Consider the following 56,657-nt stretch of genomic DNA (forward strand, 5'->3'; position numbering starts at 1 on the left):
GCTTTCACCGCCCACCGCCCCGCGCCTCGCCCACGCTGAGACCGGGCCCGAACTCATCGCCGCAGTGTCGGCGGCGCCCGCTCCTGCCACTTTAAGCGGCCGTGCCCATTGTTTGCGCCGCAGCCAATGGGCGGCGGCGGCGGCGGCGCGGGCGGCCAATGGGCGCGGCGCGGGGCAGCGCGCGCGCCGCCCCCGGCTCTATAAGAGGGCCGGTGGCGCCGCGTGAGTCCCCACTGGCTCGCGCAAAGCCATCTTGGCATTGTTCTGCCCGCGCCGCCGCCCGCGCCGCCACAGCCCCGCCACAGCCCCGCACGCCCCCGCCATGTCCGACACGGCCGTGGACACCAGCGCCGAGATCTCCGCCAAGGTGAGCCGCCGCCCCGCGCCTCCCGCCCCTCTCGCCGCTTCTTTTTGGGGTTTCTTTTTTCCACGCTGTAATTTTTTTTTTCCATGAGATTTTTTTTTTTTTTTTGCTGGTTTTTCAGTCTTTTTTCCCCTTAAATTTTTTTTTTCCACCCCTCCGCGTTCCCGCCCGTTCATCCCCTACCCCTGTTGAAGTTCGCGGAGGGGTTCGGTGCGGGGCCGCCGCCGCCGTGCTCGCCGTACGGAGCAGCCTGCACCCGTTTCTTTGTCTAGACCGTGCGGGAAACGTGCTCGCCGCCCTCGCCGGTGCTGTGAGCCCCGCCGGACTCCCCGGCCCTTCTCTCTCCCGTCTTCCTGGGGACGGCGGCGGTCCCGAGGCCGTCCCGCCGCGGAGGGGCTCGGGGAGTGCGGGGGGGGTGGGCGCACGGTTGCGGCTCGGCACCCGTCTGCGGCGGGGTCTGGCGGCGGCGGGCAGCGCTCGCCTCATTCAATCTGCTGCGGGAGCTTGACAGCCCCGTCAAACTTGGGTCCCGCTCGGCGCTATCCCCGCGGGGGGGGGTGCGGGGGGTAGCGCTTCGGAGTATATACGGGGCGGGGGGGTGGGGAGGGGGCGGCGCGGGCAGTGAGTTGTGGAGTTGCTCCCGAAAAGCATGGGGTGGCTGGCTGGTATTTCGGAGTTGCACCCTGTTGATGGGGGGGGGGGGGGCGCAATCGGTGTGTTTGTGTTACCCCGGAGAAACGGGGGGGTAGGTGCTATATCGGAGCTGCCCCCGCCGGAGGGCTGGGGGGGGTAACTGCTGTGTCGGACCTGCCCCGGATGGGGGGGTTGCTATTTTGGAGTCGCCCCCGGAGGCGCGGGGGGTGGGTTTGAGGGCTGCGCCGGAGCTGCCCCCGGAGGGGGGGGGGCGGGGGAAGGGCAGTTACTATTTTCGGAGTTGCCCCGGCGGGAGCGGGCCCCACGGCGGTGCTGCCCCTGTGCGCGGGGGGCTCCGGACCGAGCTCCCTGCAGCGGGGTAACTTTGCGAGTCGGTGCCGGGAGGTGATGGAAGGCGGTTGAGGAGCGCCGGTAGCGACGGGGACTGGCTCTCCCGGGAATCCCCGCTGCGGCTCCCGGCGCCCGCCTTTGTCTGCGAGTCGCGGCTGAGCGTCCCCGGGGGCGCCGGGCACCCGGGCGGGCTGCGCGCCCCGCCGGGCCGTGGGTGGCGATGCGTCCCGTCGAGCTGCGGTCGGGTCCCCCCGCCGCTGCCGGGAAAGTTGCGGGAGGACCCGACCCGTGCGGGGGATGGGGCGGCCGTGACCGGGGACCTTCTTTCTCAGTGTGTGCCCCGACCGGCACCCGGTCGCGCCGCTCCGGGGAAAGCGAGGCTGGAATGAAAAAAAAAAACACCAAAACAAAACAAAAAAAAACGACGGGGAGGAGGGTTTACAAAAAACAACCAACAAAATGCCGTTTTTGGCAGATTACGATTTCACTTCTGTTTCCCGCTCCCGCAGCCGGGCCCCCGCCTGCCCTGCCTCCGCTCCAGGGCCACGGCACGGCCCCCGCCGCCTCCCGGATCCGGGAAGCGGCGAGGCGGGTCGATCCCCATCCCTCCCCGGGGAAGTTTGCCGTTAACCTTCCCTTGCCCTTTACCGCGTGGGGGAAGGGGTCCTCTTCCCCGGCTTGGCCTCCCGGGGGCGGGGAGGAACGAGGGTCCGTGCTGCGGGGCGGGCGGAGGCGTGCACGGTGGCAAGGTGATTTTCCCCCCCCCCGCTCAACCACCCGCCCCGGACTCGGTGGCGGGGAAGCGCGGAGGCACCGGGGCCGTTCGCCCTCGTCCGGGGAGGAGGAGGAGGGGGGTGGGGGCTGGATCCCGCCCCGCCCGGGCGGTGGCTCCGCGCCGAGCACCGCCCCCGGCCGCCGCCGTGCCGCGGGGCGCCCACCACGTGCGGCCCTGCCCGCGCCGCCCCCTGGGAACCGGAGTCCGTCGTTCCGCGCCGCGCTCCCGCCCTCCCGGCTGGGGACTCCATCTCCCGGCAGCCCGCGGGGCCGGGCGGGCGCGCTGGCCGGCGGCCAATGACGGGGCGCGGAGAGTGGCGCGCGGTTTGAACGGCGGGCGGGCGCGTGGCGCGCGGGGGGCCCCCTGCCGGCGGGCGGCGAGCGCCCGGGCCCGTTCACCGGGGTCCTGCCCTCTGCTGCGGGCTGTCTGCGCCGGGAGCTGCGGCTGCACGGGCCGCGCACCCCGTGAGTGGGAGAGCCAAGGTAGAGCTTCCCGGGCAGGCGGGGTGTGACTAAACGCCATCGCTATTTTATGGACAAACAGCCTCGCCACACCTATAATTAGAGGCTCCGTCAGAGCTCTGGAGCTGCAGCGGCGCTGGCGCGCGCTCCTCGCTTGGAGGCCGCTGTGCGCCTCTGTTTGTGTTGGAGGGGCTGGGGAAAGGGAGATGGCCTGGTGCTGGTGCAGCTCTGCTCAGGCACAGGCTGCGTGACCTGGTGTCCTCGTGGCCCAAGAGTCACTGAGTGTCTCCAGTGGTGCGGGAAAGGGCAGGAGACTTGTCCAGCCGTAAAATCCCTAACAATAATAAGTGATTCCTTCAGCTGAGAGTGTTGCTTATGTGTTGTGTGTGTGAGCAGCTCTTTCAGGAAGAACCGTCAGGCACAGTGAGATGTGGAAACTCTGACTGCTTGAGTTGCTCCATGTTTAACTTAGGAAATGCTTTCTTGCCCTCATGCCCATGTGCCTGATGGGAGGCAGTGGCTGCAGAACACAGCAGTGTGGTGGTGAGCAGAGACTAAAGGACTGTGATCAGCCTCTAGGGAACAGAGGAGCAGGAGATGGCCTGGGATTCATATGGGAGCAGTGAAAGGAGGAAGGAGTGCATGTTTTGTTTTGTCCCAGATTCCTGGAGTTCTGTGCTTTGATTTGGTGAAGTTTGATCAACAGGTGTAGTTGCCCCAGAGTTCACACTTCCAGAAAGTCTTTCCTTGGTGCACTGGGAAGCCCTGGTGCGTCTGGTAGCAGTGTCTGAGTGGTTTAAATAACCCCGTGGTCCAAGATTCCTGTGCTGTTTCACCAAGCAGCCTGCAGGGTGGCAGAAGCCCTCCCGCAACAGCAGCGGTCCCACTTGCAGGGTCAGGGTTGAGCTCATACCCACCAGTGTTCCCACGAGGAAGTGACAGTGGCTCAGTGGGAGTGAAAGTGCCCGCGGGCTGCCAGGCGGCCGCAGAGGGCAGGCGGGGAGGGAGCAGAGCCGCTCTCTGCTGCAGCGAAGCCGGGAGCTGCCAGCAACTTTGAAACACCTCGTGGTTGCTGCTGAAGCCGGCTGTGCGGCTGCTGGCCCTGGGGAAGGGCCTCTTTGCTTTCCTTGGCTGAGGTAACACTTCTTGTGCTGAAGGATCTCGCTCCAGCTGATGGAGGAACAGAAGGGGAGGAGGATGCGAGCAGAGATGCCAGTGTTAAATCCAAGTGTTCTTTATGAGGGAACATAAAGTTGGATCCTCAGCCTGTTTGTCGAGCGAGTTGGCATGACATTTTGACAGTGATCAATAGCAAAAACACACAAGCTCCTGCTCTCCTCTTCATTCTGCTCATGGTGGAGATTTGAACCAAACTAGCCAGGCACAGCTCTTGGAGCAGTGTAAAAACAGACCTCTTCCCCCACCCCATCCTGTTACACTGAAAGCTGCGAGCTGGATTCTGAAGCCTCCTCTCTGCTGCTGTGAGAAAGGCCAGGCGTGCACTGTTACTGTGTGATTTTCCCCAGGCAGGGCAGAGACCACAGCGTCTGCTGGTGAGCCCCTGGGAGCTGCTCCTGCTGCGAAGGTGCCGAGCAGCCCGTGCGCCCGCGGCCCTGGGGAGGTGGAGCCCCTGTCGGCTGGACGGGGCTGCCTGCTCTGTGGCATTGCAGGAGCCTGCGTGGACTGTGCTAAGATGGGCAATCAGCCAGCTCTGCTGCTGCTGAGCATATGCAGGCGTCCAGCTCTGTGTGTTTGGGAGCTCAGAGGTGAAACAGAGCAGTCTCTTTTTTAGATAGCTGCTCTCTAGCATGGCTGACTTGGATTGAGATTTACCCCCACGCTTTTGCGTTCCCAAGGAACCCAAGGAGGAGCCAGAATGTGGCGACCAAATTGCAGAGCAAATTGGTGTGAGGCAGCTCCTGCTCTCTCTCACGCTGTGGTTTTTTTTCACACCTGATCTGCAGCTTTTCTGACCCTGGCATCTGGAATCGGGGTGACTTCTCTGCTTTTCTGCTCCTTCCAGGATCTAAAAGAGAAGAAGGAAGTTGTTGAAGAAACAGAAAATGGCAGAGATGCACCGGCCAACGGCAACGCTGTGAGTATGGCTACAATCTGCAGGGACAGGCAGCCCTGATGCCAATGTCTCCTCCCTTCTTGCTTTTGCTGTGAGCTTGTCCCTAGCCCTGCCTGAGAGGGGACCTCTCCAAATGGCAGCACTGTGCTGTGCAGAGTCCTCCAGCCTTTGGGGCCTTAGGTACAACAGTTGCTCCCAAGGCAGTGGGCAATTAATGAGTCTGTAGAGAGGAAGGGCTGGAGTTGCATCTCCTCCCCAAAAGGTGTATAAGTTTGTGTCCAGTGCCACCTCCTTCCTAGGCACTGGAAAACGAAAAGAAAAAACCCCGAAGCCTACATCTACAGTCTAACAATCGAGTGGGGGAAATGCATTGTGTTCAAGTAAACTGGTAGGCTTCCTATTTTTAAGGCACTGAAGGAAATTCACTGTGGTGCTTCTCAATGTGTCACAAGAGCCTTTGCAGTCTTTGTCTTGGCCTCTTAAGCTGCAGCCCCAAGTTACTGTAGATGTGATCCTTGGTGCCTGGGTTGCTGGCTTGTGTGGAGGCAGGCAGGAAGTGGGACATGTGCCTGGGACTCTGGTGGGCTGGTGCTTTGCTTTAGGCAGGAAAGGTGTGTGGGGGGGTGTGCACTTCTGAACATCTCTTCCCCCTTCTCCCTTCCCCAGTGCATTTTTTAAGTGATGTTTTGTCTTGCCAAGGAGAACGAGGAAAACGGAGAGCAGGAGGCTGACAACGAAGTAGACGAAGAGGAAGAGGAAGGTGGTGAGGAAGAGGACGAGGAGGAAGAGGGTGATGGTAACTTTCTTTGTTCCCCCTGCTCCCATCCCATGGTTGTGTCCTCCCTGGACGGCAGACTCCAGGGAAGCAGAGGAGAGCCAAGAGCAGCATCTCCCCCTCGTGGCTGCAGCTGGGTGGCTCTTGCCAGCCAGGCTCAGTCCTTCCTTCCTCGCTTGGGCCACCAGCACTGGGAGTGAAGTCAGCCTTGAATCCCTTCCAGCAGGTTGGAGGCAGATTCCTTCCTCCCTCCTTGGCCAGACAGCCCCGCGCTGCAGCGCTGAATAAGCGCATTAGCCCTTCTGCGAGTCGTAGAACCTGCCCTTGACTTTGGTGACTGCAACAGCAGCCATGAGTGCTGCCTGGTGGGATGGGGACAGCCCAGGATGGCCAAGCCTTGGCACAAGGGTTTGGTTACCACCCTTTTTTGTGGAGCAGCATGCTCAGAGGCTTATGTGGTCCCCCCTGACAACCCTTTCCTGGGCTGGATGCCATGTGGAAGTGGGCAGAGGAACCTGCAGCTCTTCCCCACTTAGCAGGAGCAGACAGGCTTGCTTGGAACCTTCCCTGTCTGCAGTATCCTATGTCTCCCTGCCCTCCCCTGCTCCTGACCTGACGCAGCCTGGGAGTGGGTTTTGGCAGCAGCGACCAGAAATCCAGCAGTGACTTGTCAGATCACTTCTCACCCTCCCTATTATTTTTTTTTCCCCTAATATCTGCTTGGATGCATAACATTGTTTATTTTTATCACTCGTTAAGGCTGGGAGAAAACCATTTTTGTTATGCTGAAATGAACTTGGGGCCCTCTAGCTGTTACTAGGTTAATCCCCTGTGAATTTTCAGTTTACGTACTGACCTACTAACCTGTTGGTTAGTTTTGGGAGATGGGGACAGGGCTGGAAATTTAATGGCTGTTAGGCCAGTGCCTATTGAAGAGTATAAGCAGGGAAAACTGTCTCCTGGGGTAGTGCTCAGCAACCTTCTGTGCCCCTTGATGTAGGAACTGGCTCTCTAGGAAAAGCTAGGTATCATGGCCCTTTTCTTACTTGGAATTTTGATCTTGGGGGCCAGAGCACAGTGCTGCCATGTGCTGTCCTGAGTCCAACTACCTCCAGCCCTGCTTTGGGCTGGAAGAGAGGGAAATACTTGCATCTCCCTGCTCCTCCCCTGGGGCAGGCAGGGATGCATGTGCTGCAGATGTGTGTGGAGTGGAAGTGTTGCCTGGATACTGCTGTGACAAGCCCAGGGAGCACTGGTCCTGCAGTGCCAGCCCCGCTCACCCAGCTCAGGCATGATTTGGCAGAGAGCTTGGAGGTGTCAGCACCTCACTGGGATCCCACACAGCTCAGTCTGTCTGTGCCTGCTGCCCTTGCCTGCTGCCCTGGGGTGATCCCTGCCAGAACTGCACCTGAGCAGCTGAACTCTGCAGGAGGGAAATTTAAAGGCAGCAAGTGTAGCTTACATCAGCTGTTTTTGCCCAACACTTGCAGTGAAACTCCTTCCTAGAGTTTGACAGCAGAGGGGAGCTTGAGAGTGTATTTTTCTCACCCTTCTTCCCATCCCATCTTATTATTTGCTTTGCTTAAAGCAGCTCAAAGAACTAAAAATGCTCCAAATCAGCTTGGCAATGTCACCTGACCTGCCGGCCGGCCTGGTGCATGTGATGGCTGCCGGGGTGTTGATCCATCACCAGGAGCTAATCTTGGCCCTTCCCACTGTGGGCCGTGCCATGGCTGGGCACATGCTGGGCAGAGGAGAGGGAAAGGGAGGATGGGCTGACCTTAATCCCCCCCAGCTGTCTATATGTATGGCTCGTGGCAGTGATTTAAAGCCAGCTTACTGGCCTTAAGGCCCTAAGTTTTAGCAGGGTCTCCAGTTACACAAGAGACTCATCTTGGCAGCTGAGCAATTGTTCTTCTGGGACCTCTGGTCTTGCCCTGACCCCCGCAAAACCAGCTGAAGGCATTGGACTTGGTCGTTCTGATCCACTGGCCTATTTGAGCTCAAAGTGGGTCAAAGCGCAGAGCTCTCTGTTCATCCTCTGGCTGTAAGATAAGTTGGTAGCATTTGTTTGCCGTTCTGATAATTAGAAAGTGTTCTGACTCAGAACTAATGCGTTCTGGCTCTCTTAACTCATTAAAGATGCACTAATAGCTGCGAAGGGAAGCAGAAATAATCTGGAGTGGTTAGGCAGAGCAGCCACTAGAAAGAGTTATTTCCTTTTCTGTTTTTCCCCCCCTTTTTGATGTGATTTCGGCACTTGCAGTAGGCACTGGTTTCACTGTCCTGTTTCTGTGCTACAGACACTGAGCCAGGCTCTATGCTGCCAATTCTTATTTCCCCTTTGGGTGGGTCAGGTCAGTTGGGGGATACCCCAAAAGCCCCTGTGTCTTCAGGCAGTACTGTCCTGAGCTGGGGCTGTGCCACCTGTGGACATAGCAGTGTGGGGCTGAGCCAGAAATAAACTCTGAGGGGAGGTACATGGTGTTGTAGAGCTTCAAGAGGATCTCAATTCATGTTCCTCTCATTCTTCATGCAGGTGAGGAAGAGGATGGTGATGAAGATGACGAAGCTGAGGGAGCCACAGGCAAACGAGCAGCTGAGGACGATGAGGTAGGAGGAGCAACCAGACCCTAAGAGCCACCTGTGTCTCCCCAGAGGGTTTAGGGGGGGAGTGTCAGTGGGGCCAGAGGGGCCGTACTGGGCTTTGGGGCTGGAATGCACACCCCAGGCCTCTCCAGGGACCTGGCACAGTTCTGTTTATACACTGGCCTGGTTAGTGGGGTATCTGCTCCAGCTGCATGAAGCTGCTGGTCCTGGGTTGGGGAGCCTGGAGTGCTGAGGCAAGGGTGCTTGGGGCTCCTCAAGCTGGCTGTGAGAGAGGAATTTGCAGTGGGGAGAAACACTTTTGAGTTTCTCTGTCCTCATCCCTGAGGCAGGAGAGAAACCTGAAAAGCTCTCCTGCCTCCTACTTGCCTTGGTGTGTCTCCACCAGCCCCCCCTGGCAGCCTCACTCCTCATCCCCTCTCCTGACTGCTTTGCTTTCCCCCCCCCCCAGGATGACGACGTCGATCCCAAGAAGCAGAAAACCGATGAAGATGACTAGGCAGCAAATTATTATTATTATTTTTTTTTTAAATAAGGAGGAAAACAAACCAACAAAAAAAGGCCAGCGCGTCCTCTTCACCCTTGGGACCCCCCACCCCCCCTCTTCCTTCCTTCCTTCCTGTTGCAGCCCCTTCCCCACACACACACGTCTCCTTCCTCCCCCCTCTGCCGTGGTCATCCTCACCAAGTAGAGTGAACCCGTCCCCGCCCCCCGGCGCGGCGCTGCCACTCAACCAACACACAAAACGATTCGCCTGTAAGCGGGGAGAGAAAACCCCCCCCTTCCCACCCCACAGACCCCCTCCCCCCCCAAGCACCAAAACTTCAAGGCCCTGCTTTCTTTCTTAAAAGTACTTTAAAGGAGAATTTGTTTGTATTTTTTATTTACATTTTATATTTTTGTACATATTGTTAGGAGGTCCGCCATTTTTAAGTGATCTCGGATTGACCAAAAGGGGGGCTTTGAAGTGTATATCTCTCTTGTTACCTATCTCTGACTTTACTTGTGGTGTGACCAGGCCCAAACCATTATCTCAAAGGAGAATAAAACAAAACCTTGTAAAAAAAAAAAATTAAAAAAAGACAAAAATGCAAAAAAAAAAAAATTTACAATCTTATTCTGAGCATTCCAGTAACTTTTTTTGTGTATGTACTTTAGCTGTACCATAGATCGTGGTTTGTATGAGGTGGCAAGGCCAAAGATAAAAAAAGGTTTTCTTTTTTTTTTCTGTCTATGAAGTTGCTGTTTATTTTTATTTTTTTCTTTTTTTTTGGCCTGTTTGATGTATGTGTGAAACAATGTTGTCCAACAATAAACCGGAATTTTATTTTGCTGAGTTGTCCTAACAAGGCTGCCTCCCAGCTGCTGCTTTTTGTTTTAGTTTTCATTTGTTTTAGTTTTTTATTTCTTTCTCCCTTCCTTTCTTTCTTTGCTTTGGACGTGGGGTTAGGAAAAGAGTTGGAGAGAGGGTAGAGGGGTGTGCAGGATGTTGAGGAGGGGGGTCCTGGGCATTTTGGTCCCAGCTGATGTCTGTAGTGCAGGGCTCTGCCATCCCCCTGCTGTTGTCAGCCACTCGGGGCTGGGTTTGGGGGTAAGTGCTGCAGCTGTGCCCCAAGCATGGCCTGTGCATAGTCCTGCATGCTCTGGCTGCTACTGGGGATGGATTGGGACAGGAAAACTGGGAAACCCTCAGATAAAAAGGCTAAATGGAAGTGAGCTGGGGTGTGGAGGTATGGGGTGCTTGGGAATCCTGCTGTCCCGCCAGCATCAGACTTTGAGACTATTTGGCTGGTGCAATAGAGGTGATTTAACCTATGCTAAAAATCTTGTGGTCCCTTCTGTGGGTGGGTGACCCTGTGGCTGCAGGTGCTGAGGCCATGCAAAGGTGGTGGTCAGCAGGGATTGAATTTAGCCAGAATTGGTCCCCAAGGGAAGCACCAGGGAACCCAGCAATTTCTGGGGTGTCAAATTATCAGAGGTTTGGTGGTGGGACCCCATGAGGCAGGCTGTGCTTTATCTGCTTCAACCAAACCAAAAGTGCTGTAACTTTGCCTAGGTTTCTGCTGCTTTGCTCTTAACCATCAAACTAATTTTTCCTTCCTCCTCTAGGGTGTTGGAGCTCAGAAAAACTCAGCTGGCTCTGCCAGGTGTATGGGGACCTTTTGCAGGAACCCACCTAGTGTCTGCACCTCCTCCCTGACCCTCACCTAAGCTCCAGCAAGTCCTGTTTTCCCCACAGATCCAGACTGCTGGAGCCTTGCCAGTGGTCTCATTTCCTCTCTTTGCACTGCAATCCCAGCAGTTAGTGTTGAGATGCTGGGGGGGGGGTGATTTTTACTCTGTTTTTTTGAAAAAAGAGGAGCCATTGTGTTCTCAGTGTTCTGGCTGTGAGGGTCACAGCTCCTTGTCACGAGGAACAGCCAGGTCACTTACACTCTTATTTACACCTGTGGCAAGTATGTTCAAAAGCTGGCTTCTTGTCCTTAATTATCCAACTAATCATGGTGCTAGCTGATCAGATTTGCTGCCTGGGCTGGTGGGCCATATCCAGCCCTGCCTCTCACCTGCTGGGGTGCTCATGGCCAGGCTGGAGGCGAGGGATGGATTTGATTAGTGTGTGCTCCAGTGTCCCCAGTAGGATGTGACAAAACAGGCATGGGAAAACATCACAGCTGAGTGTCACCCAGTGTCACTACTGTTGCGTGGTGCTTGGTGGGGCTGTGCCCATGTCCCTGCCCTGGCTGCCCTGCCAGTGGCTTGTGCACCTCAGTCGTCTCTGGTGATGTGAGATTCAAGCTGCTGCCCATGGATTTGCAAGGCAAATTATTCAAATAGGTTTCTGCAGCTGAGGAGAGAGCAGGTGCCATGTGTCACTGGGACATGGGGACCCTGCACACAGCTGGACAAGGGCCTCAGAGCCTGGCTTTATACCCACAGGGGGGATCTTGGGGGAGTCGCCACCTTGCTGCCCCCATTGCAGAGCAGGGCCTGTCCTACAGCCTCCAGTCACGCAAAAGTGGGGGGTCATGGGTTGTGGGGTCCTTCTTGGGCTGGGATGGGGTTGTGGAGAAAACCCAGAGGCAGGTCCCAGCCGGGCTGGGTGGTGATGGGTCGGGCATGGAGCAAACAGGTGAGGAGGGGGCAGGCCAGGGGAGCCCACTGCTCCTGGTCCTTGCCCGGCTGCCATGAGCCCTGTGGCTGCTGGTGGTGGAGAGGCCAAGCCCTGCTCCCTTCCCTCCAGCTGTGCAGGGCAGCCCTGGTGTTCCTGCACCCTGCTTCTACCCCCTGTGGGTACCACCCTGCAGTCACAGCTGGGTCCCAGGGGGTCTGGCAGGTCCCCACCACTCCCATGTCCTCGGTGCAGAGGGCAGATGCTGCCCAGGTGTGAGGTGGAGCAGGGACAGGCTGGTCCTGTCTCTGGGGCTGAGACTGGTCACAGCTCAGTGCATGGGCCATAGTGGGGAACCCCTACCCAAGCCCCTAGCCCCAGCCAATCCCCACACACCAGCCTGGCCCACCAGCCAATCCCACACTGCCACCTATCCCCCCTGTCTGTCCCCACCTCCCTCCCGCCCTCCTGCTGTCTCCACCAACCACAATCAAGCAACACCCAGGCCTGACCAATCGTGATCCGCCACCTTCTTCCCCCCCAGCCAACCACGTGCTGCCACCTGTCCCTGCTGCTGTCCCGCCCTTTGCAGCAGCAGCTCCCCAATCACGGGGCGAGGGACACAGCTCCCAGCCAATCTGGAGCTGCCACCTGTTAGTTGTCCCAGCCAATCAGGGGCAGCCACACCCCAACAAGGGGTATAAAGCCACCTCAGTGGAGGGCTCTGCTTGTTTGGGGTTGTGCTGGGATGGTGGAGTGAAGGATATTTCAAAGGGCTGCCTGTCTGTGAGGGACTGGAAGGCTTGAAGGTGGCTCTTTATCTCCTTTGGTGCCTGATGCTGCCCAGGGCTTTCTGGGTGATTAGAAAACGCTTACCTGGATAATGTCTTGGGTTGGGGACTGGGAGCAGCAGGTTCCCCTCAGCAGGAGACTGCGCAGGAGTCATGCCAGCTGAAGGCAGTGGTCTCCCTGGTGAGCCAGCCTTGTGCCGGTGGCTGTCTGCTGGGACCTCTGGAGTCCCAGCCAGTCACTGGTGCACTGAAGACTATCTCCACCACCACCTGGTGACCAGGCTCCGGGGGGGGCTGATGCCACAGGCCTGAAGGTGAAGAGCATGTGGCCATCAGGTGTTGGGGTGTTAGGCCCCCCACCCAGAGCTTCAAAAGCTGCTCATTCAGCTACAACTTGCTAGCACTGCTTGTGCTGCCCCTTGCCTGCAGACGTGGCCTGTGTGTCATGGGCAACTGATCCCTGGTTGGACTGCTGATCATTCTGGTCTTTGAGACCATGGAGGCTGAACATCTGAAGCTGTTCTGGGATGCACTAGCTGGCTGCTGGGCACCAAAGACAGCCCAGGTAGCTCCCAAATGTATCTGTTGGGAGAGCTGTGGGGTGGCTTGGACAAGCCTAGAAGGACTTAGGCTATGCCAGTGTGCACAGGTGGCCACTTGGACCAAGGGCAGCCCTTCCTGAGGACTCTGCTGTGGCTGGGCCTCAGCTGGCACGATGGTGTCCTGGATTACGGCTGAACAACTGGGTGAATTGAGAGCAAATTCCATGTGCCTGGCCTGAAATGCACCGCAGTGGAAGAGCTTCCAAAGGGCACAGCCAGTGAGTGCAGCTGAGCCTGTGCCCAGTGGGCAACTGACTGGGTATGGACCAGCAGACGTATCTCCAGTCCTGACCTGCCTGTGGTAGGTTAGGACCTGCTTCATCAGCTCAAGCCCCTCTTGTACCAGCTGTACCTTTCAGTCAGCCTCATCTAAAACTTCTTGAGTCTTGACCTTCATGGAATTTGGAGCACCTTGAGGGCTTGGTGGTGAACCTACTTGTGGTCAACGCAGGACTTGGAGTCCAAACTAGACATAGGCTGGGGCTACTGGTGCAGTTTGTGTCTGAGCAATTAATTGGCATCTACTTATGGGTCTGATGAGTGAAACTGCCTTCCAGGCACAACTCCTAAAGATCACAGACACAGAAAGCTGTTGCTGTAGAAAATAAGACATGCAGAGCTGCTCCTCTGGCAGAGCTATTCCCATCTGGCTTGAGGTGCAAGGTGTCCCAGGGGAGCAGACCCCTCAGGAGTGAGCTGGGGAAGCCTGAGGCCTGTGGCTGGTCTTGGCCCATCCCACATAGCAAAGATGTGCCTCCTAGGTGGTGAAGGGATGTTTGTGTGCTTGTCCCAAGAGCTGTCTGATGCAGGTAGGAAAGCCCAATGTTGCAGAGCAGATGTGGGAGATCTGTCTCATACCTGGCTGCCACGTGCCCCATGGCCTGTCCCCCTTGGTGAACCCCAGAGGGAGGGGTGGGGGATGGCTGGGGGTGGTGGGGCTTGGAGGGCCCCACTGTAGTGCCACACTATGTGTGATCCAGGAAAAGCCCTGGGAGGAAGCAGCAAGCACCATACTGCAGAGCAGATGGGGACCTGGAGAGGCTCTTGTGTCCCTTTCCAAAGAATGCAGTAGGGCAGCTGGGCAAGGGGCTCTGTCTCTCCCTGTGTGCCAGCTGGATGCCAGGCAGGGATGTGTGTCTTCCTCCTGGCTTGGGGCACCCCTCTGCCCCCCTCTCCTTTGCTGCAGGCAGAGCCAGCTTCCCAGTCCTGGTCTTTTGGGGAGCTGGAAACCAGCACCCCTCTTTCATGACTTGGGGCAGGGGGTGCAAGGGGTGGTGCATCTTGTGCCTAAAGCTGGAGACCAGGATGCTTGGCTGGTGCATGACCCATGGGCAATGATGAGCAGGACAACCCTAGCCAGTGTGAGTCACCCCCCCCTTGCCAGGCAGTGTGAGCACTGCCAGCCCCCAGATCCACTGGCAGGGAGGGGACATGGCTCCAAATTGCCTGGCTGGAGTGGCAAGAAGCCTGTGGAGCCTGCTTGGGGTTGTCTCCATCACCACGCAAGGCCCCAAAGGCAGCACAAGGGCTCAGAGCAGCTCCCATCTGCTGTGGGGTGCACCCATCTGCAGAGTCCTGGCAAGCCAAACCCTGCACAGTGTGGGGGGCTGGCTCCCTATCCCCAGGGCAAATCCCTCTTAGCCCTGCTCATCCCCTACAAGGCCAGGATGTGCTGCCTCCCTGGGGACACTTTCCAGCAAAAAGGCCTGTCCCTGAGATGAACTGTGGGAGCGAGGCTGCAGCTCCAGGCCACATCTCCTGGGGGGTGAGCAGCAGGCAGGAGCAGGGCTGTGGGGCCATGGGAAGGGGCAAGCACAGGGGGCACCTGCTCCCAAGCAGGCACTGGAGTTGCTGCTTTCTGTCCCTGTGCTGCACCATGGGGTGGTGATGGGGCACCCTGCAGGGTGGGCTGGTCCCCGGTGAGGGCTGGGGCTGCGTTTGGCTGTTGAGAGTCCCACCAGGCTGTTAGCCACGGCCTTAGGCTCTCGAGGCTGCTTCTGCATCCCCCAGCTCGGCTGGGGCAGGGCTTAAAGAGGGATGAAGGCAAGTGTGAGGCACGGAGGTGTGGGTGGCTGTGGGAGCTGCTGGGACATCGCACCCGGTGGCAGAAGCAGCCCCAGTCCTAACTGAGGGCTCCGGGCTGGCAGAGGGCTCCGCACGTCCAGCCCGGCGCAAGCGCTGCTCCTCTCTTGGGGCAGAGAGGATGCCACAACAGCCTGTCATGGGGCTGCCCGGCTCGCGGTGGCTCTCCTGGTGTCCCCGGCCAACGCGGTGACCCAAGCCAAGCGTCCTCCCGCCCGGGTGCGGGCGCAGCGCGGCCCGAGCAGTTCTGCTGTATTGCAGCACCATCTAGTGCTGCGCGGGGGGAAGCCCAGCGCTGCCCCCGGGAGCTGGGGCAGCCCCCTGCGGACAGGCCGTGGCTGTCCCAGGGCCGTAGGTCACGCTGCCAAAAGCCACCCTGATAGAAAACCCAGGCAGGCTGGATGCTAGAACTATCTCCCCACAACTGCTCGGTGCTAGGGAATTTCCAGCAAGAATCCCATGCCGACATTCCCAGTTCCTGAGACAAGCGTATCTGGCCTCAGCTGCCGGTTCTGCCACCTCTTCCCATGGAAATCCAGCCTCTGCAACTCTCCTCTGACCACTTTGGCTTCTCTGCCAGGTGACCCTGGCTCCTTAAGGCCTTTGCCTTCAGGGTCTTCACTTCTGTGGCTTCCTCCTGCATCCCAGGCAGTTTCTTGGTGTTCATCTTCCATAGCCAGCATGTGTGATCCCTTCCCACAACTTGTTGCTCTTCTCCTCTAGCATACCCAGGGCAATGCTAGCCCTTTCCAGCCCAGCTTTTTGGACAGTGGGAGAGCTTTCCACAACACCATCCTGCCATCTACTTCTCCCCTTGCTCTGCATCCCCAGCTGGTCAGCTCTCAGCTCATTGTCCCTCCTGGGTGCCTGTCATGCTCCCCACTCTGCCCAGCCCTGGGGTGCTGGGAGAGCAGGCAGGATTTTGGCATAGAGCTGGATCCTGTAGGAATAGGATGGTCTGCAAGCAGTGCTGTGGCAATTACTGGCCTCACTCCTCTCCTGTAGCAGGGGATGCTGGTGTGGAAAGCCACCATGGATGAAGATGTCATATGTGCAGTGGGGTGAGGTGGGTGCTGAGCACCAACAGAGATTGCACCCCGGTCCCAGGGCACTGAAGGCTGGCTGCCAGGGGCTCCCTGGGGCAGGAGGAGTTGGGCACCTTGGATTGAAAAGCGACCCTTTGGGTCCTACCTCTGCCCCCAGCCGTCCTCCTGCCTTTGGGGACAGATGGAGCTGCACCCAAGTCACCTGGCAGCCCTGAAGTCCTTGTGTGGCTTGGGCTCTGCAGGCACTGTCCTGGTGACCCAGGAGTGGGATCTCTGGCCCCATAAAGGCGACAGTGGGACGCGAATCTTACCAGCCCTTCTTTCCCCCTGCCAGAGCCGCCAGGCGAGGATGGAGCAGCGTAAGGAGGGACGAGCCGCTGCTGCCGCCGCTGCTGCCACACGCTGCCTGCACCAGCAAGAAGGTAAGAGTAGCAAAGCAATCACCGAACGTAACGTGGCCCTGGGCTGTTTGTGCACCTTTTGTTCGCCGGTAACCTTCGTGAATCAGCTCATTAGCCGCATTAGGAGGGCTCAGCTTCCGGGGTGAGCGTTCTCGGGCACGGCTGACCTGGGGCAGCGCGCCAGGCGGAGCCCCAGCCGGGGCGGTCAGGCAGCCGAGAGCCCCGGGGGGCGGGCAGGGGAGGTAACACCCCGGGGGGCTGCTGGTGAGAGACCCTGGGGCTTGCTGTGTGGTGGGAAGGAACGGGCCCTGCTTTCCCTTCACCCTCACGCTGGCAAGAGCCAGTTGCGCCCAGGCTCAGGGTCCTGCTTCGCAGCCAGCCCTGCCTCCCATCGATGGATGCTTTTCGTTACATGCTCGTGCTTCAGGGAACCTCTGTGGTGTGGTGGATACTCAAAACCATGCAGAGTGCACCCCCAAGGCCCAAAGTACGTTGTGCATCACTGTCTTCCCACGCTGCCTCGCTGCTTTTACCCAGCGGCTGTGCAACACGCCAGCTTGGAGGGCTCCCAGGTGAAGACATGGCTAAAGGGCAGCAAGGATGAAGTTTGCTTTTTAAGCTTGACCCCAGATCTCTCTGTGCCGGTGCACAGCCCCACCGCTTGCCTGCTTCTCCCTCCCTCCTTCTTCTGCTTCTTGATGTGCTGTTGTGGCTTTCTGGCTGCGTGTCCAGGCTCCACAGGGCTGCCTTGCCCTCACTGCCGGCTTTCAGCAGGCTGCCAGGGCAGCTCGCAGCCCTCCCGACGTGGGGGGCAAGCCCCATGTGGTGGCTGTCGGGCTGGCAGGGGGCAGCCTCCTTCCTGAGCACGTTCCCTGCCCCGAGGCTCTTGCAGAAACAAACGCCCTCTGCGTGCCGGCGGCTGGAAGGCACTCGCACCCGCCATGCGAGCTGCCAAGGCCAAAACAGCCCAGCTGTGAACAATGAGGCTGGGAAAGCCATGGCAGCCGGCTGGGATTCACCCGCGGCGGCTGCTGCTGAATCCAGCCGGTTCCCTCTCCCGAGCACCGCTTGGACACTCAGATGCCGACGGCTCCAGCAAGGGCTGGGAATCAGCAGCTCCAGGTGAGCCAAGGTTTTTGCGAGTGGCTGGGCTCTGGGAAGGACCCAGGGTGGCAAGAGGCTCCTCGCCTGGCCCAACCAGGTCCTAACCCCCCAAAATTGCCCCTCTTGCTATCATGGAGCCATCCCGTTGCACAGAGCCCGGTGTGTGAACCAGGCTGGGGGAGGTTTCTTTGCCCCAGAGATGCCTGCCAAGGCTGGGAGTTTCCACGTGGAAACTTTTTCTGGTAAATAGAAGGAGGAATCACTGTGTTGGTTCCTGCTGCCGCTTCTTCCACCCTGCACCTGCCTTTGCACCGAGGGTGGCATGGGGCTGTTCTTGGGCTGTGGGCAGAACCACCCGCCCATGGACGGGTGGTGGCAGTGGTGACACACACACCTTGGACCTCCTGCTCCACTCTCACCCTTTCCAGCCCCACTTTTCCGTTTGCTGGGGCCTTTGCTGTCCCAGCACCAATGTTCCATGCAAGGGAGCTGATTGCTGCCCATGCCACGCTCAGGCCCTGGGGATGGGACATGCTGAGGGCAGTGCCTTGGCAGTGTCCCCTGCCCCTTCTCCCAGTGCTCCCAAATCCCTGTCAGACCCACAAGGAAGAAATCTGCAGCTGCCTGGGCCAAGCACGGGCTCCTGCTCCAGGCATCCTGGGCCCCTTCACCTGGATTTTGGATGGTGTCTGGTCAGATCACTCTTCCCGGTTGGGGCCCTTCTGCCGGCAGGATCCAGCCCCTTGCTCTCCCCAAGCTCTGGCGTTTGCTCCATCGGTTCTTTAAGGGAGGCCGCGTCCCGCGCCTGGGGTGTCGGGTGGACTGGGAGAGGCTGGGGTGCTGGGGAGGCTGTGGGGTGCTGGGGGTGCTGGGGGACTGTGGGGTGCTGGGGAGGCTGGGGGTGCTGGGGCCATGGGAGTGGCGGGTCCAGGGGCAACAGCTGGTGAGCTGCCCGCTATTTCGCACGGAGCCACAGGGGGGCGCCAGTGACCCGCGCACCGCGCGGCCGAGCGGCTCCACCTGGGCGACCCGGGACAGCCCGGGCGAGGCGGGCGGGGGGGGAGGGGGCTCGGGAGGCACCCCCGGGGCCGTCTCAGGAGCCCGATCCCTCCAGAACCCAACCCCAGCGCAGCTCACTTCGCGGGAGCTGCAGCCACCTCTTGTGTGTGTCTAGAGGAGCATCTGATCTAGAGGTACCTCTCAATACCCTTGCTCGACCTTTGTGTTTTTCCTTTTTGGATACCTTTTGTCCTTCCTCTTTGGCAGATACCCATCACTGGGTGTTGTTCAGGTGGGGTGCAGAAGGCAGTTTCGGGTGATCTCTTTGTATAGGGGCTGGTCTAGGACAGGTTATGCTGCTGAGATGACTCTGCCCTGCGAGTCCAGCAGCTGAAATCCATCAGCAGGGTCTCATGAGAAAGCTGCTACAGTGGCTAATGCTCCTCTCATGGGGATTAATGGCCAATCAACAACAACAACAACAAAATATTCTGTATCCCTCCCACGTACAGCCAAGTGGCTGGATTCCCAGTCTGAAATGGTGAGTTTCATTTACCTGTGACTTCCCCAAGAATCTCAAGCCCAACCACAGTACAAGGCTGACCAAGGTATTGAGTGATCATAAAGCTGCCCATGATGTTGAAGAGCAGAAGTTGGAGATGTCCCCAAGATTTACAGGTGCTATAGCTAATTTTAAGCAACAAAGGGAAAGAGTAGTGGCAGGGCTCAAGAAGCCACTTGTAAAATAGTAAATCACTGCCATGTGTTGTTAAAACCACACACACAGACATGGGGATTGCTGGGATCAGCAACCACAGCCACAGCTGTGCTTCAGGGAGCTCAGCCCAGCCCAGGACTGATACCAGAGGGCTCAGGGGAACACGAGTTTTCTGGAGGGGTTTGAGCATCCCCAGGAGTCTGGAGAAGCAGAACAGTGTGCAGTGCTTCTCAAGGAACCAGTGATGAGAGACACGGGACAAACTGCCCTGAGGGATTAATGGACAGAAATGAGGTCAAGGAGAAACCTTTACCAGAGCAGTCAGGAAACCTTTCCTACGTGGTCAACTGGAGGAAGAAATTTAACCAGGAGATGGGGGCTGTGGCAGAAGCAGGGCTGTAGAGAGCCCTGTTCTGCTATTGCCTTGAGTGATAAAAGTTTGTTCCTGCTGTGAGGCATTTTTGTAACAGAAAGGAAAAGACACAGAACTAACGTTTCTTCCCTTCTTTGGACGGTAGGAATGTTTTAATTGAGAAATTCCCTTAATTACATTAGGTGATATCACAGTCTATTTTACAAGTTCAGGGTAAGAGGGTGCATGGACCAGTCACACAGAAATCCAGTGAAAGGATAAAAACCTACAACATGAGAAGAATGAAAACATTAACTTAATACCCCAAAAACGAAACGCATTGAGAGTTTGGTGTGAGTGGAAATGAGAGATTATACCAGGATCCAGAGAAGTACAAAGGATGGGACTAACAATTTACAGTATTGGTTCTGCATGACCATCGTTTGCCCGTGTTCAGAGACAGCCTCTACTCCCCCAGTGCATCGCTGAGCAGATGGTCCTGCCTCTAAGGGTTTGGTCTGGTCTTGCCAGAGGAGAAAGCAAAATAACTGATGGGCAAAGGTCACAACCCACGTTGAGCTGGTCCTCAGGGTCACCGCCTACAGGAGTGTTTTCCACTGGATAGTCGGGGGGTTCTGCACCAAGAACTGTATGGAGGAAAAACTAAAACAGCTCCAAAAAGCCCCATCTCAAACGTAGAAAAGTCTCACTTTGGAAGTGCTTACGAGAAGGTCATCATCATAGAATTTGGTTTCTATAATAACATTACCACTGTGGAAGGAAAAGAGGAGAAAGAGGCATTAGAGGAGTGCATGGACAGCAGGAACTGCTTCTTTCAGTGTTCTCACAACCCTGCACTGACATCTTACCCCCTGCAACATGAGCTTTGGTTTGGAGGCACGTGCAGTGAGCCTTGTGTCCTGATCCAGGGGCCATCAGGGCTGAAGGATCTCTCCACCACATTCCCTCATGGAACAGTTCCCCCCATCCCCCTCTTTCTGGGCTCAGTACCACACAGGCTGCAGAATGACCACAAACGGCAAACTTCTGCTCACTTCTGCTGCTAAACAGCCAGTCCCAGCATCTTCAGTGGATTGTGAAAAACAACAGGAATTCTTTTTGTATTCCCCATCTCTGTACTCTAATGTTGAGCAAGCTACTTAAACCCACTTACTATGTGATTTCCTTTGGGAAGTGCTTAAATGCAAACGCTCAAGTGTATTTTATACAAACTGCAATGGAAATGTAGATTTGGGTGTGACAAAGCTCTGATGATTAAAGTTGCTTAGAGATTTCAGTAGACAAAGGTGAGAACTTCAGGGTGACTACAACACCTGGACACGTGAGCAAAGTGATCTGATCATGACTAAATAACCTGGCTCTTGAAAACCAAAGCAGCAGTTCCACCTCCTCTCTGGCTCTTGGTATCTTTAACACTAGCAAAGCTAAATCTAGCAAGAGCAAGTAGGGTTTTGCTGTGGTATGGAAAATGCTTGAACTCAAATGTCAGGGAATGTTCTCAGTTGGACATTCAGTCATCCTGGGAAACTTTTGTGCAGAGTGCCTTGGTTAGCACCAAATACCACATCTCCATTCTCTCCTGCTGTGGAAGCACCGAGACAAACACAAGGTCTTTGGGAATATCAGAAAGTGAGGGGCTCTCCAAGTCTTGGCGGTTGAAAGATGCTGACTTCTTTGGGCCACAAAACCCCTTTTGGATTTCTTTGGGCTGGTGATTCTACTGAAAAGCCTCGAAATTCCTTTAGGACACCTCCATGAACAGGAGAGAGATCTGGGCTGCCCACCTAGAAATTGAGAGACTCCAGGAAAAGAATGGGACACTGGAAAATCCTCAAGGTCACTTGAAAACTGGACTCTCATGACTCCCAGTCCTGAAAATGCCTTGATTTCCCTAGATGGTCAAAACCAACTTCTCAGATGTCTTTGTTTCATCTGATTCCTAAATCTGGCTCCCCCTGTACTGACTGAAAGCTCTGGGAGCCAAGGACGTGTGTAGCACTGATGAGGTTCTGGACAGATGGTGCCAGGGAGCACTCTTTGAACACTGATGATCTCTTCTGAGTCCATGCTCTCTTTGAAACGTGCTGTGAATAGGAATGAGTGATGGTAGTTCCTATCCCAGAGCCTTCTCTATGGGACTGGCTTTCCTCCAGACAGGGAATGAGAGGGAAAAACGCTGGGCAGGAAGGTCTTCCAAAGGACACAGTGACCTTGCAGTGAGGCTGGCTGCTCCCTGTCTGCCTCTTGCTGGCAGAAGGATTCCCGTACCCTTCTGTCTGCTGGCAACGTGCTCCTCATGTGCTTGCCAGCACCCATCCAGCACTGCAGGGAGGTGGCTTTTTGTCAGTGATTACAGCTTCCCAGAGGCCTCCCTCAAGGAGCTTTTTTGGTCACCCCACCACACCTCGTGCCTTGCTGTCCCCCCTGTGAGCAACGCCCAGGATGCTTTATTCTAACACAAGTCCAAGGGATCACTGAACCACTCAGAAGTCAAATGTGCCAACAGTGGCCAGGACCAGACATTTCTGAGAAAGGTGTGTGAATCCCATTATGGGTGACTGTAAAATGACTGTTTCCTACCTGTTACGGGTATTTTATCCCAAGATACAACTTCATGCATAGTTTAGAATCCAATATAAAAGATATAAAGCTTGGCAAAATGGTGCAGTGATGAAACAAACCCTAGAGCAGCTCCTATGGGTGATGTACTGCATGAAAACCAACCAGCTTGGACAAGAACCATTGATCAATAGCTGGATTTGAAAATGGCCCAAATATGTCTCTTTTTTTTTTTCCTGGATGCAAGAGGGTGTTAAGCTGCAAAGCATTTTAAAATCCTTTCACGGTTCCTCTTTCAAAAAAAATTAAGCAACTCTAATAAGGGATCAGTTCCACTTTCTCCAAACTTTTATTGTTATATTAATGCAAATTGGACCTAAGGGAAAGAAGGTAATGAGGTTGGCTCAGCCCCTTTTATCTCAACAGCTCACTGGAGTGGGGGTGATTCAGAGTTGGTAGCAGCTCCCTCTCTTCATTCCCACTGTGGCCCCCAAGGAAATGCCACACGCTGCTTTGTCTTTGCCTGCTCTCAGATTCTCTAAGCCCAAGGCACTCACGTTAAAACGTTAGCTGGCATCATCTGTGATTCTGGTGCTGCCTCTATCAAGGACTGCCAAGTGTTTGTGGAGTTAGGAATCACAAAACCGAATTCAAAGAACCATTCTGCAAAGTAAAAAAGAAGATCCAGAGGCATTTGAAAGAAGATAAAATCTGCAAATGGTCCTTAACACTTTTCACCTGACAGGCTGGGGAACTCCCTAAACTGTCCTGCTGTGCTGCCAACATTTACATTTAAATTACTTTGTAAAGCTTAATTTGCACTGAACCCTGCCCTCCTCTTAGAGCAGATACTCCCTTTTGAAAATAGCCGATGCTAATGATAAAGTCACACCACTTCCTTAGCATTTGGTAGAAATTTCATCACACCTAATTGAGAGCAGGGAAACCACACTCCCCCTCTTGCAGACATCCCCAGATCCAGCTGAGACTAAGTGTACAACAGGTTGCCCAAAAGAGAAGGAGATCAATGTTTTATCTCCCCCTCCTCCAACCCAGATTACGAGTAATACCACAGTGAGGGAGATCAGATGTGCAGCTATGGAGTCACAGGGACAACATTCTGTGGCACTGCTGTAACCAAAGGAAACCAGAGGCTCCTTCAGGCCAGCCCCCAGCCTGGTGGTGGCCAGCACTAGGTGCTTCTGAGGAAGATGCATGAATCCTCCTAATGGGTGACTCCAAAATAACCTATTTCCTTGCCTCAGGCAGCCTGTGGTGGATTTATGCCCTAAAGCATGATTACCCAGATTTTTTTCTTACATAACGAAGTGTTAATACACTTATGAAATGCTATCCCTAATACTGTGGCCCATTAGTCCTGACAAGATGAGTGCTTCAGTGCTACTCTGAAAAATTAAAATCATCACATTCGACCCATTTTAGTTTCTCTAATTCCTGCTGCCCTGGAGGTCACTCCCTGTGCTGCAGCAGGACTGTGCACAGAGCAGATACATACCTTCTAGACACTGCCCTTTGAAATAAACTTTCTGTTCCAGTCGGAATTTTTCCATTTGTTCTGCTGAGGAAAAGTTTAACTCCCTAGACACTGCTTTGCATTTCAGGATTTTTTTAGGAACTCGAGCTGTGAAACAGAGAAAGCAGCATTATTTGGACACAATAAACAAACCCAGCTGCTTCAGGTGCTATTACAGTACATTTTGAAGTAACGATTAGTGCTAGTACAAGATCACAGTAGCAGGTGAAAACAAAAACACAAAGGACTTTGTTTTGACATTTGTGGGAGTGAAAGCCAAGATGCAAATAAGTTAAGTACCTTGCCCAGAGCCAGGAACGAAAGGTGTGACAGAACCAGAGATACAACACTGATATCTCAGACTCCTGGTTCTTCACCGTTTGTCAGGAAAAAAACCGCAATTATTCAAGTTGAAAGATGAGATGAAACTTAAATTTTTATTTTAGGAAGTTTGCTGAAGACCACAAGCAGCCAAGGGCTGTGTAGCACAATAAGCATGTTAGCCCTTCTCACTTCTCCTTCCCTTCCAGACTGTGCATCCCCAGCAAACCACCAGCAGCAGTTCCTCAGCCCAGCAGCTCTGTTTAGCCAACTCACACAGCTCTGGGAAATCGTCCTGTCAAAGTCTGAAACTTGTCTGTTCCCCAAACACTGAAACCCACACAGGCAGTAAAGCCAGTATTAAGCTAGAGTTTAAGAGAGACTCATTTGGCAGTCCCAGGTACCTGGGCTCATGGCAATGGGTGAGACACCAACAACAAGCAGCAAACTGTACCTGGTAGATGTTTCATAAGGCTCTTTTTAGAGGTGGAGGAGTAAAAGAAGGGACAATTTGGGAGCACTGATTAATATGCTGAAAGGTCCTAATCAAGAGACTACTGGGGGGGGAGTCAATCTACAAAAAATCTCCCAAGCTCATCATACTTCAGTGGTGTGATTGCACATAATCCTTCCTGCACATTAGAAAATGTCTCATGTAAATTTATTAGAAACAAAGAGGGGAGGGAATACAGCTGGCATGTACTTTATGAACCAAACTCTTCCCAGGTGGAAAGCGTATCAAAACATCCATGAGCAGACAGCAGGCTGCTGTTTAATAAAAGGAAGAGGCAACCAAACCCCAGGCAAATCCATCTAATGTAGAACTGTTTAATGGAGTAGGACCTTGATATGAAACCAATCTAGAGAGCTGGAGGGTTAGGGAATGCAAGCTACCACCCTATCCCATGGAGAAGTATACAGCCTGTGGCATGTTTAAAAAAGGTAACAAAGAAACTTAAAAGTGTAAGGGAAGAATTTTAAGTGTAAAAGCTAATTATTTTTAGTCTTTTTTTTATCAGCTAGAAATCTCTATGGCACCATCCTTTTTACTGCCCTCACAAGTACAGACTCCAGCCTGTTGTGAATAAACATCCCTTCGCAGTTAAGTGTAAAATGACTTGTTAGAACTATTCTGCAACTTAGTAATTACATGTCTTTCATCCCCAAGACAGACTGCTGAGAAGCTTTGCTACTTTGCTTTAATATTGTAAAACTACAAAAGAAAAGGTTACTTTTAATAAAAGTAGGATTGTGTAGTCTTTAAACCCCTGATCTAAGAGATTTTAATTGATATTTATACCACCAAGCAGAAAATTGTAATTGAAATAATTTATTTTCAACTCATTTTACTTTTATGCCTTTTTTCCATTCAGAAGAGAAAAGAAATAAGTTGGATTCTCATCAGTCAGGACCATTAGAACAAGTTGAAATGCAGGTAAGTACAGACTTAATCCTAAATCTAGTACTTCTTTCTGCTAACCTGATACACAATACCTGCACATTTATTTAAGCTATCATCTAGTCAAGATACTTCATTCTGATAAGATTAGAAAGTGATGAATGGCACATTTCTTATTTATTGAACAACCAATTTTGGCTCCAACTGTGTTTAGTTAGGAACTGAAATTCAATTAAAATATCTGTATGTTTTCATACAGTTTAAGAAAACTACCTTAAACACTTGAGACATAAAAGAAAAAAAGCCATCCTAGCCAAACTTATTTTATATTTCCAACTACATATTTTCTTAGACAACGAAAGGATTATTTGTATTTCCTGAATGAAAGCTGGTTGTGGTGACTGGGAACAACCATGGGGATTCTACAAGTGCTAGATCTCAGCAGCTTCCTCCAAGCTTTGCTTAAATATTGGAAGAAACCAAACTTTTTGGATTTGCATCTCCCAGGTTGCCTCCCAGTTTTAACTGCAGTCACTGAATTGAGCTAATTGGGTTAACATGGAAAAGTTTCTGCTGTCAGAAGCTGGTTTAGATGGTTAATTCCAGTTTCAGGCAGTGCTTTTCACCACTTCCAGCAGTTTATTGTTAAGACTTGACAGCAATCCAATAGCACATTAGTATTCTTTTTATTCAATTTAAGTGGTAATAGTAAGTTTAGGTAGTAATACAGTATCTTGATTTGAAATGTAAGGGTTGTTTTTTTTTTTTTTAATAATCCTGTACTTAAATTAAATAGAAGTCCTGTTTAAAAAGCAAATAGAAGTCCTGTTTAAAGGAAATATATTTAATTCACTCTGCTATATATTTCTTTGCTATGTCTAGACTGTGATTTGCCCTGAATGGCCACAGAACACATGCACACAAGTAACAACATAATGACTTTGAGACACATAGGCCTTCATTTTAAAACAATTACTCTGTTTGCCCTCACTACTTCTGTTGCAGGACTTGTACCAGAATTGCATTTCCCCACATCTTCTTTTAATTCATAGTCAGATTATCCTCCTTTGTTGGGACACCTCTCCCCTTTCTTAGCCTATTTATTGAGACTAATCTATTAGTCTCAGCCTTCTTTTCTTGCTAACCCATACAAGACTGGTTTTTTTCCTCTTATCCTAAGCAAGACCATCCTCCCATCTGTAATCTTTTCAGTGGCTTCTCCTAATGGCTCTTCTCTGCACCTGTTCCAGTTTGCAGCCATCCATCTTCTAGATGGATGACTGAATTGCACACCAGGTAAGATCTTCAATTCTTTGTGCAGTGGGCATGAATCTCATGACAAAGTACACTTTAATTAATTCCCTGAGCTCCTCTGATGGAAGTGAGGGTTCCTGTTTCATATGTGAGGAATATCTGAGGAACAGTGGGGTGATATGATTGGCCAAAGTGAGAAAGATGGCAGGAGGGAAATGAGGCAACACAACAAACCCTCAAAAGACAGGTCCAGCTGTCCTCTCTGCCCCAAAGCACTTCTTTCTGTAGCTGCACTGAACCAAGGCAGTGCAACAGCCTGATGAGGCAGAGTGAAGAGGATTCAGAGACTAGCCAAGCATCCAAGGAGAAGCTTTTGCAGCACAAAATCTGAGAAGACTGGGAATACTTTTGGCTGATTTTCTTCTGTTTTCCAAAGCCTGATTCCTCATTTCTCCTAGGCCTCCTGTTAGCTGCTGTGGGCATACTAGGAAAGTTGTGGCCAGGCAAGGTAATAACTGTGTATGCTTCTTCTCCATTGGTTCTCCATTTGACCTCTACCTTGACTAAATCCTGTTGTTGTACTAGAAAAGCCAATATATATTTATACTTTTCATTTTGGAATCAACACTAGACCCAGCAAAGGCTGGCCACTCACTTCTTACCCAGCTGTGCTTCCTGTTTAGCACTGTTTAACTTGTCCTCTTTGCCAGCCACTGATCCACGCCCACTGTTCGCCATGTGTCCCCACTTTATTGTGATGGAAGCCTCTGAAGGTGTGAAGTCACAGCCAGGACATCTGTTCTTCAAAGCAGGGGTACACTCACAGCTCTGGTGACCCAGATGTATGGCACCACCCACCCCAAAATGCACAGTAAAGCCCCACAATACCTTCATGCTCCACTCCAGGCACAGACAGATCTTCTGTTCCTTGCCAGAGGATTTTCCCTGTTTCTGCATCCCGAAGGTTCATCCAATTTCTGATTGGGAAGCAATTAAGGAAAATGAGCTGTCTGCATCCCTAAATGCTGCACCTACTATTCTTTGCTAAGCTCTGAAATAGGCTACTAAGCTGAGTTTCAATGAGTTTTTATTCTGAGGAGGCCTAGGAAAAGAGGTGCTTTTTCCCAGCAAATAAATGGACAAGCCAGCCCGTGACCAGAATGAATCCAACAAGAGTTGTATAGTCCCAGATGTAGTTTTCACTTTAGGTAGAAGCTTGTTAACCTCATTTATCCTTTTCCATTGCTTCTAAAGGATAAAGGCAATGTCACCATGCTGCAGAGAAGCAGGAACTTTACTAACAATAACAGATAATTCAACACCAATAATTGCTGTTCTCCAACACTTGAAAAATGCTAGAAAAATAAGTGCTTCCCATATCATATTAGAAAAACATCTGAATAAGCTTGTTTTCCTAGTTTACAAAATATGAGTATCAAGGGCTGTCCTGTTGCTGTTGACCTGGTAACTGCCACTCATGGGAATTCTTCAGCTGCTGTGCACTAAGCACTTTTCACTCTCAGCAAGTGAGACTGTGCTAGTTTTCACAAAGCCCAGATCACTCAATTAGTCATTAAAGTTACAGGCAAGTAGGAAATACATTTTCAAAGGGACAATTAATAATGATCTTAAGCACACCTTCAAAAAATCTCTCCTCCAACATAACTCAAACATCGACACATGAAAACAAGGAGCCTGCACACCTGCCTGATGCCAGTTTGAGCAGGGATGCAGGGTCAGTGAACCTGAGGCCCTGCAGCAGCTTCCTGCTCCACAGCTCATCAGAGCAGCTCTCAGGAGTCACCAGTATAACTGTCAGCAGCCTAAACAGAGCAGGAGCTGTGCAGTAAGCCCAGGGAAGCCAACGCTTTTCCAGATCTTTCCCTCTGCTGGTTTATAGCAGTGCACCTTGCCTGGACAAGACACTGGAAACTAACTGGGAGAAGAGAGAACTGTTCAAGGGACTGACTGCGGAGGTGGAGTAACAGGAGAGGGACAATATGGACCTTGACGTAGGTATAAATAGTTGTCAGATAAATTCATATTGAATTCATCCTCTAACACACAGTTTCCACACAGACTCACACAAACTCATCTTTTTTCCCCAGAGTTTCAGGGAAGAAACAGATGCTTTATCAAATTTTGCATTATGGGGTAATACTTGTTTTAAACTTATGTGGAGGAGGGAAGACTGCTGCTTCAGAGCAGATGTGAGGAGCCCTTCCCTTCCTGAAGGCTGGCCAGACTTTCCAGGTCCCACTGAAAGGGCAAGGGGAAGCAGAAAGGTAGGAATGCTTGCACAGGATCTGTTTACACAGGCATGTAAGCCTTACAGCTTCCAAAACTTGGCAACAACTTGGAGCACAGGAAGAGGGAGTGTAGGGCAGCCTGCTCATGTACCTCAGTCTTGTTCTAAAACACATAATATATACCACTTGTTCTGGGATTACAGCAAAAGTGAAGGGGGGAGAAGACAGAACGCATCATCCTTGGAAGGCCCCATATGCCACCTCCATCTCCTGGCAGAAAGCTGGACAGTGGAGGCCTCTACCCAGCCAGCAAACCAAGGGAGGTGGCAGCTGCAGGCAGGCAAGTCAGAGAGAAAATGAGCAGCAGCATGGCAAGAACCTGCAGCAGGGCAGGGCACTTTGTGTGGTGCTGGCTAGAAAACTCAAAGTCCCCAGCCAACACAACCCACAGGATGGAACTGCCCCAACTGTAATTTCAAATGTCAAAAAAAATCCACCATTTTTAGATACATCTTCCCACATACAAACATACAAACTAGCCAGGATGAAGCTGTTTGCATAGAAAGCAGTGTGCAATCTACCAAATGCCATGTGTGAGGGACAAATACCAAATGAGACAATCTTGAGCATCTCACTGATGATTGATCTTCACACCACCTTGTGATGCAAACACTCCTGACCATTAGCAGAACAGCATTCAGTAAATTGGGTACTTGATTATCAAAAACCTGCATTGCCTTTAAAAATTGATCCCCTTCAGAAATATTTACTTGGTATTTGTTCACTATGAATATCAGTGGGAGTTATGAGCTCACAGGCCTTGTCAGAGGTTGTGTAAGTGCTGAACTGAGCAGCAGACAAGTTCCTCTGAACTGGAGATGAGACACTACCCAGAACAGCAAACCCTGCACTGCACAGGAACTGATCCAGCCTCCCAAGTGCTATACCAGCACTCTAACGCACTGTCTTCCTTTTTCCTTTCTATACCTTGCCTTGCCCTACCTTCTTGTCCCTCTTCCTTTATCAATTTTTTGAGTACTCTGAAATCACGTTCACCATTTTCAAGTGTTACATTAGAAGTGCTCTTCAGAGAATATACGTAGCCTCACAGCTTAATTATTATCCTTACTAGGAATAAATACAGAGTGATAGCAACTTAACTATTTCTGGTGAGAGAAAACACTCCTGTGGACTACTGACTTCTGTCACTTCTCCTTATAAGGATTTACCTTCTACTCCAGCCCAAAAGAGATGGTACAAGTTCTGTTGCCATGCTGAACTCTAGATCTGTAAACATTTGGGGTGTTAGACTTCTATGATGTGCTATCAGACTTCATTCTGCATTAATGTTCCACTGCTAGAGTAAATCCATGCAGGACAGCCTGCCTCATGCTTTGTATTCTGTCAAATTAAAGATGAAGAAAAAACAAAAAGCTCAAGATTATAGCCCTGCTGCTGAGAGCATTCAGGTCAGCAATGCATAACATGTTTCCTAGAAATTATCTTGTATTTAAATAATCTGGACATTACTAACTCATGTAAATTCCATATCAAATTAATTAAGATTTGATGTTAGTGCAACCACAGGCTTTCTGGCCTAGACAGATGCATGTGCAGGTTCAGGACATGCTTTTCCAACTTCTGCAAATAAAAAATTAGATCAAACTGCTATCCGTGGTGGATACACAGAGTTAAAATACGTGAATCCAGACATATTTTAAGGGAGCAGAATACTCCAGCCACTACATAAGTTTTTTCCCAGTAACAAAGCATTATTAAAAGGGAAGAACAAATCATCAGATCTTAAAAGTGCACACACACAAGCCTCCTCTGTTGGAAAAAACACTTCATGTTCAACAGATTCATCCTTTGAAAAAAAAAAAAAGTTTAAAAAGAAACAGGCATCTGAAAAAAATTTCCTAAGTCAAAATCCAGACCATTTATAAAACCAAACTGTAATGGAATTAAAAAAAAAAAAGGCAAAACCCATCACAAGTGATTTTTGGCAAGGGAATACCTGACAAAGCAGCAGCTGTACTGCTTACCTAGTTAGCAGCTTATCACACTATTTCTGTCATCTTGGATAGAAAGGCTGGTATTAGGACATACCCCAGAGTGAAGAAAATGGAGATCTTGAACCAAACCCAGACATTGTTATCTTCTAATGTGTTTAATTGGTTTAAAATTCTTCCATCCCAGCATGAGAGATACTGTTACTAAAAATAAAAAGTGCTCTGACTTTGGAGCAGCAGTGGAGACCTGCAGGCAGGATGAAGAGGGCATTTTAAGTATTACTGAAAAGGAGAAAGTAAATTAATACAAGTTTAACACAATTACTCTTTTTGAAGAGGTTCACATCAAGCCACTTTGCAGGGGTAGCTAAGAAGAGCAAGTAGAGAGCCAGGCAGTTATAGCTTTATGAAGTTAATTTATATGGGAAAAAAAGAACAATAGTACATTCCTAATTCAGCTTCTCATCCTAAAACCACAAGAACACTCTTACACCATCAAGTTTTCATTCTCCTGCATTTTTACATATATATTTTTTGGTACAAAACAATGTTTGATTTAAGACTCAAGAGATCAAATGTTCTTCAATCCCGAAGGCAAGGAAGGATTAGGTAGAACAGCAGAAGGAAGGGTGTACTGTTGATCTATTTATATTCCACCACCTATTGGGTCAGCAAAGTCTTACATAAAAGCTTTGTAGTAGCTGGAATATACATGAGATGAATTAGCTTCCTCACAGTCCTACTTTGCTTAGCCTGATGAAGGGAAATGGTTTGTGCACCTCAAAATCCAAATTTTGTTGTCTTGAATCCCTCTGATCTCAGAACAGAAATTTTTTCTTTTTTGTATCTGTCACAGACATCACTTCTTTCAAACAAATCAAAATATACCTACTTATCTTTAAGTGCTTTTAGCATTGCAAAAGTTTCCCATGTATTACCACACTGGTAATTAAGAATTACTTTGAAGGAAGAGAATGAGTACAAACAAAATTAATCACTGAAGTAGTATAGAGTTAAAGAAGCTCTTCCCCAATCTCCTTGACTATTGTTTGTATGTTGGAATGTTTAGCAGTTTCTGAATATCTCAAAAGGCTGGAGCAAACAGTAGGTGTTGTTTGTTCCATTAAAATGGTCCATTTTTCTTTTTATTTCTCACTGTCTACGCCATTCTAAAAGCTTAGGAACTGCTGCACTCTTATCTTTCATAATAAAAGCACGCCTAATGTTCATAACCACTCCTGGAAAGGAAGGTCTTTCATCATCTTTGCCAGCTTTTTTTTGTCTTTTTTTCTGTACATGAAATGCAACATTAAGAGCAGCTCACTACATGCCAGGTGCAAACAGGATCTCAACAATTACATGTTAATAAGAATTGTCCTATGGGATAAATGACAGAGAGAAGGTGGAGCTGACAGCCCAAAACAATTCAGACTTCCATTTCTGTTGCAGACCCAGAAAAGCTTCTGATCAGGACTGCCCAACCTTCACTCCTGATTTTACACTGCCTGTTGTGAAAAGCAGCCACAAGCAGGCACTCCAGACACCAGGGAGCATATTGCTTTAAAAAATGTTACAGGTAAATCAAGATCAACCTTTAGGGAATATTTTTCTATCAGACATATTTGCTGAGAAGAATATTTGCATCTCAGTTGTTTCAATCCAGCCTCAGGAATAAGGACCAAAACAAGTTAAGCAAAATAACTGCCAAACTACAGGATTATGAAGCAGACCACCCAAACAGCCATTGCTTCTACTCTGCTCATGCCATTTGTCCTCTAATCTTTCCAATCTCTAATCTCACTTTTTATTACAACTCCCAAATCCCTCTTCCACATCTCTTAATTGTGTGCTTAAATTTAAGCATATGCACAGACATTCTGATGAATCAGGTCTTTGGGTTCACTCTGCACTCATGAGAAATGCTGCAGTCTTTGGGGTTTAATAAACCACAGGTATATATGTTGGCAGTGTGGTGAGGAGTCTTTCCTCCTACCCTAAGGGTGAATTTTGGTGCAAAATCATATCTGAAGGAACGGAATGAGAGTCCATCCATTCTGTCTAGTAACAGAAGTACCAAAGCAAACACACAAAACGGAAGCTATTCCTCAGACATTGTTGGAGCCTTTGGGTTTTAGCAGTGTCAACTTCTCCTGCTCTCAGACAGCAGCACACTCTCTAGGGTTCCAGATCAGTCAGAAAGCATGTTCTGCCAGCTCTTACAGGAGCAGGTATTTTTTAACCTGGCTTGATTGAAGCACAAGGTATGGGTTACTGTGCTTCTCCAAATGACAGGAAGTGCTGGGTACTGGTAAGGTGCTCTGTTAAATGCTCAAATGGAAGGAAGCCAATTATCCCTTCAAAGCACTCCTGACACTCCTGTACTCACTGTAGGAGAGCCTGCTTTTAAAGTTTCCTGCACAGAACAAACTGCTATGCAACAGAAGCCAGGAAGATCCACAGATGAATGTGAACCATGTGACAAAATGCAGCAAAAGTCCTCCGCAACCAACAAAGTCATTTCCCAGCAAATTATGCAATCAGAGGGAAATATAACAGCTATAGCATCATACCAAAAAACCCAACACAGTATCATACACTCCTATTGTTTTACTTCCCTTTTTACTTTCTCCTTACATCTCTGCTTGCAGTTGCCATCTATACAGATCTTTTATCACCACTTAATTTCATTTAACATCAGACAGTCCTGGAATAAGCTGTTCTTGGCCTGTACTTGGAAAGACAGTCACAACTATTACTGAATACCATGTCAACCTTACCTTGATTGTAATAGAAAATTATGTTAATAGGACAGAAGTTAATATTGCTGTCCTCTATTCTACTCTGCTCAACTCAGATAATTTCTGCTATGCAGCAAAGTTCGTCCTGCTGTTAAGCTGCAGTATTCATTGCTACATGTCACATTCTCCATCTTAACAAAGACACTCTCTGGGGTAACCATTCTGAAGATGAGCTGTGTTTCTACCATGCAAGTATTTCCTGCTTAAACTTCTTATTATAGATTATCTTAGCAGGGCTCACATTGGGGCACACTGCAACAAAAATGCAGCACAGGTTAATTTGTAGTCAGATCACCTGCAGAGATGCTAATCAAACTACAATACAGAAACTGTTTAACTTGGCATACTTTAGAGATGCAGTAAAACCATGTCCAACATTTGCTAATAAAAATTTTATGCAGACTATCCAGTTTAGCATCTGTGCCTTTCAAACAGTTTAGGTTGAATAATACAATTATTCTTTGCTATTTTCGTCAAAATGGACAATTAACATACATCTCTACTCCACAGCATCCTAGTGACATCACATAGAGGAATAAGGCCCAGAGTTTGCTTTCAGTTAGTTTATATTTACTTTTCACTCTTGTCAATTTACTGTCTGAAAATATCCATGGTGAAATTTCTCCAGATCTTCCATATTTAAATCAGAATTGGTGACACCTGTAGTAGGCTTCACAAAAGCAGGTACTTGTACAAAAAAATGAGGATGGACAGTTCCTAAACTCCTGAAAGAGAAGTGCCCAGCACAGGCAGGCAAGGTGGGAGAATGTATTTAGTTTCTTCAGTAATACACAGCAATATTGCAAACTAAGCCAGGCCTCCACTTCACTGACTTGTCCTCTCTTCCTTAAACCAAAGAAGCAAGAAATAAATGGAGGTATATTTTGAAGGAAAGAATTAAAAGACCTACTGAGATGAAGCTAAGGGTCATCAGAAGGGAAAAAGGTAAAAAATCAATGACAGTGGTTTGCAAGCAGCTGAACTAGGGACAGATGTAGACACTGTTGTTTCAAGATTTACCTCTCTGTCCAGCTGAGTCTAATCTTGTAGGAGTTAAATGCCTTACAAATTCCAGCAATTTTTGTCACTGCTGAGCCACAGGAACCAGTTTAGACACTGGCAAACAACCTTTGGTTTCTTCAGACAAAACCAACAATCCATGACATTCCCCAGAAGCTCCCACCTGCAGTAGGAAGCTCCTGTCTACCTTGTTACCCTGAAGTACCTGCAAAGGCCACACAGATAAGGCTTCTGTGGAGTGTGCTAGGCACTTTTCTAGGAACTAAGCTCAACCTAAGAAGCCTAACCACTTCTAAGCTCTAAAAGATAATACCCTAACAATGAAATCTAAAGCAAAAACCAAAACACACACAGAATACGATGTTGGTTAAAGCGGGAATAAGCTCCAGATCAAATGTACACACACATGGCCAGCTCATGGGGCAGGTTCACCCATCAGAGAGAGCAAACTGCCTTCTGTGCCAGAGCTGTGGAAGTGCTTTGTTTTCTACTATTAGAAATGTATTTTGTTTCCTCTAGAAACAGATGTTAAAATGGTTCCTAGACCCAGATAACAAGTGCCAAAATAAAAGCAAGCTGAAGCAGTGTAGTGGTTTTATGCTGCCTTCTGCTGCCTATGTTTTTTAGGCTTTTCTTTGGCTTCTCTGAATAGGCTTGACAGGATTCCTTTATACCAACGCCTTAGCAGGAAAAACAATCTGTGATCACATCTGGAGATTGCTTTACATCGTAGGCAGTAAAACAATTAATAACTTAGAAAAACTCATCATTGCTTGTAGGACCATCTCAGAAGAATGAATTGCACAAAGAAAATTATTTTCTCCTTTCCCATGCAGTAACACTCAACTCCTCCCCGTCTTTTCTGCCTTTTAAATGCATCTCAAAAATTAGCATGTTAGAAAAGCTTGAGCTCATGCTAAGAACCCTTTGAATATTAACATAATTAATGTCATCAGTAATACTCTGAGTTTGCAGAAACAGCAGGTGAATCAATGGGACTGATGTATTAATATGAAAAAAGAATGTGACCTTTAAAATCCATAGGGCTTTATCAGGATGCAATTTTAAAGTGGGTTGCTGGTAGCTCAGTGGAAAGAACAAATCTGAATGTAACTAAGGAGAAAGCTAATAGAGACACCACATACACAAGGGAAACTAAAAATACTACTGAAACATAAAACACTGGGGCCTTCTTTCAGAAGATGCCCCAGCTATTATCAGAAGGTGAGGCAGCTCACAGGACAGCTTGAGAAGCCACTCCAAAGCACACTATGAAAAGGGAGAGGCAATTAAAAGGCAAATATTCCTGCAGCTCAAATCAGGCTGGATAGAGATTTTTTTTTTTTTAATCCAGAATGCTTAACATTAAGTTAAAGGCTTTAAACCCCAAAACAAGTTGGAATAAAAATACAGAGTGATTCAGTTTACTCACTTTTTAATTTTAGCACATCAAACAAACCTTCCTTCCTGCAAGTGAACACTGGAAGTGATTCAGCCATTGAAACAACTTCATTTCATCTTCACTACTTCAGAACATTCAATCACTTCAACACAGCTGAACTATTATGATAATATTTCAAGGTTCTCAGCAGTAAGTGAACTAGAGGGAGTCTCATGGAAATAATCTATCAAGGGGTACTGGTGAATAACTTCATTTTCATAGATGAGGTTGTAACCAGAAGCCCTCAGTGGAATTTACCTCCCTGTAAATCATTATGGCCTACTGTTCTTTACAGAGTTGAAACTCAGGATGTCATGACAGTCATGAAACAAAATTAGCTTTTTGAACATTGATATGCCTCTATTTTATACCATTATTTGTTTTAAAATATGCATTATATTGGCTTGCTTATAAAAGCAAGCTTGGCTTGATTCCACACATTTTTGCAACACTGTAGGAGTAATTTGTTTTTAAACTTGTCTAAAAGGATCTTCACACTTCCCCATGCTGACAGGGCACGGACCTGAGCAGAGGGACAAAGATTTCCTTGGCCAAATTTTTAAATTGGATAAATATGGCTGCTTAGCTGGCCTTTTCATATAGTTTCACTTGGATGACCTGCAGCCTTGTGTGAAGTGTGGAAAAAATATCCTAAAAGGCTTTAAAAAGGCAGTTTTATAGAGCACCATTTGTGCCCAGTCAATGCCTTTGTTCCTTGAAGACCTCTGCAACAAATTCTCTGTTGAGCCAAGTGATGTTTATTGAAAATGGCATAGCTGGGCATCAGCAGGTTCCCCTGCTGTTTGGTTTATCTGTCCTCTCAACTCTGAGCAGCATTTCAGTCTGAAAGTGTCCCCCTGGTAAAATAAGCAACCAACAACACAAAAAGCCTAGATCACTTCCAACCGCCAGTGCTTATCTTATGACCATGTGCTTTTCCCCCCATTGATGTTTCATTTCTTTCTTCTTCACCTCATGTCTCTTCTTACAGAGCTTTCAAGCACACCAGCTCCAAAGAGATTACTTCTGGTAATCCTTAGATTTACCAGATCCACGTATTTTAGAATAATATGTCATTTCCTGGAGGTATCAATATATCATGCATTTCTAAGAACAGATCTGCAGAGATTGGAAATGGATGGGAGACGGGGCTTTGGAATGAACTCATTCACTGGATTTGCACAGCTTCACACTGCCACTATCATCTACTTTGTGCTACCCCAGACAGGAGGGGAATCCTCTGGCTTAACTAGAAAGATAGGATGTCCCACTGAAGAGACAACACACTACAGCTCAGTGACAACAATTCCTAGTACTACAATGTGCTTCAAACACTTCAAATAATGTTCTCAAAGTAGGTTTTTAATAACTGCGTAAAGACTGGGAAATACACATGAAGACTTGCCCAGAGCCACACAATGAATCAGTAAGAGAAGAGGAAGGAGATCTCAGGAGGTTTTTGGCTTCAAGTCTTGTGCTTCAGTAGAGAAGACTGCTTCTCCTTTTAGAGAGCCAGGAACTGCTCTCTGGCTAATGGAAACTCTTACTCCAACTTGGAATGACTCTGCAGTAGCACAGATTGCTGCGATCATGCTGCAGAGCGGGTGCCAGTGGTTCCCTTTGCTCCATGTTTTTCTTGCTTTTGGTGGTTTCTCAGTCACCCTAACTAGAAAGCAGGGTGGTTCTGAATCACTGCCAAGCACTACTAATGGAAGTGGGGAGCAGGAAGGAAATAAAGATGACTGATTGCAGAATTAGAAGTACTTTTTAGTGTCTAAAATGGCATATTAAAGCAGGACAAAAATAAGAGGTATGAGCTCTGACAATAGAAGCAAAATGCTTCTATCTAGAAAAAAAACAGTAAACCTTTGAATCTTAGCAATAGTATTATTGTTCATTAAAACAACTTAAAACCACCAGAAACATAGAACAGTGGAGTCACAGGTGAAAATATATTTGTTCCCTTCTTCTTGGTTCATTTTATTTCAAACAGAGTTCCTGCAAAAATGCTTAATTTCCTTTTCTTTTCTGTTTTTAACTCTGGACATTCAAGCATTTTCTGAGCTCAGACAAAGTGCTCCAGTTAAGTCCATATACAGGTCATGCTTAACACCAGAGGTGGTTTATTGTTCATTTAAGACAAGAAGTCAGCTAAGCTAAAAAGTCTCTCCCACTCTAAAAACTGGAGATGCCCCTGACAGGCAGTTTCTGACAGGCAAGGATTTTATATACAAGGCTTCCTTCAACAAAATTTCCTTACGTTTAAAAGGGAGCCCAATGACTGAGTAGGAACACAGCACTTTTTCATGTATTCACAGTGTCCTCAAAAATGCCAGCTCTGGGAACTGGAGCAATAATTTTGTAAAACAGTCAGCAGTTAATCTGAAAGGACAAAGTCTTAAGACAAATGCCATGGCTGTTCATTGCTGGCAGGGACAGGCAGACACCATTTTGTACAGAGTGACCATCCATTTTGTACAGAAGGACATTCAGAGATTACCATCTAAAGGACTCTTAGGAGCTGAACCAATATCAACATATTTTGTTGAAGTCCAACCAGCCTGATACCACCTTCACTTCATCAGCACTCTGACAGAGTCCTTGAACATGGGCAGTGAGTGGCGAAGCCATTAGTCTAAATTTCAGAGAAAATGCCAAGTCTTGAAGCTGGTTAAAATAGTAAAAATAACCAATCTGTGCTAGGCAGAGTTGTGCTTCCAAAATTAATGCCATTCATCCACCTTCAGTAAAAGGATCCATGAGTGGATCCATAACACTGAGGTATTCTCCTATATGAGGTGTTGTAATGGAACTGTATTTTGGGACTAGCTCTTTCCATGTCCATTGAAGCTTCCCAGAGTTGGACTGCAGGCAGGTAGCCACTACAGGGAAGTCCACCCTGCTGCATCTTGCCCTGTTTCCTTTTGTCATCGTGTTATTTCAGGATCGGTTGGGATCAGAGCCACACAGGGTCTAAGCACAGTCCTGGAATAAAAAGCTTCTGGAAAAAAGCAGTAAGTTCCAGCAGCAAGGTTTTCCTTAACTTTGCTTGGAAAAGCTCCAGCATCACCAGAGCCAGCTCAGAATGGGTAACGACTTGTTTTTCACTCATTCCTGTATTACTTTTAAGCAACTGTTAACACACATAGTTGAACACGTTAATGGCAAATATTTTAAATTTTAGTTATATACCTGAAGTTGAACTCCTAAATATGGGACTGCCATCTTCCTTTTACAAAATCCCATGCAGAAACATATTTATTCATTTTGATGGATCTCCTCTATTTGTGAAGGATGATCTGAACATTTGCTAACCCTACCTGATGAGATTTCTCCACATAGGCCAATGACACGGAGAAACAGCAGCTTTGTTAGCAAAGATGTACACTGTGACAATACAGCTGGCACATGGACAGAGGTGATCAGTCTGAATGGGTCTGGCAGCTCCTACCCGGAGTGACTTTGATGTTCCACTGCACACCTCAGCACTCTGGGCCAGGAATACAGGCCCAGGTAACGAGATGGGTCTGCACACAGCCAGCCCAGACACAGCAGACCTTCAAGTGTTCAAGCTCCCCACTAGCCTTATCTGTGGAATTTTGAGCCTATTCACACTTTGGGAGTCACCACCCGTCTGCTGTCTCTACCAGAGGAATAACTTATTGTAAAAAATACTGGCTACTTTATTACACAAATAGGTAAAGCAACATTTCAGAAAAGGATGAAAATGTACTTAGAAAAACCTCACATGAGCTAGCTAGATACTTTGCAAAATGGTAACTGAAGCTTACTTAAAGTTAGAAGAAGCAGACCTATGGGGAAGCCAGTTTCTGTGGAGTGCATTTTAGTTCAACCAAGATGAGCTGCTTGGCTTCCTAACACTTGTTCTATTTATTCCTCTACTACAATCTTCTCAGTGTGACGTCTTTAACGAGGAGATCACAACATCCTCTCTACTGGCCAGGAAGATTAAGCAACACACAAATACACACCCTGAGAAAGCAAGAGTCTTTGAGATTTAACTCAAAATCTATGCTCGTTTGCATTAAAGATTTCACATTTAAATGACTGAATGATGTTAATCTTCCACTAGTATTACACTTTTTATGAGAAGGTATTATAGGATAGAAACAAGTTTGCTTTTGAAAAGACATTTTTTTATCACTATATAAAAGATGCCTGCTGATTTTCCTTAGGGTATCTTATGTTCCTGGGAAATTTGAATTTAATGGTGGATTTGCCCATGCGCAGGTGGCACTTAGACCACCAGCAAGGGAACAAGGGGTTTGTTGTTTTTTTTCATAAAGCTCAATAAATACACCATTCCCTACTAGAAAGATCTCTGATATACAATCAAAGTCCATCTATTTTTTAACTGACCAATAATATATTTTGTAGTATTTCTGCACAAGATTCATTGGTGTAACAAGGATCCCAAGAACATAAATGGAAATAATTAACCTCATTTCTATGTTCACATTAGTAAAAGGCTGCTTTAGGGTGAGAACCAGGAAGACAGAAAAGAAGATCACAGTTGAAACAATAGGAGAATTTCTCTCATCAGTAGTCTGGCCATATGACAGAGCAAGTAAACACAGCAGCAATAAATTAGGATGGTTTTATTTAATTCAAAACCTAACCAACAATCTTAGCTAGAACTGCATAGCTCTATGCTGAGATGTGTGGCATCTGAACAGCCTTTCATTTCAATAAGTCTGCTTTAATTGCTTATTTTCTAACTTTTTCCATTGTAAGGCAAACAAAGATGCCATTGAGGATGCATCTTCCCTGACAGGGCAATAATGTATGGTAGGATCAACAAATGTCTAGCAGTTCAGCAACACCTGGTTCTTCATCCTACCATTCCTTTGGACTGCTGCCCACGTGGAAGATCAGCACCACATAGTTCACACCTACAGCATTCATATGCTACCTAGACATCTATGTCTGTCAACATTAATAATTCCTGTACTGTCATAAATTGACATTAAGCAGGTGATTAGAGTGTTCACGAAGGAAACAATCCTGCTGGCTTGGTTACCTCTCTCAGATGAATACTGTTTACTCAAGAATTTTACCGTAATCTCTGTTGGCAAAAAATATTCCACACAGAACAAATATATACTCCAACATGTAGTGGAATCCTCTTCCTCAGTCTTCGTTAGAAAAACCCATGACAAAACAAAACAAATACCAAACTTACAGCAGCTGCACACCCAGAAATTCTGCAAAACAAGGGAGGCACACGTGTGAGTCCTCCTAGACTGAACTAGATGGCCCTTAAATATGCCTTGGAGAAACACTGTTCTGTGGAGAACTACTGGTAAGAGAAGGTGCCTTCCATGAAAATGTTCTCACATGGATGCATTTACTAAGAAAAGAGAGAGAAGAAATAGTTTATTACCACAGAAGCAGTCATCTCCCTCCTCTCTATCAAAGCACCCCTACTGATACAGAGCAGAGAACAGAGGACTACATTAACATGTGAGAGTGAAAATCCAGACAGGAAAACCAGCAGTTGCCTGCAATAGTTTAGTCCCATATTTTTTTTTCAGTTGAACTAAACAGCTTGGCCATTCAAACTCTAAATCATTAAAAAGAGCAAGTTTCAAGATCAAATCTCTTTACAATCCTTCTTCAGTTCAATGATGAAAAAGGTGCAGCAAGTATGTTGTGTGACAGACTCACATAATTTGTCAACATATTTACACACTGAATATGTCCTAAAGGAGACAGGTCTGGAAAACAGCTTTTTTTTTAACCCCAGTTGAGTTAGCTACACTTTAGGTCTGAAACCTTCTTGGTTTCCAGGACAACCGTTACCTAGTGCTACCTATAAATTTGAGATGAAACTTTACACTTAATCTTTATTCAAGGGATCAATGAGGACATTTCTTCCTGTTACATTTTTGGTTTAACACAGTAAATTGATCCACCCCATTAAAAACATAAGAAGATTCTGTTTCTTGGAGCTACAACCAAGACAATGAAGTCTTAACAACAAGCAATGAAGAAAAAGAACAGATTCTGAAAGCAATCTAAGAAGCCTCCTGCAGAACTCCTGAGATTTCCAGAGTTCCAGAATCTCACAGCTTCAACAGTAAGATTATTCTATGTCATCTGCTATAAACAAAGCTTTCTTCAGTAATGCTCTCTGGACTAAAATTAAAGCACTTATTCAGATCTAAAAGAAAACCTAGATGATTTGTGCACATCTGCAAAAACTGTTGGTATACTTTTTCTTCTGAAGTTCATCACTATGTCCACAAACATTTGTATAGCTGATAAAAACTACTATACACAAAATAAACAACTTATTGGCACAGCAATCCTAATCAGTGTTGCTGAACACACTCTTCTTTCAGTAGCAAGCAGCATGAAGAAATCTGAACCCAGAGAGGTCAGTAAAAAAGGAAAGATTAATTTGTGCAAAGGACTTGAGGGACTCAGGGACATTTATTTGGCTATGGAACCTTTACACTGTCTGTTAGCACTGCAAACCCCCACCAGATCAATAAAGCCTGCAGTCATTACGTCTGATATCTCCTACCTTCCAGGAAATGAACTTCTGAGTTTTATTCTAATTGTTAATAGGCAGGTGCTCACACCACCAAAATCAGCAGTAATGGGAGTGCTTAGATTCTGGTTGGCAGTCTCAGTGAAGGTATGAATAAAAGGTCAAGCACTGCATTTCTCTTGACTTCACACACATTCTACCTAAACTACCCTTGCCCTACCCAAAGAGAATTTGTTCCTCAGTACCTTATCACCACAATGTTAATTTTTACACAGTACCTTTCATCAGCAATTGAATTAAGTAGGAGTTTGTCAAAGCACAGGAGCCAATCCAGATTAAGGCATGGAGTGAATTTAGAGTGGAGTTAATGGTCTCTTATTTAACCCTGGTCTAGATGTTCTTATTCTGCATCAAGAAGAGTCTAATTCCAAAGCTACGAAGTTACCTCTGTGATTCAGAACTGGATACATTCATCCTGGGATAAAGGTATGCAAAAAAGCAGAAACTTACGATTTACTAAATTTTAAGCATATAAACCCTACGATTTTATCCAGATTAGGGCTTTTTGCAACAGCATAGTCATGTCTTTGATACTGGGAAAGGAAAGTACAGACACTGCTTTATCTCAGTGAGGGACATTTAGGAAGTGCAGCTACATCAGTTCAAAATCTCCTGGCACCAACAAGCTCCACACTGCCCAAGCCAGTTGGCATAAAGATGGTGTGTACTCCCTTAGGGTGGGATTACAGCTCCAAGTGCTGTTCAGGAAAATAGGCCAGACAATTGAACTTCCTTTTTGAGGTGTGCTCATACCACCTCTCTCACAAGGAGTGCTAAAAATCTACCAAAATGAATGAAATCCTGAAAAGATACCCTTCGCAGCTTGCAGAGCAAATGCCAATTGCAGCCTCCAGGGAAAAGGTGGGACAAATGCTGTTGCTGCAGAACATCTGTTAATTAGTCTATAAGGATTTGTGTTTATGCCAAGAGAGAAAACCAACTATTGCAACAGAAATAATACAGTTCTACTGTTTTGTTCAATCTCATAGCAATATGCACTGTATCTGCCTGAGTGTGACACTGCAGTTGCTAGGGCAGAAGCCACTCAGCAGTCTAAAGGCAGTTTACTCAAAGGACTTCAAGCTTTTCTGAACCTCTGCACCTTTAACACCACCCCAAAACATCTCACACACAGTGCATCCCTTGCTGTTTCAATTTGGTGTTGTTCTGTAACTAGGGATGCATCTAGAGATCACCACAGGTTCTCTGGGAAAGCAACTCAGTATCCTTGAAACGTAGCAAGAGCATCGCAAGGGGATTTAGTCTTACTGAGATTTCATAGTAAAACAGTATTTAGCCCTGGCACTAACACCCTTCACTTAATAAACAACATAAAAATTCAAATCAGCCAGAGGAACAGCTACAACAAGCACTTTTATAAAGTGCACAATGACAAATGCCAGTCTCCTATTTGCTGATGCAGCACAGCAGGGGAACAAGCCACCCTTTTCCTGGCATTAGCTCAAATGGTTCCTCAGATACAGAATCAAAGTGATACTGGCCTGAATTTCAGTGGAGCTACAGATACTTTGGGTTTGTGTTTTGTTTTGGTTTTCAAGTTGGGCTATGTGTACGTGAGAAATGGGCTAACTTTAGACTCACAAACAGTACAACCCTTACAGCCAGGGCCTCCATGACTAAACACGAAGAGCATGTTCACTGCCAGCTACCCTATTCTTCTGGGGATGAACTGGCAAAAAATGATTATGAACATTCTCAACACCAAGCCAAGGGAGTAAGTGATGTGATTAATTAGGTGAATGTGAGTGGCCCTCTAAACTGATAGAACAAGACCACAGTGAGAATCAGAGGTGGTTCTCCAAGGGACAAGAGAAAAATAGGCCACAGATCTGAAACACTGAAGTAGTTACATCTCTGGAGCACTACACAAGTCATTGAAAGAACCATTTTACAGTATCTTTTAAAAACCTGTCTTTCCTCTGCTGTCATGACACTGTTATTTTTGGGAGCCATGAACAATTTCTGCTGATACGACAGGAGGCTGCTATACAAACAAGAAGTTGACGACTCATTTTAGGACATGTAGGATCAAAAATATAGGATATAAAAGTCACTATCTGCTACATTGGACATGAGTACATTATTTAACAAAGTGAAAGCAGTAAATTAGCCTAATGGCAGGACCACATGCTGCAATATAGATGAAATAATTTTTGGTTCTCCACTTAAAACTGACAGGACTAAGATTATTCAAGGAAAACAAGTTCATTATCTTGTCTCTTCTGAGGAAGGAAGGAAAACTTAGAGCACACAGACCAAATGGAGAGTCAAAACAAAATTGAAAATACAGTCAGGAGGGATTGATTGGCAGTTGCATGAGGAAACTAATCTTGTAAATGGACCAGAGGCTGTTGAAAGCAGAGGCAGAGAGGAGGAATAAAAGGGGATTTACGGAGATTGAAGCAGAACTCTCAAAAAACAAGGACTCCATATCAGAATTACTGTGCTTTTTTAGGAACCTACTAGAATATAAGAAGTGCTTAATTTTGCAGTGTGGATTAGTGATTTGACAATTCAACCAACCCAACATTTTACAGTGTTAGACAGAATGGCAGTCTGAAAAGAGAGTCAGTTGTTTGGAAAAGAACTACAGCAAAACATGGAAATTACAAGTAAAAAAATAAGTTTGAAACAACTTTAGAATAGGTAAAATACTAATATTTGGTTCTGAATGTTGGTACTTTTATCAGCCTCTACAGATAGACTAAGGTGATTTCTACTCATGTGAAACCCTGAGCATGTCACTGAAGGATCTCTCAAAGATGAAGGTCTGTGCCCCAACCAGCATCTCTCTTCTTTAATATGCACTGAAATTCAGATGAAAAACATGTGGAGATAAAATAATAAAATCTCCACCATAATGCCAAAAAAGCAATTATGTCTGTTACTTCCAAGCAGCTCCTATAGCTTTTGTTGTCAATAACATATACAGTTACTTTTATGCTAAGATTTTATTATTTTAATCCAAGTCTATTAATATATTTTTCAGCTGAAGCCACAAAGTATCTTACTTCTGCTGTGAAAAAGAACAGCATGTATAAATAAAACAGCTGTAGTTCACAAGTGGATTGATTATTTCAATTTAATTATTGATAATAAAAAAATAACAATAATTTAGTTACACACAGCTCAAACAAATACTATGTTTTTTAAATATTATTTTAGTGTTTCAAAGTGTGAACTTCATAAGCATTTAAGGTGAATGCTAATGTTGTGAAGTTATACACAAAAAGCTCAAAAACTGCCATAATTAGCATTATCTGCACGGTTTACAGGTGTGCTTACATTAAAATATAGTCTTTATTTATTTTGAATTTCCAGACACTCCTCTGCCTCATTCACTGCATTTGCTATTTCAGAGCTGGCAAAACTGGGACTCATGCAAACAATGTTATTAAGAACTAAAACAAGGAACTACTGTTTTATCAGTGAAATAATGCATGAGACCATCATGAACCACAAAACATTTTCACCTGGCTGCTGGCAGGGCTGTATTTAACTGGGGGCCTTGATGACGGCAGTATGGCTGGAGGTCCTGGAGGAGTAGGGGCTTGCGCTGTAGTTGCCTGGTTAGTGCCTCACCTTTGCACAGCCAGGGAGGAGGTGGTGGTGGGGCTGGCAGTGGCAAGAAGGGAGCTTTGATTCTTCTCTGAGGAACAGACCAGAGCTCTGAAGAGGTAAGCTTATTGCTTTCCTGGGGGAATCTTTGTTTTACTTTGTGAGTAATACTTCAGGATGCTTGAAAATACATCTGTAGGTTTGTGAGGTTTTTTGTTCAAAACTCTGAAGAATTTAGTCTAATGGCAGAATGGAGATGCTAGGAGAACCAGGGAACCACTTGTTTCTTTCTTTCTATGAAGCTAAATGTTTCCCTGCAGAAGCTGAGCTTAAGGTTAGTGTTATACTAATATAATGCAGTCCAGGTCCCTTTGCAGGAATTGCAGGGGGAAGCACATAAAACAGTTCCTTCTTGGAGCTGTTTAAATACTGTGTTTTTATGGCAATAGTGTAACTGTAATGATTCCTTGTGGATTAATGAGGGAGCTATGAATTAACAGCCCAAACTGGATTGAGAAACTTATTGGCTTCTCTTACTCTTTCTGGAAAGAGTACTTCAAAAATAACATGCTTTTGTTCTCCAAAGCTGCATGTGTTTTTCAGCCAACAATTTCCTTTGTTTAGCTCATTATGAGAGTTATAATAAGAGAACTGAGTCTCTAAGGGCACTTGCTAGATGGCCTCAGACATGTGAGTTTGCCTGGTCATTGGGCAGTAACTTGTCACACAGCACAGTAATGCTAAAGACTTTTTGTACTGAACAAGGAAGAGAAATGATAACTGCCTTAGCAATGTAATCTAAGATGCATTTCTCTTAGAAGTTAAATGACCACAAAATTAACAATGTGAAGTTAAAATGCTAAATTACTAATGCTAAGTTAGGACTTTAGAACTGGTGCTGCAAGGGACACTAAGCATGGGTATGTGAGAAATGACCTCAGGTGAGCTGGTGGTGACTGCTGGAGAAGACAGCATGAGTCTACACTGAGAACAAGGTCATCTGATGTGAGACTGAGGCTGTGGGCATGACATCTGAGAGCAGTAGTGGTTGGAGAGGGCTGCTATTCACAGCCCTCCCTAGCTGCTTACCTTCTCCCTCAAATCTAACAGCTGTGCGGTCTGTAAAACTACTAACCTGATCTACTTGACCAGCACAGGTCTCTGCTCCCTAACCTATTCTTAAGCTGTTTAAGCTTGTATGCCTCATTCTGAGTGAAACAAGAGGTTGCAGTGCTCATCTGAGCAGCTCAGCTAGTAAATCTGAAAATTAGGTAACACACAGCTGGGGATGTTAATCTGTGCTCTGCACAGCTGCTGTGGCAGAAGCACCCATCAAGCAGAATGTAAGGACAGATATTTTTCAGATGTCCTCTTTCCTCAGAACCAACAAACCCATACTAATTCCTGGACAAAGCCTTTTTAAATGTCACTTAAAGGTTCAAGTAAAATAATAATCAGAAGCACTTTTTTTCCCTCTTTCATCTCAGCTTCTGGGAAAGAAGGTAACTTTATGAGTCAAAACAAGTTTTAAGCTGGACTGTGACTGAGTATTTTCATGCACTGAAGAGGCTACCCAAAAAACAAGCTGGAAGACATATGTCTAAAGTATCCACAGAAGATCCCCTTGTATTGTCAGTAAGTGTTGGTGTCCAGTTTCCACATGGGTTGTTCTATCCTACCACATGGTGGGACAGTAATGGGGACAATGGTAGTTCTTCCCTCTCTCTGCAAACCTCTTCTCTTGATAGGAGGTCAGGTGTTGAAGAACTCTCTTTAAGCACAGAGCTAGCAACAATTCCTTACAACAGATGAACAGGAAACGAGTTCCTCCTTAGTAAGGGTCTCTATAAGCATTTTCCCATACACAGAAATTTTTATTTAAAGCAATGCAAACAGCCAGTTTTTCACTGTCTCCTAAAATAGAATTTCCTTTGACTTTCCAAACCAAAGGGACTTGACATTAACTCTGCTTTGCACAGCAGGCTGTCCCTGATTAGAAGTTTCTGACTCCACGTAGCCTCTCTGGAAAGGCTTAAATCAAGCCAGCTGAAAGGAAGCGGAAAGAGGCATGCAGGCAGTCTGCTTAGGTGGGGTATGCATTCATTGGCATTTAAAGAGTAAGATTTCCCCTCCATTTTATTGATACAAGAAATAGAAAAAGATAAATATAATCAGCTGTCCCAAGGATCAAATGACCTTCTGACTCTCTACAGAGTAGATGAAGCTTATGTACATAGCATAGAGAGTGACCCATATAAACACTCCCCTGTGGAGTTACTAAGAAGTTAAAATCCCCTGCACTCTCATTCTCTCTAATGAGAGACAATATTGCTTCTAGTTAGTGAAGCAATCCTTTCAATACAGGAGTAGATATTCAATAACATGATGCTTTTGTGCACTGTTATCCCAAAGGCTGAATTAAAATAAAAATATTTCTCTCACTTTTTACCCAAGTCTGCCATTCTTCCAGAAGAATGTTACCCAATATTCTAGTCATGAATGTAATCAACTCAAAGGTTCACCCAGGACTGAATTAATCTGATATTGTTTCCCCTAAGTCTCCTTTATACCTATAACTTCTGTCACAATGAGAACTCCTTTCAGGAGAAAACTGACAATTGAATGTCAAGTTCACAATCCCATCTGAAAATCCTGGCTGTTGATTAGGATTTAGCAATATGCAGCTGAGATGTGGTTCCTACAGTTGTACACAAGAACCTCAGTTACACTCAGATGTTTTCTGGACAAAGCCTCCCTGCAGTACTACTTGGACCACTTGTGTCTACTTGGACATGTCAAATGGCTTTGGAAACTTCATTGTCATGCCCAATGAGTGTATGGGGGTGTTCCCTCCAAAAGCTGTGATTTAATCTTCAACATTACTCTAGGGGTGGTGCTACACAGATGCCAAACCTCCTGCTTCTGTGGGTGCTCCTGATGCAATCTCTGGATAAAATGGCAGCCCCTAAGAATGGGTTTTAGCATTCAGTGCTCACTACTGCAGTTTCTTGCACACGAAGTGTAAATACATGATCTGCTCCTTAAGATGTGAGCACTTCCTGTGTGCTCACAGAACTAACTTTTGATAAAATTTGCTGTACTAATATGCAGAAAGAGGCAAAATTCAAGATTAGCAGGTGGACCTTAAAACTTTGTTTGCTGCTTATTACCTGTGTCTGGGAACCTAGCATATGTCATACTTTATAAAAATTTTTACTATCTAGATGCAAACAAGACAAGCTAATCTTTAATGGAGAGTCTGAGCTCAAATTTGAAGCTGTCCTAAATTTTCCAGCTTAGAGATAGGGAAATAGAAATGGCTTGTATTACATCAGTTGTGGAAGTGAAAGGCAGAAGCTGGAGTACAGGGAGTGGCCTGCTGTCTTAAGTGAAATTTGTACTCAACATTCTTTCCAGATCAACTCAAATTCTGAGGTAAATGTGTAAGAGCAAGTCAAATCAGCTTCTATATTAAGCCTGCTTTAGCTAACAGAAAACAATTTTTTTCAGAGACACATCAGATGTCTCTGTAAAAAAACAAAACAAAACTACTTTGAACAGTATCTGTTTAATCTGAGGATTTTTAGATGCCTTCCAGCCTTGTGTACATCTATGTAAGCTTAGTTTTTTCACACATGTTGGCTGTGAAGATGCATGGGGGTGGAGTAAAGGGTGGGAAAGGAGGTCTATCAGTTCTCTCTTAATGATAAAATGACTTCTGCTGTGTGGAAATTCTGTAACAATGCTGTAGCATAAGGCATCAATGACTTCCAAGGATTTTGATCTCTGACAAGGATGCACAGAGTAACTGAGATTCTTTTCCCTCATTTCCTTTATATCATTAAGATAATTTTGCTAATGACAACTGCCTTATTTTATGCATATTTTAGCATGAAGCAAGCAATTAAAAATACTGAAATCACAACTCCAATGAAATGCTGGATGGCTAAGCTTTGAAAGATGAAAGGACAAATCTTAGAAATAAAATTCTAACAAGGTGCTAAATGAATATTGCTGGCTAAAAAGAGAACCCCAGACTTGAGTGTTCATTTAGACTTTCAGTGATAGTTAAGGTGCATTTTCTGTAGCACCTGGCAACTCATTTGTCTCCTGAGATGCTGGAGCTTTCAATGTCCCTTTTGCTGTCAAGGGCACAAAGCATCACTTCCAGCACTGAAGTGGACTGCATTAAAACTGAAATGCAGAAAACTGACTAGCTCATTCAGACAGCCTTTCTATAGAAGGAACAGTAAACTTAAATACTTAATAACATTTAAACAGCAATTTGCATTAACTTTTTAATATGAAAGTGAACGAGTGCAGAGGGCATTAAGTTCTTGGTGTTCATTAAGGATCCAGGCAGGCAAACCTAGTAAAATTGCTCCTGCATTATTCGTAGATATGCCTCATGATTTATGCATTAACAACATGAGGAGTCTGTGTTTAGCATGCCAGAACTTCTGGCACCTACTGCAGAGCTTCTGTCAATGCTGGAAACAATCCCAGTATGGTAAAGATACCTTGACCATGGGTGACACTTAAATACCAAGTACAACCTGGCTGAAGCTTCTATGTGAAATTCTGGCCTCTTTATAACAAAGATCTCTTGATGCTGCCAGGGTGGAAACTTGTTCTGCAGTCAGACTAACTGGGAATGTGCACAACTCTTGCTTACAAAGTACTCTAAGGTTTGCAGGCAGAAAAATGGTAATAAGTTGCACTGGGTGGAAGAACATTCCAGTTTTTAGAAACATGGATGTGGGAGCACAAATTCATGTTTTCTAGAATATTTTAAAGCTCTCTTGGTCCAAGCTATGTGAAGTTCTGCTCTGGCTTCCTACAGAGTACACAGCCCAGAAGTCAGACAGGCCTGTTCTCTCTTGTAGCTGGCCAGTGTCCCCTTTTAACCCATTAATTTAGTCATTTGTCTTTCTATTTAATTGCAAGAGATCTAAACTAACCAAGGTCTGAGGAAGGGCAGATGAAATCTCAAAACAAAGGGGAAAGCAAATTAAAACTGGTACCCTGCTGGTTTTGCAAATACTACAACACATGACCATTTTAAGTGAAAAAAGTATCTGAAGATCTACTGGCCTAACAAACAAATTGGAAACTCAGTTTGATGGGAGTTACTGTTTGGGTTTCTTGAATGCTCCATCAAACTATTTTAAAACTTTCAGGAACTATTCTAGGAATTGATAGGCAAGTTTGCCATTGAAGTTTCTCTGTGTACAGTAGAAACCAGGTTGACCTTGAAAATGGAAGTATTTGCAGAATAAAGTTCACAGAAGCTCTTAATGGTTTCTTGCATAACTATATTCTCATTACAGTTTTATTCATCTTTTTAAGAGATTTCCTAGACAGAAAAACAATAGGGAAAAGGAGGATTGGAAGAAGCTTTGGAAGCTAGGAGGATGTTGCACAGGGCACTTTATGGATTCCAGAAAGTTGGACAGCCTTTGACATATAGTTTTGCCCACAAATGCTGGAGTGCCTGAGTTACAGGTATAGGTTTATATTGACCACAAATACTAGTTTCATAACTCTGTAATTATTCTGACCTACACTTAATATTGTCTGTTCATGCTTATGTTCACCATATTTGCCTCAGGAAACTTCTGAAGTTCAGTAAGATACTGTGTGGCCATAAATGGAAGTTAATGAAGAAACTTAGCCTACACTGAGAATTATCTGTTGGGCAACTAACATTATGGAGATTCAATTCTGATGAGTGTCTTCTGTACAGAGGCAAATAGGTGACAACCTGACTTGTAAGATTTAAAATAGAAAATGTGTGTGCTTAGTCACACATTGAGAGGCCAGACTTGGCACCTAAGCCTATGCTATGAGACCCAACTGATGTTTGGGTTTTCTCTTCCTTGCTGCTCTGGCTGAAACATTACAGGAAGAAATATATAAAGAAGTTGAACTGTGTTCCCTCAAAAGCTGGGATGTGAATCTGTTGTTGCAAAACCATGTATTTCTAGTCTACAGCAAGGATGCTGTGTAAGAAAGCAAAGCACGTATGCTTTCCAAATGTTGGCAAAACAAATTTAAAAGGGTAACTGTCTGCAGTGTCCTCATTCTAGTGAACACAGCACATTTAAAAAAAACCCATACAACTGTGAGCTAGTTTATATTGAACAAAGATAAATGGGCAACCCACAAATTATGATAGGGGGCTGGGGGAGAAGGAAGCCATAAAACCTCACAGGTTTTGACTATTAGGGAAATACATTATCAGTGTCACTTTTCATGAAAAAGGATGCTGAATACATGTAATAGTACATGCTAACTCTAAAGATAAAATTACAATGAAACTTGAAAAATGTGTTGAAAGGGTGAGAGTCAAGTGAAATGCTGTTCTGTAGCTTGGCAGAATAACTGTCCCATCTTTTGGAGAAAAGGCATAATCAAATCTCATGCATTTGAGAGTACAGGACCAGCTGCATATAAATACTTGCAAAAAGAAGACTTGGCTAATATTCCAGAGGAATGGATCTTCAGTTACCAACTGAACTGATATTGCTTATAGTCAAACAAGTCTGCAATTTCATAGTACTAGACTACCTGTAGATATGCAGTGTAAGAACTGCTGTTCAGACAACTGCCTTCAAAACAGGGAGTTGATGAACACACTCACAAGCTCCATTACCAAATATTGTATCTGAAAAGTCAGAAGATATAAATGTTTTTGCTAGCTGCTTTCAATCTTTGACTGCACCATCCTTGCTGGACTGTCACTGTTCAGTTTTAACTGGTTCCATAAAAATTCTTAGGACAAGTATAATAAAGTATAATGAATATCCTCACTTGCCTGCAAGCATCAAATATTTCTCCTTTGGTTTTAGAGCAAAATCCATTGGAAGAGGAAGTAAATGCTTCTGGCTTGAATTTCAGGACAGGAGCCACAACATGTTTCTGCACTAGTGTCATATAGGAAGGAAGGCACATCCCTGCATTAATGTTAGAGGGTGGATTTGGACTATAATTTCCACAGCAGTGTGTCCCAATCAATTGGAAAGCTTGTAATTAACCTCTTCCTAGGAACCACAAGTAAACAATTTGTTTGAGGAAACTGATTACTCAATGTGAACTGGATTTCCAGCTAGAGTGCCTGTTCCTGTGCTAAAGTAAGGAAGTATTTTGGGAGCCTGCTTCCTCAGTTGTGCTTTCTGTCCTATCAACTGATCTTGCCACACAAGGAATCTCATGCACACAGACTCTAGGTGTAACACTGTGCTAGTTCCTTATGTTAAAAGCAAGTTCAGTTTGAAGTACCATGTCTGCAGGGTGTACTGAAGTTGGTGATTTTAACTCACTCCTGGGAGCAGAGGAAAAAGTTTTCAAGTACTCAAAGTATAAACTTCACAGCTTTTCAGAACATGTTTGTCTTCCTTTCTATTAAGTAAATTAAATTAGCACAGATAGCAGTAGAGTGGCTGAAAGATGAAGCATCTCTTTAAAATGTAATGCCCTCTAGAATACATGCTTGCAGTTAGAAAAGGAAGTCTGAGCTGATGGCTGCCCTGCAGTGAGCGTGGTCACATCTGGGCACGCCTGGTTTCCTGTGTGGATGGTGCAGTGTCTCAAGGCTTCCTCTGTCTCAGAAGTGAGGAATGTGTCTGCCTGTTCAGCTACACTTCTGGCTTACTAAAGCCAGCTATAGATGTTTATTCAAATATTTCAAAACTGGAACTTTTAGCAAGTTAAAATGTTTGGGGAAACTTTCCTGCTTCTCAGACTTTATACTGCCTGGCCCCTGTGACAGCTACTCTAGCATGTTTTTGCAGAAGCACAGTCAAGGTTTTGCCCCAAACTGTCCTGTCAGATGTAAAATTTATATCAGTTTTTTGCAAGGACAAGCAAAGGAAGACTAAACTTGAGGTACATCAACATGGAACTGCAGAGTATTTCTAGTAAACATTCTTGCCCTTCCTCTTAACGGACAAAAAAAGCATTTTCTACTCAAGCCAACAAACAACAGAATAAGTCATTTCATGCAAAGTTGGCCAAGGGCATCCCTGTAAATTCTGCTATCCAGCAAAGACTATATACAAACACATGTGAAAAGCACTTAAAAGTTTGTTCTCTAGGCTTAACTTTCCATGTGCTTCTCACTTCTACCAACAGCTTAGTCTTGTCAGAGGCTTTTTTTTTTTTAATTGCTGGCACAAAAGGCTCTTAAACATTGTTTTGACAGCTGAAATACTACATCTTCACAAATAAAGAGAACTGTCAATAGTGCTACTGCAGAAGCAAAGGAACCAGATGCAGTGCTAAATGGGGGAGGGGACCATGATTCAAAAGTTAAGAAAAGCATCTGCTTATAGTTTGATAGCAGCTATCTGTTCAAATCCAACCTAGAAATTGAAATCCTGCTATGTCTGGCATAGAGATTATTAAAACCTCACCAGACAAAAAAAAACCCAAAAAACAAAGCCAAAAAACCACTTTAGAAATAAAATTTAGATCAAGGGGGTGTTTTGTTTGCCTCTGTCCTTTTCACTGTAAAAGCCAATCGACCCACAACAATTTCCTGATGTCTAAAGATCAAACTAGGAAGCCTGCATTTGTCTTCTGAGCTTAGAAGAAGCTACCATAGTAAAATACAGCAGCTTTATTTTATATTTCTCCCACCCTTAGTTTGCACATAGGCCTTTAGGTTTGGCCTCTGTCCACTGAAATTCTGGGTTGGACCTGACTTCTCTTCTAAGCTCAGTTCTATCCTATCGGTATTAAATTCATATTCAGATAACACAGACACAAAACGAGGTTGCTTTTTGAAGCCCACAACATGAAAAGTTCTTAAATGAACTGCACAGAAAGGCACGAACACCTAGAGTATGTTAGCACTAAGAATATACATACTGGACGACTACCACGACCAGCACCGCACGGTGTGAAAAGGAACAAGACATTTAGCTCCTTCTGGACCAGGTATTTCCTCTCCAGGCAGAGGAGCAGAAGCGCAGGCCGGAGGGGAAGGGATCAGACCCTCCTGGGACCCAGCCGCCTCACCTGCCCTCGCTAAGCCGCCCCGCTGCGGGGGCTGCCGCCGCTCCGGGGCCGCCGCCTTCCTGGCCAGCCCCTCCGCTGGGCCGGGGCAGGCGCGGCGGGGCTCTGCCGCCTCCCACCGCCCCGGGAGGCTCGCAGCCCGTCCCCCGCGGCCGCGGGGGGAGCCAGGCCCCGCGGGGGGCGAGGGGCACAACCCCCTCCCGCCACCCGAGGGGAGGGCGCCCCTGGGAACGGCCCGGCTGGGAGCTGTTTCCATGACAACCTCCTTCCCGCCCCGGGGGTCGCGCACCCGCCCTCACCGCGGGGGGGCGACGGGCCCCGCACCGCCCCCCCCCCCCCACCCGACCTCTCCTTCTTCCCAGCCGGGTCCCGCCCGCCCGCCTGGCGGCCCCCGTCGAGAGGATACAGCTTGAAGCCCCGCAGGATCTCCTTGGCCCGCTCGTCCATGGCCGACATGGTCCTGCCGCGCCGCGGGCGGACGCGCTGGGCCGGGCTGGGCCGGGCCGGGCTGCGCGGGCCTGGGCGGGCGGCGCTGACAGCGGCGCCTCAGGACCCCCCTCCCCCCGCGCTCCCGCGCACCCGCCACGGGCCGGCGCAACCAACCCCAGCGGCCTCTCTTCGCCCCTCCCCTCGGCCCTCAGCGCTGACCAATCACCTGCCGCTACCGCCCTTCAGCCCCGCCTCCTAGCGCAGGAAGGACAGGGCGGCTGGCCAATCAGAGCGCGCGCCCGCCTGCCCGCTCCCCTCTCTCCTTCAAGGGCGGCTGCGCAGCGGCGCTTGGGGCGGCCGGTGCCGCGGAACGGGGGTGGGCGCCGGGAAGCGCTCCCCGGGCGCTGCCTCCGCCGCTCTGGGGCCGGGCCGGGCCGACGGAGGGGAGGCCTCGGGGGTAGAGACCAGCACAGGCCCGGCCAGCAGCCCGAGCGCGGGAAGGGCCGGGGCTGGGCCGAGCCGAGCTGCCGGGGCTCGGCTGGCAGCCCCGCGCGGTGGGCAGGACGGGCCTGGAGCTCTTCCTCGGGCTGCTCGGCGGCCGCTCAGCCCAGCCCCAGCCAGGAGCTCGGGTGGTACTGCTGGTGGCAGTTATGGATGGAAATCAGTGAGATTTTGGGGAAGAGTCACGCAAAAGATAACAGACACGTAGAAGAAAAGAGCTTACGTAACACTGAAATGGCAAGGACTGGAGAAAAGCACGTCCCAAGTGGTCAACAGCCTGTCCTGAGGCCTCCCAGAGAGACGGAAGGGCTGGGAAGGAATACTCCCCACAGCTTACCTGGGTTATGATCTTGATCGCTAGGTAGAAAATACCTGACTAATTTGGCTTACCTCATTAATATCTCAGCCTGTGAATGTCCTGTTAGCATACCAAAATACCCACCCATAGGCTAGAGGGACCCTGACGAACTGAAAGCCCCTTACTCTGGGCACGCTGTGTGCAGGCCCAGAGCATCTCCTGCACAGTAAGGCCTGAGCTCAGGACCAGTGTTAGGCAGAAAGTTTTAAATAAGTAGTTTCTTTTCCCTGGAACAAATGCAGCCTTCTTTGTACTGCAAAAGTTTGGTCTTTGTGTAATAAAGTAGATTGTGGGGGAAAGTCTCTTGTTCGTTGGCACATCCCAGAAGATGGGACTATATGA

At 47.3% G+C, this 56,657-nt stretch overlaps 2 protein-coding genes across 2 annotated transcripts; one reads left to right on the forward strand and one right to left on the reverse strand.

The window, feature by feature from the left end:
- The first annotated feature begins 234 nt into the window (after positions 1-234).
- On the forward strand, positions 235-9,390 carry PTMA (prothymosin alpha). Its single transcript, XM_051626860.1, has 5 exons — positions 235-367; positions 4,608-4,679; positions 5,361-5,454; positions 7,973-8,046; positions 8,492-9,390. Exons 1-5 carry the CDS (start codon positions 323-325, stop codon positions 8,537-8,539), a joined length of 333 nt encoding a protein of 110 aa, XP_051482820.1. The 5' UTR covers positions 235-322; the 3' UTR covers positions 8,540-9,390.
- Positions 9,391-19,391: 10,001 nt separating this feature from the next.
- PDE6D (phosphodiesterase 6D) lies at positions 19,392-55,617 on the reverse strand. Its single transcript, XM_051626858.1, has 5 exons — positions 55,434-55,617; positions 27,222-27,310; positions 23,342-23,467; positions 22,383-22,488; positions 19,392-20,016 (listed from the first exon to the last, which is right to left on the reverse strand). The coding sequence occupies exons 1-5, from the start codon at positions 55,481-55,483 to the stop codon at positions 19,935-19,937; spliced, it is 453 nt and encodes a 150-aa protein (XP_051482818.1). The 5' UTR covers positions 55,484-55,617; the 3' UTR covers positions 19,392-19,934.
- Positions 55,618-56,657: the final 1,040 nt, after the last annotated feature.

The sequence above is a fragment of the Apus apus genome, chromosome 8 (genome assembly GCF_020740795.1).
Source record: "Apus apus isolate bApuApu2 chromosome 8, bApuApu2.pri.cur, whole genome shotgun sequence".
Classification (NCBI taxonomy): domain Eukaryota; kingdom Metazoa; phylum Chordata; class Aves; order Apodiformes; family Apodidae; genus Apus; species Apus apus.

Bases quoted from the DNA above. Each gene is read 5' to 3' on its own strand.
- PTMA (XM_051626860.1), top strand. From the start codon at position 323: ATGTCCGACACGGCCGTGGACACCAGCGCCGAGATCTCCGCCAAG. The intron at 4,680-5,360 runs GTGAGTATGGCT...CTTGCCAAGGAG, and splicing joins CACCGGCCAACGGCAACGCT to AACGAGGAAAACGGAGAGCA. The intron at 8,047-8,491 runs GTAGGAGGAGCA...CCCCCCCCCCAG, and splicing joins GAGCAGCTGAGGACGATGAG to GATGACGACGTCGATCCCAA.
- PDE6D (XM_051626858.1), bottom strand. From the start codon at position 55,483: ATGTCGGCCATGGACGAGCGGGCCAAGGAGATCCTGCGGGGCTTCAAG. The intron at 23,468-27,221 runs GTATTGTGGGGC...TCTGTTTCACAG, and splicing joins GCCTGGAGTGGAGCATGAAG to CTCGAGTTCCTAAAAAAATC. The intron at 22,489-23,341 runs GTATGTATCTGC...TTTACTTTGCAG, and splicing joins CAAAGGGCAGTGTCTAGAAG to AATGGTTCTTTGAATTCGGT.